The sequence below is a fragment of the Primulina eburnea genome, chromosome 10, assembly GCF_022965805.1.
Source record: "Primulina eburnea isolate SZY01 chromosome 10, ASM2296580v1, whole genome shotgun sequence".
NCBI classification, from domain to species: domain Eukaryota; kingdom Viridiplantae; phylum Streptophyta; class Magnoliopsida; order Lamiales; family Gesneriaceae; genus Primulina; species Primulina eburnea.
In genome coordinates this window covers 15,990,546-16,062,634 of record NC_133110.1, presented here as the reverse complement: position 1 = coordinate 16,062,634, position 72,089 = coordinate 15,990,546, and the positions used below count along the sequence as shown (strand labels likewise).

The 72,089-nt window shown below is 35.7% G+C and overlaps 4 protein-coding genes and 1 non-coding gene across 6 annotated transcripts; 3 read left to right on the top strand and 2 right to left on the bottom strand.

Moving 5' to 3' along the window:
- Nucleotides 1-16,388: 16,388 nt before the first annotated feature.
- LOC140803157 (AUGMIN subunit 3) lies at nt 16,389-32,686 on the top strand. The gene is made up of 18 exons (XM_073158868.1): nt 16,389-16,802; nt 17,167-17,203; nt 17,724-17,827; nt 19,669-19,864; nt 21,112-21,178; nt 21,525-21,628; nt 24,078-24,162; nt 25,165-25,219; nt 26,478-26,609; nt 28,917-28,986; nt 29,188-29,245; nt 29,372-29,427; nt 30,335-30,487; nt 30,810-30,921; nt 31,003-31,144; nt 31,814-31,889; nt 32,128-32,223; nt 32,374-32,686. Exons 1-18 carry the CDS (start codon nt 16,627-16,629, stop codon nt 32,503-32,505), a joined length of 1,851 nt encoding a protein of 616 aa, XP_073014969.1. The 5' UTR covers nt 16,389-16,626; the 3' UTR covers nt 32,506-32,686.
- Nucleotides 32,687-33,670: 984 nt separating this feature from the next.
- Nucleotides 33,671-35,585, top strand: LOC140803155 (josephin-like protein). Of its 2 annotated transcripts, XM_073158866.1 has the most exons (3): nt 33,671-33,838; nt 34,443-34,532; nt 35,043-35,585. In XM_073158866.1, the coding sequence occupies exons 2-3, from the start codon at nt 34,449-34,451 to the stop codon at nt 35,505-35,507; spliced, it is 549 nt and encodes a 182-aa protein (XP_073014967.1). In that variant the 5' UTR covers nt 33,671-33,838; nt 34,443-34,448; the 3' UTR covers nt 35,508-35,585. The 2 variants fall into 2 exon arrangements, with proteins under 2 accessions (XP_073014967.1, XP_073014966.1); XM_073158865.1 differs by lacking the exon at nt 33,671-33,838 and having other exon boundaries at nt 33,845-34,532.
- A 310-nt stretch (nt 35,586-35,895) lies between these two features.
- Nucleotides 35,896-36,939, bottom strand: LOC140803156 (uncharacterized). Its single transcript, XM_073158867.1, has 4 exons — nt 36,681-36,939; nt 36,385-36,600; nt 36,141-36,287; nt 35,896-36,058 (listed from the first exon to the last, which is right to left on the bottom strand). The coding sequence occupies exons 1-4, from the start codon at nt 36,684-36,686 to the stop codon at nt 36,014-36,016; spliced, it is 414 nt and encodes a 137-aa protein (XP_073014968.1). The 5' UTR covers nt 36,687-36,939; the 3' UTR covers nt 35,896-36,013.
- A 22,843-nt stretch (nt 36,940-59,782) lies between these two features.
- On the bottom strand, nt 59,783-62,193 carry LOC140842938 (uncharacterized). Its single transcript, XM_073211145.1, has 5 exons — nt 62,089-62,193; nt 61,351-61,406; nt 60,822-61,039; nt 60,514-60,750; nt 59,783-60,468 (listed from the first exon to the last, which is right to left on the bottom strand). The coding sequence occupies exons 1-5, from the start codon at nt 62,191-62,193 to the stop codon at nt 59,783-59,785; spliced, it is 1,302 nt and encodes a 433-aa protein (XP_073067246.1).
- LOC140804093 (small nucleolar RNA R71) lies at nt 61,653-61,758 on the top strand. The gene has a single exon (XR_012112052.1). It is a non-coding gene; the product is annotated as a small nucleolar RNA R71 (small nucleolar RNA).
- Nucleotides 62,194-72,089: the final 9,896 nt, after the last annotated feature.

Here is a 72,089-nt window from a genome sequence, read left to right as displayed (position 1 = left end):
CAGGAAAATTTGAATTTAGAATGCGTGTACGTGTGATAAATACGTGTGTAGAATATGAATGGATTATGTGGGTCCACGTTTCAAAATATTGTTCAATGAAAGACAGAACTAAATGCTTCGACAAATAGTCACATCATTTAATATAGAATATTATTCGAATTATCAGTTAACATATTTGAGAAGATCAGTTGGGTCAGTAACAAAGTGACCAGTTGAAAACTTAGTCAGTACAACCAACTGACTATTGTCTTCTCAGTTAACCTTTTGTTCGATATTCTCCCTCAATAAATGCAAATAAATAAGGGTAACAGATGTTAGAGTAGGTGCCCGTCGAGCCAAGTGTTGGCCGAGTGTTCACAATGAAACTCTATGTATAAGCAATCTTTATTTTAATAATATTTGAAATTGTTGTTTTGGCAAATCTTTATATGTATATCCATACTAGTTGCATAGAAAAAGCCCTTGAATATACAAATAGTAGAAAGAATATGAGATGCTCATATGATGAGTATCATGAAACTCATATTTGGAATACTGTATATTCTAAACAGTTCCTAGTCGATTCAGCCGCCGCTAAGAAGGATATAGGCCGCTTGAGTTCGAGACTAGTATCTGCGATGTGAGTACCATGTTTCATTGGTAGGGGACATTGTGATGTCCGAGCATGCAGATAGGTGCTCCTGGTAGAGTGCACTGAACAACCCTCCATAAAAGGACTTTCCAAGTGGTTCTCACTTATCAAGTGGAAACGTCCTAGTTTATGGTTGTACACCATTAGTCCTTATGACCCGGGACAACATTGAGACTCTATATGCTAGAATTACACTTTGACTTGTTTACCGACTCTCATGGGGTCATCAGGTGGCAAGGTTGGGTGTTCTGTCGTAACATATAGGAGTCGATGCATTGTAGTCGGGGATTCACCGCTTACCTTCGGGTATGGATATCCTATGTGTTATCATGTGTATGTAGGTTGAAATCTCTGATCAGAGTATGGTTGTAATTATGAAAGGGGTTTCATAGATTACACCATCGATGCAACTACGACATGACACATAGTATCGATTCATTGACAACTCTCGATAAACCAATGGTTGTCGAATCGGTTGGGATATATGAGTTGAAGGGACCGTACTGTACGCTAACCATAATAGAATGGTTATTGCAGGCACTATCATTTGATACCTAGGGAATCACGTAAGCGATGCTGCTAGGCGTTTAACATGATTGGTTGGGTACTATCAGACTTGAGTTCTGACGTTCTTGTTATCAAGGTTTTGATAAGTAAGAATGGGGCAATTGGGGTATGCTCGTATAAGGACATGTTTAGTCCGAATCACATGGAGATGTGAACCCACGGATAGTTGTATCAATGAACCATTGAGGGTCACACAAGTGCTAACATTCTAGATCCCGTAGAGAAGTAAAAATAGTTCAATGTGTTGAACGGCTTATAAAGGAGTTTATAAGCGTAGGGAAAATTAGAAGTATGACTTCTATAAAGGAGAAACTAGTTCAATGTGTTGAACGACTTATAAATGAGTTTATAAGTGTAAGGAAAAATAGAAGTATGAATTCTATGAGAGAAATGTAAATTTTAATTTATGGAAGTGTTCCTAAATTAAAAGTTGGCCAAGTGAATAATATATTTGAAAATTGTGATTTTCATAAGAATTATTATGGACTAAATTAAATTAATTCAAGTGTTAAATTAATTAAACACTAGTGGACCTAGTAGAGGCCAAATAATTAAATTAATTCATGCGTTGAATTAATTAAATCATATTGAGTCTTGTAGAGCTCAATCTAAATTAATTATTTAACTAGTGGACTTGAGTAAATTCAAGTAATGTTTAATTAGTCTCAAATATGTTTGAGATAATTAAAATAAGTCCATGGATTTTTAATTGTTAAAAATCAAATAAGATTTGCATGCATGGGAGGTGAAAGGTTGGGAGACAACTTTTTGTATAACCAAGGCTTGGCATGCAAATTTTTTACTTTAACTTTTCCCACAACCAAAAAAATGTCTCTCCTTCTCTCCTAGCATGAATAGTAGCCGAAAATACTATTCATCATCTCCAAATTTTTTGTTCTTCAATTGTTGAAGAAACACTACACAATTTATTCATGGTGGCTGAAAATTTCTACAAGAAAATTAAAATTTTTAAACTTCCGTTGCGCTTCCGGTCATCGTAACCGATCCTCTTTCAAGTGGTATCCGAGCTATGGTTACGTTTTTGTGTAGCATCTACATAATATTGTATTGAGATCACTGCATTATCAGGGATTCAAAAGTGACGCTGAAGAATGAATCTTTAGAAAGGTTATGTCCATTTGGACTACCGCTCACTGCATTATCAATCAATGATGGAGAGTTCCTTGCTTCTGCTAAGCAGAGATCACTTGCAGGGAAGCTTAAGAGGCGTGCACATGTTGATCATATATCTGAGTTAGTCAAGGATGATGTGTTGAGCCATATGATGCTGTTGAAGGAATGACACTTGTTTCAAAGAATTGAAAATGCCGAAGCCTTCAAGAATATTAGGAGTCGTGACTTGAATAATTGGTTGATGTTGTGGCAAAATGACGTAGGTAGTAGTCTAAGTAATGTTGTATGGCATCGATTTAATTCTCAATAAAATCTTGATTTTTATCATTTTTGTTGTCTTTTAATCTTTCTGCAAAACTTAACTATCATCAGTTGATAAATAATTAACAAACTGAATACAAGAACTTACAAATGACTAACTGACATCAGTTGACAAACAGTTAACGAACTAAACATAATAACTGATAAATAACTAACTGAAATCAGTTGACAAGCAGTTAAATAATAAATGACAAACTGAATGAGCTGCAACTGACAAAGCATCAATAAAACTGATTAAGATAAATCAATTAATCCAAGTATATTGCGAAACTGAGAAAACTTAGTCTCTGCCAATGGTTTAGTGAAGATGTCAGCAGCTTGTTGTTCAGTTGACATGTATTCCAATCTCATGGCTTTCTTCAGAGCACGATCTCTGATGAAGTGATGCCTGACATCAATGTGCTTGGTATTTGAATGAAGAATTGGATTATAAGCTATTGCAATCGTGCTCATATTGTCACAAATATGGGAGATTCTTTAGCATCAACTCCATAATCTTTCAGTTGTTGCTGAATCCAGAGCAGTTGGGCACATCAGCTTCCAGCAACAAGGTATTCTGCTTCAGTTGTGGAAGTAGCTATGGATGTTTGCTTCTTGCTGAACCATTAGATCAGTCTGTCTCCTAGAAACTGACATGATCCACTGGTGCTTTTACGATCTAGCTTACATCCTGCATAATCTGCATCGGAATATGCAACTAAATTGAAAGAAGAGTCTTTAGCGTACCATAATGCCACATTTTGAGTGCCTTTTAGATATTTTAAAATTCTTTTGCCAACAGTAAAATGTGATTGCTTAGGATTTGCTTGAAATCTAGCACACATGAAAATAGGTAACACAATATCAGGACGACTAGCAGTTAGGTACAATAATGAACCTATTAAACTTCTGTAGAGTGTCGTCTCAACTTATATTTCTCCTTGATCATTGTCCAGTTTAACTGATGAACTCATGAGAGTTCTTGCAGCTGAACATGTTTCCATACCAAATTTCTTGAGCAATTCCTTCGTGTATTTGGTCTGACTGATAAAAATACAAGTTTCCAGTTGCTTCACTTGTAGTCCGAGAAAGAATGTCAGTTCACTCATCATGCTCATCTCAAATTTGTCTTGCATTAACTTGGCAAACTTCTCACATAATTTGAGGTTAGTTGACCCAAATATAATATTATTAACATAAATTTGCACAAGTAAAATATGATTATTCTTAGAAAATTTGAGCAAGATTTTGTCAACTGATCCAACAGTTAAGAATTTTGAAAGTGTCTCATACCAAGCTCTTGGAGTTTTTTTAAGACCATATAAAGCTTTGTTCAAATGATAGACATGATCAGGAAAAGAGTGGCTGATAAAACCTGGAGTAGGGATGGCAATGGGCCGAGACGGGGTCGGGTTTGCCATTACCATCCCCATCACCGAATTACATCCCCACCCCCATACCCGCCCCGATCTTCGCTTTTTCGAGTTCGGGGAATCCCCAAACCCGAAATTTCGGGGATCGACTTCTCATCCCCGTCCCCATCCCCGTTTCAAAAATATTAATATGGCAAGACGATGACGAATTCGTAGATTTTCTCAAACCAAAATTTATTTTTATATATTATTATCTATTATTATTAGAGACAATATAAATATCAATATCAATATTAATAATAATAAGATTATTAGTATTTTAAAAAAATAATACGATTATTATATTATTAATATTAATAATACTATTATTTTATTATTGATATTATTTTCGGGGCGGGTTCGGGGATTTCGGGGATGGGGATAGTAATCACATACCCGACCCAAATTACATCGGGGATTTATAAAAATCCCCGAACCCGAACTCGAAAAAAATCGGGGATCCCCATCCCCGTTTCGGGTTTTTCCCGCGGGGCCCCAAACCCGTGGGGAAAGTTGCCATCCATAACCTGGAGTTTGTTCAACATACACTTCTTCTTGCAACTGACCATTCAGAAATGCAATTTTTACATCCATTTGATAGACCTTGAAGTTCTTGAATGATGCATAGGCAAGGAACATTCTGATTGCTTCCGGTCTACCAATGTTTCATCATTATCAATTCCTTCTTCCTGCCTATATCCTTGAGCAACAAGTCTTGCTTTGTTGTGTGCAACTGAACCATCTTCGTTCAGTTTATTTCAAAATACCCATTTTGTACCTATAATAGTTTTGCAAACTGGTCTTGGAATTTATGGGTAAATTGATTTAGCTCCTTTTGCATAGCATTTATCCAGTTAGGATCAGCAAGAGCTTCATCAGTTTTCTTTGGTTCCATTTGTGAGACAAAAGCAGAATGAATGAACAAATTAAGCATTTGATTTCTTGTTCTTACCGTGTCAAATGGATTACCTATAACCAATTCTGGTGGATGTGATTTCTTCCATTTGAGCTCATTATTTGTTGCTTCCATATCAGCAACTGCTTCTGTTGGCAACTGAATGTTTTCAGTTTCAGTTGGAGCTGTATCAGTTGTAACTGAATATCATCTGTTTGCTCCACCAACTTATTATCAGAAGTAGGTTCCTGTTCAAATGATTGGTCTAGTATTTCTGGTTCAGGTGTTTGAAGGATATTTCTATTGATATGATTTTCTTCTTCACTTTCATCCTCCAAACTGATCTCTGTAAATCGATCAATTAGTTCACTGGATCAGTTGGCTTATCAGTTAGTACAGTTTCATCAAAAACAACATGAATGGATTCTTCAACATTTAAAGAATTTTTATTAAAAACTCTATATGCTTTGATAACTGAAGAATATTCAAGAAATATTCTCTCTGCAGATTTAGCAATAAAGGCTTTCAAATTTTTTTTACCAATATCCAGAATAAAACATCTGAAGCCAAATATCTTGAAATAAGAAACCACACTTTTTCTTCCATGCCAGATCTCGTATGGTTTTTTTACATGATTCTTATTAATCATTTATCTGTTCTGAGTATAACATGCAGTGTTTACTGCTTCAGCCCAAAACCTTTGAGAAATATGAGAATCAACAAAAATTGTTCTAGCAGCTTCTTTAAGGTCTTATTTCTTCTCTCAGCTACACCATTTTGCTGAGGTTTACTAGCTGCTGAGAGTTCATGCTTGATTACAGTATTTTCTAGAAAAGTTGAAAGATTTTGATTGATGAATTCAGTCCCTCTGTCAGACCTTATTCGATCAATCTCAGCTGATTTTTCATTTAAAAGTCTTTTGAAGAGCTTAATCAGTTGTGCAGTAGTTTGGTCTTTGGATTTGAGAAAAATAACCCAACTAAATCTTGAAAAGTCATCCATCACAACTAAGGTGTATTTCATTCTCCCTAAACTCATGACTGGTATTGGACAAAAAAGATCCATATGTAATAGTTCTAAGCATCGGGAAGATGATTTACAACCTCCGTTTTTGAATGAAGATCTTACTTGTTTACCAAACTGACATGCTGAACAAACTTTATCTTTTGAAAAATATATTTTGGGCAAACCAGTTACAATATCATGGTTATTCAGATAGGCAATAAATTTCAAATTTAAGTGGTTCAGCCTCTTATGTGATAACCAGTTTTTAGAAGATTTGGAAGCAATGAAACAAACTGGTGCATAAGGTTGTTCATTCCAACTTACTTTGTAAGTATTTCCACAACGATTTCCAGTTAGAATGACTTCATCAGTTGAGTTTCTAACTGAACAAGTGTGTCTGTCAACCTGAACTGAGAAATTATTGTCGCATAACTGATTGATGCTTATCAAGTTATACTTCAAATTCTCAACTAGCAAAACATCTTTAATTGTAAAGTTACCATGGATAAGCTTATCCTTACTCACAGTTTTACCTTTGGAGTTGTCTCCAAAACTGATGTTTGGTCCAGTATATTTGATCAGTTGAGATATCAAATTTGCATCTCCTGTCATATTTCGCGAACAACCACTGTCTAATTACCAAGTTGATTCTTTGTTTGTACCTGTTACCTGCAATCACACAGTATATATAATTTTGGTACCCATATTCATTTGGGTCTTAAACTGATTAGTCATTTAGGAACCCAGACTTGAATCAGTCTAACTGACTTCCCACTTGTTGTGTTCCAAATGGTTTTTCTCGAATTTTTGGCAATATGTGTGTGATGTGAGGATGAAACAGTATGATTTGTATCCTTTTTTGACTGACTATTCTTTTGATATCGTTTCTGAACTGGCTTGCAGTTGTAGTAATTGTAATAGTCATTCCTTGAGTACTGATTTTTGTAACTGAATCGTTTAGGTGACCAGTTTCTTGTATCAGTTGAACTCTCAGAACTATATCCAATTCCATACCGTTTGCCTTTGTTCTTACTTTCAGTCAATAGAACAGCTGGTTTACTAGGTTCTGAGAATTCATTTACCATAGTTGATTTTACAAAGGTAATGTACTTTCTTTTGTTTTTATTCAACTTTGGTTGAGCATCACTTGCAAAATTTTCATCATGATTGTTAAAGCCTAAACATGTTTTATCATCAACTGATTTTTGTGAATTCTGCATTTCAGTCAATGCAACTGAAGACTTGTTCCAAGCTTGAATCAGTTCAGTATGTTTTGAAATTTTTGTTTTTAACTGACATATCAAAGCTTGATTTTCAATCATTTCAGCTTTTTTTTGTGCAATCTCACTTTTTAGACTCAACAGTTCAACTGACTCGTCAGTTTCTGTTTTGTTGTAATTGGGATCAGTTTGCTTAGTTCTAACATTCTGAAATGATCGAGCAAATTTGTGATACTCATTTATCATGTCATGCAATGTGGTCATGAGTTCCTCACGAGTGAAATCAGTAGAGCTGAAGTCAAATACATATTCACTTGCTGACTCCAGTCCAGCATCATCTGCCATTAAGCACTTGACTTCCTCTTCATCATCACTTGAACTGCTTGGGCTTTCTGGTTCTAACTCATCACTGTCAGTTTCAGCCCACTTAGATTTGCTTTATTCAGCCAAAAGTACTTCGTGTTTCTTTTTGAAAGAATTCTTATCATCATTGGTCCTTCTTCTGTGTTCATAGAGCTTCTTCCCTTCTCAGTTTATACTCGACTGTCCTTCTTTTGCTTTGGACAGTCTGCTATGAAATGACCAGATTTATAGTTGTAGCAAACATAGGATTTTTCTTTGGATTGGTTTTACTGATATTGCTTTTGGTAGTTTCCTTGATTCCTCCTCATAAACCTTCCAAACTTCTTGACAAACAATGACATAACATCATTGCTCAGTTGATCAGCAGACTTGTCAGTTGAACCAGTTGGTTCCGATCTGACAGCGATTAAAACAGTTGTGGCAGCAGGTGTAGAAGGTTCTCCTTCTCTCATTTGTAGTTCAAACTCGTAAGCTTTTAAATCAACAAACAAGTCATGAAGTTCAATCTTGTTAAGATCCTTTGACTCTCTCATTGCCATGGTCTTGACATCCCATTCTTTGGGAAGACCTCTGACCACTTTCAGTGACACTTATTTGTTCGAGTACACTTTTCCAATTGCATTCAGCTCATTGATAATTCCACTGATCCTCTCATCATAATCATGCATGGATTCACCAGCTTTCATCTTGATGTTATCAAAATTTTGAACATCAATTGATAGCTTGTTTTCTTTTGTTTGTTCGTTTCCTTCACACAGCAGTCAGAGATTGGGTTGTGCCGCTAAATATATCAGAGATCCATAGTTTCCTTACACTGCAGGATACTACCGGAAGTTTATTCAGGGATTCTCCTCTATCGCGGTACCACTCACGTCATTGACAAAGAAGAACGACAAGTACATATGGAGCGATAGTGTCAGAAGAGCTTCGATTCTTTGAAGCAAGCTCTTATTTCAATGCCAGTATTGGCCATGCCGTCAGGGCTCGGAGATTTTGTTTTGTATACCGATGCTTCGTAACTCGGTTTAGGCGCAGTGTTGATGCAGTGTGGGAAGGTGATAGCATATGCTTCTCGTCAGTTGAAGATCCATGAGAAGAATTCCCCTCCCACGATTTAGAGTTGGTAGTCGTAGTATTTGCCTTGAAGATTTGGAGGCATTACTTGTACGGAGAGAAGTGCCAGATCTTTACCGACCAAAAGAGCCTCAAGTACTTCTTTACGCAGAAAGAGTTGAATATGTGTCAGAGGCGTTGGTTGGAGCTGGTGAAGGACTAAGACTGTGACATTAGCTACCACTCTGGCAAAGCTAATGTAGTTGCGGATGCATTGAGCAGGAAAGTCGCAGTGATGGCTCATTTGGCGATTTCGAGACCTCTTCAGTTTGAGATGCAAAGGTTTGATCTAGAGACATATCCTCGAAGTAGAGTTCCCCGTCTATCTACTTTGACAATCAGTCTTCTCTTCTAGACCGTATTCGCAGTGGACAACCAGCAGATGAGCAGTTGGCGAAGTGTAGGCAGAGAGATGAAGCCAATGTCAGTATTATGTATACAGTTAGCGACGGTATTGTGAGATATCGAGACAGAATGTGGGTTCCTAGCGGCGATTCTATTCGAGCAGATATTTTATCTGAGGCCCATATGTCGCCGTACTCTATTCACCCTGGGAGTACTAAGATGTACAAAGATCTGCAGTTATTGTATTGGTGGCCCGGAATGAAGAAGGATATCAGATGTTTTGTATCCGAGTGTCTGATGTATCAGCTAGTGAAAGCGAAACATCAGAGACCAGTAGGCTTGCTCAAGCCTCTTCCTATTCCCGAGTGGAAGTGGGAGAATATTACCATGGACTTCGTGGTTGGGTTGCCGAAGTCAGTCAGAGGGTCAAATGCTATCTGGGTGATTGTTGATCGTCATACCAAATCAGCGCACTTCTTGCCTATTAAGACGACTTTCACCATGATTCAGTATGCAGAGTTGTATATCCGAGAGATAGTCAGACTTCATGGTATTCCCGTTTCTATAGTGTCTGACCGAGATCCTAGATTCACTTCCTCCTTTTGGAAGAGTTTGCATTCAGCTATAGGTACGAAGTTTTTGTTTAGCACAGCTTTCCACCCTCAGACAGATGGTCAGTCAGAGAGAGTTATCCAGATTTTGGAGGATCTTCTCTGTGCATGTGTCATCGATTTTTCAGGGAGTTGGGAGTCGAAGTTGCAATTGGTGGAGTTCACCTATAACAACAATTTTCAGTCGTCTATAGGTATGGCTCCATATGAAGCACTGTACGGTCATAAATGTAGATCGCCTATTCATTGGGATAAAGTAGGGGAGAGATCAGAATTGGTTCCAGAGATTATTCAGCAGAATGCCGACCTAGTAGTCAAGATCCGTGATAGAATGAGGACTGCTCAGAGTCGACAGAAGAGTTATGCGGATCAGAGGAGGAGAGATCTAGAGTTTGCCGTAGGAGACCATGTTTTCGTGAAGATTGCACCTATGAAAGGTGTCATGTGATTCGGAAAAAAAGGAAAGCTCAGTTCAAGATTCACGGACCATTTGAGATCCTCGACAGAGTTGGGACGTTAGCTTATCGTGTTGCTCTTCCGCTGAATCTGGCCGGAGTACACAACGTGTTTCACGTCTCTATGTTGAGGAAATATATGGCGAATCATTCGCATGTCTTGAACTTCGAACCGTTGCAGCTCACTCTGAACCTATCTTATGAAGAAAGACCAGTGCAAATCTTAGACAGACAAGAGAAAAAGCTTCGGAACAAACTGATGAAACTAGTGAAGGTCAAATGGCTTAATCATTCGGAGGAAGAAGCTACGTGGGAGTCTGAGCCAGAAATAAAGAGTCGATATCCCGAGTAGGGGTGGGAAAAATACCGAAATTACCGAAAAATAATCATACCGTACCGACATTTTTTTAGGTATACCACATTTTTTCGGTATATCGAATTTTTTTTCGGTATCATTATGGTATTGGTGTGAATTTTTTCCATAGAAAAATTTCGGAATTTCGGTATCGGTACCGGTATGAATTTTTTGATATCGATATTTTTGCCACGGTATACCGAAAATCCACCCCTAATCCCGAGTTATTCGGTAAGTTTTAATTTCGATGACGAAATTTCTTTTAATGGGAGACGAGTTGTAGAAAGCCATGCATAATTGCTACTATTTAAATTAAAAATGATTTATATATATATATATATATATATATATATATATATATATATATATATATATAAATATATATGAAGTGTTTAATTCATTTTAAAATTTGTTAAGTCATTATTATTTATTTTAAACGCAGGAGTTTAGTTTTTATCTTTTCGGATAAATACGCGAGGCCGGACTGGAGTTTGGAGAATTGAGATAGATTAATAATAAGAAAATATTCTTAAATTTAATTTAAGCCAAGGAATAATGTATTGTAATGATAAAGAATGTTTTAAGATTTATTAAATTAAGTGGATTTAAGTTATTAAAGAAATTCTTTTATGTCCAATATTTGGTTAAAAGCCTAAATTAAAATGTGTAACCAATTGGGATAAATTAATCTAGGCATAATATATTCAAGAAATTATAACCTAACATTTTAATAATTAATTTTAAAACCAAGGCATGCCATGCAAGAAATTTTTATCCTAATTTAATTTATTAATTCACTAAAATACATAATGGGTGTTTAAAACTTTAAGAATTTAAAATACAAGAATTAAGCAATATTATACCTTACAATTTGTTAGCAAATTTCGACCACCCCATAGATCAATTCATATATATTTGGCAATTCTCCCTTCTAGTGACCCTTCAATGGCCCTTCATGGTATATTAATTTCATAACCTTTAAATCACCAATAATTAGTAATTCAAGCACCATTATGCACCTAATTTCTCTCAAACCACTAATCTAGCCTACCAATCCCACACATTTCGTTCAACAAGAAGGCAAAGAAGCAATTGATTTGCCATTCAAACTCCTCACTAATAACTCCCATATAAATGCCTTGCAAGATTCATTTATCACCCCTAGTAAACTTCACCTTCATTACCTAGCACTCCTACACCCTTACCTTCAAAATTATCAGAGAAAATAGCAGCTAAGAATCGTGAGACAGTAGCAGAAAAACAAGAAAGAAAAGAAACTCCGACTCCGCCGCATCGTGTCCGTCGTATTGCTTTGTTTTATTCAAAACAAATTTTCCAGGCATGTATATATTGCTTATTTTCTCTTCAATCAAGTCCTACAGATATTTTTAACCCATTATATGTTCATGATTCAAGAAACAAAACGTAATTTGACAGCACCTTGCAATAATCTGTGCAGACCCCTCTCGGCCATTTGCTTTGTGACTCACGGTTGAGTTGTTTTTGTTGGTTACAGGAAGTTGGTCGGTTCCGGGCACTCAAGGCTGCATCTAGGCATGAATATGAGTGTGTTAGGATATTTTTGGTTCATCGATTCAAGTCCATGCACTCAGGTTAAAGACTTGACAGCAAAATTTCCCATAGTTGCAAGTTGAGTCACGATTTTTGTTGTTTGGTTGTCTAAGGTGAATGTTCGAATCTTGGTTGGCCCAGGGCCTATAACCATGGTTATAACCCTCCCTTAGCATGTCTAGGATGTGACCAAGACAACCTTTTGAGGCTTGGTTCATGGATCCATCAAAATTTTAAAACAACAATACTAGTGCCCCTCAGTTTTCTGGTTTCTGATGTGGGTGAGTGAACCTTCGGGTTTGGGTGGATTGTGGTTGGCTTTTGCCCCTTAGCCATGGTTCACACAATACCTCACCATGTTTAGATCGAGCCATGGTCGATCATATGGCCAATGGAACGACACAAGACAGTAAACAATGCAATACATGACACAGTACAGAATGTTGGTGTTCTCGGTTAGAGCTTTGGGTTATCATAGGTGTTTGCTTGGGTTGTGGTTGGCCTAGTGCCCTTAGCCATGGTTCAAGCGACGCCTTAGGGTGTTGGTAAGAGACTTTGGTTGGTGGTTCAAGCTCAATGGCCATTTGTTTCATATATGAAACATCACATGCGCAGCTGCTGCCACTGCACTTGGACAGCAGAATTGTCTCGGTTCAGGGGCCTTGTTCGAGTTCTTGGTTGACTTTTAGCCTATGGCCTTAGACTGGACGGTACCCAAATGAGTTGTGAAAGTCATGTTTTTGGCCGTTTGTGATTTGGTTTAGTTTAGAGGTCGTATGAGAATTTACGGTGCAATGTGCCAAAGTGACTCTCGAATAAGCTTTTCATGATTTTGACCTCCATTCACTATTTTTCGTGTATTACAATTCTTAGGAATATTATTTAATTATGTTCGGTGTATTGTAATCATGGCTAAATGATGGTTCAATGTTGGTTCGGGTTGGTGTGAGCCATGGTTGGAAAATAGGTTGTTGGTCTCGTTTGTCTCGTTTTTGGGTCGAGTATGAAGTTTTTGTCAAGTTGAGATTATTTGCATGTGTCTCATATTAGTATTAGGTCGTAGCAAACCTGGGAACGATCCAACTCACCCGGTAAAATCAGAGTTATAATTATATTACGTGCATAAAATATAAAATGTTTATTTTGAGATATATGCGATATGTCTTGTGGTCACCTCACGCTTATGAGATCTCTCCACCCGGTGACTTACGACCGGTTTACGATTATGTACGGGTATGGACATCCAGTCCAAGGACTGTGGTGGTCTCTACCGCCCAATATACTGTGGTTTAGTCTGATCAGACGTTCATGTTATGTTATGGGACACTTGCGTTGAAATATTATCTCTACTAGAAAAATCTTGATATGGTATTTTATGACAGGTCTCTATCGAGCAAATCTTTTACGTACGATTTTCAGATATGCACATATTTATATTTACTCATGACTCGATTTTCACTTTACGCTTTACGATACAATATTTTTACGTTGCATGCGATTTTATGATATATTTACTCGTTATTCACGATATATGCATTTAGAGTCTTTAGACTCACTAGACTTGATTGTTGTAGGTACTGATGAGGTCAAGACTGAGGGCGGAGACTAGTGAGCTAGCTTGGGTCAGCAGTAGTAGGAACCCGAGGACCTCATGTTTCAGTTTATTCACCTTTTATGTTCAAATTCAGATTTTCATATGTTGGATTATTTTTAAGTTGTTGTTTTGAAACACAATATTTACTTCCGCTGTTATTTTAAAGTTAAACCTATTTATATACTTATTTTATGAATGAGGCAAATTATTTAGTTAGAAATGTTTTTGATAATTCCGTAAAAATGCGAATACGAATTACGGGCCTTTACAACTTCTCCCGTAAACGGGCTCCTTCTAGAGCATTTTTCCTCACGATATCTCCAATCATTTCATTGTATAATCATATTAGTCACAATCACTTCACTTCCTTCAACTTTTCATATTTTCATCACTTGTAAAAATTCATGCATATATATATATAAAATATTTTTATTTTAAACCAAGCATGCAACACGTCTTTTAGCGTTAATGTTTCATCATAAAATTTCATAAATATTCAAAATAAACATTTTACCATATAATACAGCATTCAGGGCACTGCTAGGAAGTCTATCATTTTTCATGTGTAAAATGATCATTTTACCCCTAGACTTAGAATTTTCTCCATTTTGACTTTTTCTTTCTTTCATTGACTATAGACCATCCCAAATAATTATTTAGGCTTAAATTAAATTTCTAACATTTTTATTTAGCTTAAATTCGAGGCTTTCGATTTAATTTTCTATTTATTAGTTCATAAAGCATTTAATTCTCAAATTAATACAACATTTAATATTTTAATCCCAAAATTTTATTAAGAACTTTCATACCTAAATTACCATCGCGAACCATGAATGACCATGGTTCGACACCTTAACCATTTAACTCAAAAACCGAACCCTAATTTATTTCCCCTCGAGCCATATCGCGATTTCTTCGAGCCACACCAGAGCCACCTCGAGCCAACCCCTGACCAGATCACCTAGGGACACTACTGACCAGCCCTGACCCCTTGAACCAGCCCCTAGTCCACTCCACAGATCTGGACGTGAGCTGCGGCTGCGACATGCAATATAAACTCCAACTCGACGAGGACTCCTCACCCGAGCCACCACCTGAGTCCGGACCCTCATGACCCTCACTGGATTACCCTCAGACCTAGCCTGAACCCCCTGGCCAAGCTGTGACCCCCTCGCACAGCTGCTGCTCTCGTCTTGCATGAGAAGAGTCCCATCGTGCATGGTTTCTTCCCTAGCTGTCGTGCATGCTAGGACTCTTCCTCACACCTAACCACGTCCCGCCCGAGCCCTGGTCGAGCCACACGTGTTGCTTCTTCCTAGCCGAACCCTATTGCACCAACATGGAATTTTTCGTTCAAGCTTGGCTCACCTACGGTCCAGCCCTTATGCGTCCTTGCCTAGGCTCCTAACCATCTTAAATTCATCCATTTTTTTATTGACCTATGATGGCAGCCCCTTTATGCATCATATATATGAGTTTTAAATCATATAAACACAGGTTTTTGATCATGACATGTCAAAAAATGAAAATAAAATATGTGCATCGTGTTCTTCGTGCAAGAATGGTTAAATACACATAATATGGTGTGAAAGATATGTGAAAGAAAGTTAAGATGTGTCTTTGCATTTATTACACACGAAAACGAGGTGGCGATGCTAAGAACAGCGACGTAGAAACCCTAGGTTGAATTCCCTTAAAAAATTGTGGCTTTTTCTTCTTCCAAATCTCGTGTGTGCATGTGGGGTGGGGGGCCCGGGTGCAGTCCTTGTATGATTATGAGAGGTGTGGCGTGGATTTGAGGGGTTATGGGTAGGGTTTTTAGGCTTTTATTTTGATATAAAACAATGAGTGAGTCTCATGTGAGACCGTCTCACGGGTCATAATCCGTGAGATGGGTCAACCCTACCCATATTCACAATAAAAAGTAATACTCTTAGCATAAAAAGTAATACTTTTTCATGGGTGACCCAAATAAGAGACCCGTCTCACAAATACGACCCGTGAGACCGTCTCACACAAGTTTTTGCCTAAAACAATTAATGTAAGTTTAGACATATTAACATGGTATGACAGGTCCATTAAGCCCATTAAGTAAATTTTAAAATATTTTGTTTATGGAAGATCGTGAAAATATTAGCCGAGCTGTCAAAAAGTTCATGTTTTCGTCGAAAATCGAATACTATTTAAAAATACAACTCGGAGTATAAAAACACCTCAAAGCACCCAATTTTCAAAAATACCATATGACCTATACCATATTTTAAATAATTAAAAATAATTATTTAATAAAAAAAAATTTTCTTTTTCAGGCCTCTGTTTCCGTTCTTCGATTGCGTCTCGAATAAGCTTTTAAAACACAATTTATGCATGTGTTTTAAACATGTAAGCATGTATCCTATATTTAATTTATGCAATTAAAACCCTTTAATTAGTCATGTTTCATTTTCTCTATATTCTCATGTATTTAGGTTACGTCATGATATTTTGGACTTTACAATCTGAAACCTCATAATAGGTACTTTGTATGTCAAAATAAGTATTTATTTTTATTTTATGATAATCGAGAAATAAAATATTTTAAAATTATATTTTAGATGAAGAAGATATGTGTAATTTTTGTGAATAAAATTATTATTTTTAAATATTAAAAGGGTAAAATTTTAACTTTGGGTTAGAGTGAGTTAAAACCAAAATTATATCATCTAAGGTATTAAATCTTAAAAAATTGTGGCGATGAACTGAATTTTAATTCAAAGATGAGTTAAAAGATTTTTCAGAAATTTAGCCTGAATTGTTTGTAATTAATTTGTTTTTTGGAAGTTTGATCCATTGAACCGGCGGTTCTGAAAACACAACCTTGTATTTCCCTCTCTGACAAATGGGAGATTAGTTTTTGAAATCTACGATGCCTGGCCGGCTGCAAAAGTTCCATTCACCAATCTCTGATTTCAGCGGAACGGAGTAATAAATTCGCGAAGAACGAGCACAATTTGTCTGAACCGCTCCGGATCACGTTCGGATCTGCTCAAGCAACCGGTAATTACTCGCCCAAAGATGGGCGGCGCGCGGCTGTGCGAGTTGTTTGGAGAGTTGGGATACGAAGGACACCATTTATTGGACTCCGATAGCTTTGAATGGCCTTTCCAATATGACGACGTTCGACCCGTACTCGAGTGGCTGTGCTCTAGCCTTCGCCCATCCAACGTCCTCTCCCCTTCCGAGCTTTCTCAGTAACTCTCCCGCCCACTTTCTATCCTAGATCTGTTCATTCGTTCATTATACTGCTCTTGAAGTGATGCTTTCAATTTACTTGGTTGAAGAAAAGGCGGCACTTTATTGCTGGGTTCCTAAGTTTGTGGTCTAAACTAAGATGTGTTCTCCGGTTAGGAATTTTTGGGTGGCTTGTGTGACATTTGATCGTTTTGTGTGGGAACTCATATTAAAGAGTTGCCAACCTTTTGAAGTTTGTGGTCTCTTTTTGTTTGGTTACATGTTTCAACCATGCTTTGCTGTTAATGTGAAATTGTTTTGTAAACTTTTTTCTTGCTGTATTTATAATTTAGTGGTCAATGATTATCCCACCTTTACGTCCAGGTACGAGCAGTTTCTGCAGGAAGGGAAGCTTTTAGAGGTATTCTCATGAATTTTGCGAATTGGTTGATTCCAAATCTTCTAACTTTGAACCGATAAGTCAGATTAAAGCATCATACTTTGATGACATAAATTTTGCACTATTTATTTATATGAGCTGTCTAAATGACACCCATTGAAATATTTCACATTTTGCCAAATGTGCTGCTCCATAGTCCACACTTTAGCATTTGTGAGGAGTTAGGAGAATGTAGCTACCAGGATTATTCCAACTGTCTTAAGGACTGATATTTTACAGCTCCTGACTCGGATCAAGTTTTCTGAGTTCACATTTAGCTCAAGTCAGGTGGGATCTGACATTAGGATTAAGAATTGACCCTGTTGCTTCTATTTTTTTTAGGTGGTAATCTTGGTTGTGGTTGTGCCTTTTTTCCTATTACCATCCTTTGCTTCTCCTATTTGTTGATGAATATTGGATTGCCCAAAATGGTCGCATGCCCGTATATATTTGTTATTTTTCATGGTCTATTTTCAGCAAATGTGTGCTTTTATATCATCAGGGAGAAGATTTAGACTTAGCTTATGACAGCATTTCAGCATTTTCAGCAAGGAGAGACAACCAGGAGGCAGTTTTTGGAACTGAAGAGGGATTGAAAGAAATTCGGTAATTGTTAATTTCACCGATCCTGATTATCTGTAAATTTAATTTTCCTATACCACAATTTCCATTAATATGTTTAGCTCTGAATCATATTGTATTTCTTTGGTAATTAAATCATCCACTGGAAGTTAGTTCCTCTGTAAGAGCGCTGTGTAATTGCTGTTTTGCATGATCTCTTAGGCTCACTTGTACTGTCTTTGTAGTAGTAGAATCACAACCTTTGCAGTTTTAGGAAGCAATTTTTTTGTTCTTCCTTTTTTGCTTCTTAGACGTTGGTTAACTGTCACCTGATTAAACTCATTTGACTAAATACATTTAGAATCTTGTTCCAGTAGACCTAAAAATCCATCAATGTGCCATAAAGATGTAAGATATGTATTGATAAACCTAGTGGCCAGAGCTAGCTTGGAGTACACGATCATTTTATGTGCACACCATTGAATATAAAGTATTGTTTTCTTGAAACTCTATATAACCTCAAAAGCTATGCATCCATTCCCAGTTGGATGAATTGCATATGTATTCCTTAGAAACACACTTTCTAACAATGCATATGATTTTCTAGAGATCTGGTCGAGTCATCAATTCTAGGGATATATGACATCCCTTCAAAGTGTGTGAGTCGTAAATCTCTAATTATTAAGCTTATTGTTTCACAAGCATACCATAAAATGTACCATTATGATTGTGGAGTAGTAGGATTTAATTAAATTATGAAGATGAGAATGGGGTTAGAATTAAATTTCATTGGGTGTGATTGATGTGTGCCGATTGGGTTAAGGAACAAAGGATTAAATTGTTTTTTACACTAAATAAGCACTAAAAGAGAGGAATTTCTGTGCTTGGTTGTTAAACAGAGGAAATTATGGTCCAACTCAATCTTGATTAATATATTTCAAACAAAAGAGTGAAATGGGATCAATCCTGCTTGCATTTTTAACTCTAGCATTTCAAGGTTTGATGCTAACTTGAACTTATATCTAAGACCTAAGTTAGTGGGTGGTATTCTCGTGTGTTGTCTTTGCTCGTTACTCATAATAAAGGATGGTTATGTTGTAGGTACTTCTGAAACTTATGACTGCATATTCTTATGGAAGTTTACCAAATTGCTCTGTTAATATAATTCTTTTGTTTGAATGGAGGTTGATTTTATTAGTATGGGTCATAGCTTCTATTTCATTCACTTAGGTATTGACTTGTCCTTGATGAATGTCAGTGATTTTCTAGAGGAGTCTTTATAATTTTGTATACCCCTTAATTAAGGTTATACCACTAATCCCTGCTTGAATTTTCAAATTATTGTATTAAAGTTAAGAAACTTAAAACTTACATGTAGTGTGTAAGCAAGTTTCATGATTCTATAGATTGATTCTGAGCAGATCATTCTGAATTATCTCGAACTGTGTCGTGTATAATGCATACTTCGACGTCATTGCAACCCTCTAGTAATGTTTACTTTGATGTTATTGCAACTCTCTAGTAATGTTTTTACCGTATTAGATAATGTATACTACTACACTTTGACATCTGAACCAGTTGCTTTCAAAGTTTAAAGATTTGTCAAAATCACTGGGAGAATGATAGCCAGTAGGATGAAGAAAAGATTATGTAGGAGGAAGAAAAAATTGGTACAAGGGAGTGATTGCAAGGCCCTTTACTTTATCGTAAATAATTAATTCTTTTCTTTTCCTTAATTCAGTTTACTTTAGGTTTATCTCACTGTTTAGCAACAGAAATAAATGGAAGACAATTGGTTGCTATAATTGACTAGAATTTAAGCTTTAAATTGATTATGGTGCATTTTGCTACTTTGTGAAGTTAACGGTTGCTGTATTTATGTCCAGTGATGCTACATTAGCAGCAAAATCTGAAGCCTCGGAGTTACAGAAACAGCTACATCATCTGCAATTTCAAAATGATATGCTCACTGAGCAGGCTTCAGCACTAATTCATGGTCGAAGAGCACGAGTTTCTGCAACCTCCACTGCCAATGGACAACTGACTACCATAGATGATAGCCTTTCAGCAAGGAATTTGGAGGTATGCTAAATGCCCTTTTCAATTCTGTAATTTTAAATGTGAACGATCATTTTTAAATTCTTTACTTTGCCAGAAGTTAAGCAAAAATCGATATTTGTGCATATATGGGGTCTGTGACTTTAATTTTTTAATACCTATTTGTTATCTACATATGATATATGACATAAATAGAGTTTAATTAAAAAACGCGATCGAGTAGCTTGGTAGGTTGTTCTGTGGAGTGTGGTTTATATTTTTTCTTGGGTTTTAACTCGAGCATATACGAAAATAAGTGCAGTACGATGAGATCTTACTTCTGTGTTGGAATGAAGCAGATAAGAAGATAAAATATATAAAATTCTTTCAACAAATCCCTCCGCCAACTTGAAAACAAGTCCTCATGTTTGTTCCTTCTCATGGTTGATCTGTCAAATGTCCCTTTTAAATGTTCTTGGCAGCACTTATAGCTTGACAATTGGGTCCAGAGTCCATTTATGGAACATTTTATTTGCTAGTTAGTATATCAAAACCTTACAGTCCATCCTCCTTCCAAACGTTCGTTCGAGTGTTGGTGGTTTTTGAACTTTGACTTGTTAATTTCAGTGAGTATTTGCATATTTATGTTGAGAGATGTAAGGGGGGTAGTTTCTTAGTCTCAAACAAGTCAGATCTGGCCTTTACATCCAACGCTTCCTGTGGAATTGAGGACTATGTTTCTAGCTTAAATGATATGCTGAAACTTGCGAACAACTGAGCTTAATAGTGATTATGCAAGTATATATATGTATGTATATATATTTCAGTTTTGTGCTTGAGCTTCAATTCATGCTTTGATTGAACTTAAAAAAGTAAATCTGTGTTCTCAATTTAGGCTCAATCTAGGATTTCTTGATTCGAGAGTGTTTTGAATGGAGCTAAATCATTTATGCAAGTGTCAGTCAGTTAGGAAAGGTGGATCCAATATTGATCCTTTTTTGCAAAAGTATCATGAATTTATTTTACTTTGAATCTAGATGATGTTCACATAGGTACACCAACTTTTGTAGCTTTGTGTTAGCTCGACCAAGTTCATTTCCACAGCATACACACCCGGCTATGCATTGGTTTTATTTATTATTTCCAAGCAGGTCCTGACTTAGAAATCAAGAGGGGTCAAGAATTAGTCATTTGCAATACATATTAATGTTTCCAGATAGAAATAATTGTAAAGTTATCTTTTCTTTTTTCGTTTACACTTTCACAACTATCCTGATTTTGAATTTGATTAGATGAATGCAGTCTTAGGACGGATGGCTTCTACTGCTCAAGAGTTGGCTCACTATCATTCAGGAGATGGTATTGTGTTTCCTCCTTCCCCTAAGATATACTAATAAAATAATTGTGAGATTAATTTTATAGTCGAAAGCAACAAGGACGGTATAAAGCTCATAAAAATTAGGTTTTAATTAGTAAGATAATGAATCAAAACCTTTCCTGTACTTCAAAATTTTCTTGTTAAATATAGGTGACATGTTTCTTATTAAGAAGTATGAAAACAAACGCGCTGGAAGTGGGATTTAAATTTTGGAGTGTAACATTGGGAAAATAGGAAATGGCTAGCATGGTTTGAATGTAGGTTTATGTGATATTTAATAATGATTCTTAATTTATTTATCAGTTACCTGATATTCTCTGCATTCAGAAAATGGAATCTACTTGACTTACACTGATTTTCATCCGTACTTGGTTGTGGATTCCTCTTGCATGGAACAGTTAAATCAATGGTTCACCAAGCAACTGGACACGGTATGGTTACATACTTCTTTAAAGCAATAATAATCTCATTGGTTCAAACATTGGTGCTTGTAAAATGACTAGTCTAAAGCTAGGTTCATGCCACTTTTCCAAATTTTGTAACTAATGATAATGGTGTAAGTCGAATCTGGTAGATCGTATTGTCAATGTTTTCATTGTTGTGCCGTAATAGTCACAAAAGAATTATGATGGTAATTGTTCTACAATTCTTGTCCTAACAACTATGTGCAATCCATAGAAACCAGACTGAGAACCTTCACTCTGATAGCATGTGCATAACTAAGCAATTGCCACTGTACCATAACTGATGATAATTGCACATCTTAAATCTTTTAAACCGCGCAATAGCCCGTATATTAATGAGCAAATGATGTTTGCCCCATTCTTCATGAGCAAACATGTATCGATTTTTGTTTTTTCGGTCATCTGTTTTGTTTATTTGTCCTGTTCTTGCAACAGCATTGTTTGGCTGAATGTTTGATTATTAGCTCGCAGCTAAACATGTTTTTGAGGTGTCAATTCTTCATGTTCTTAATATGTCCAACAGAGAAATCTATCCCGACCTAATGTGCTTGTGAGAACTTTGTGTGTGCCTTCGTTATTTACCGGTGTTTGCTTGAAACATTTAGCAGATTATCATTTTTTCATGTCCAATCATTCTGGACTCACACGCTCATGCAAACATTAGCTTGAACTTGATTTTTCGATTTTCAATTAATCTTGACTTTCATGTTTGCCTTTCTGTGACCTTATTTCTCCCATATAACATCTTATTTCATTATTTTATTTTCAATGATTTTAAATTAAAGATGATAAAAGTGCCATATCTATATATTTAAATAATAAGTTGGAGTTGGACTAAAAGAACCTTGCACTGTGTAAGAGATGCATTGGAGATAAAATGCTAAATTTAAACTTAAATCAATTATTATCAACTCAAATGAAAAGTAAACTCAAATCTGACCACTAGTTTATAAATGTACGAATTGATTTCATTATAGTGATTATCTCATCATTTCAATCCAGAAGCATCCTTGTACATGATCTACAGTTATATCCGAGTCTCAGAAGTTTACTGCATAACCTTGAGCTGGACAGCAGTTTTCAGTGAACATTGGTTACCTTCCAAGTATGCTTTTGAGAAGAGGGTGTTTAATTGTGGTGCTGTGATTCTAACTGAATTGGGAACTCTTTGTCCCTGAGACTGAGAAGGTTACTGTAAATGTTAGGAATTACAAAGGGCTTGCTTGGTTTTGTTTTTGGAGTTTCAGTAAATATTTTGAATAAATAAAACATATATTTGATGTTTTTTTGGGGAGTAAAATTGTTGATATAGATTTCAAATGATGTAAGGAATTATCGGTTTAAGTATATACAAATTTTGAATTATTATATTTTGGGTTGTAATAATATGATAATAATTAATAATAATATAGTAGAGTTTTTCAGGAAAGTGGTGAAAAGTTTAGTTGAAAGTGTTGATTATGCTAGCAGATGTGAAAAGGATGTAGAATATGTTTTGGTTGAGAGAGTATGAAAATGGATTATAGTGTTTGTTTTTATTTTGGTTGATGAATAATTGTTTCCCAGAAACAAAAACAAGCAATACCGAATTTTTTGCATTCTGTTAAGTGTAATGCGGTAATCATACTAATCAATCAGCAGTACAGTAAAAAGAAATGTGAAGTCCTGATTTTTAAAGCCAAATGTAGCTCCAAAAGTCTTATTAAGATTTGGGACCAGTTGGGTTCATTTATGTGCATGTGTTATCAAGAAAATAAAAGATGAGGTACATTTGAGGCCCAAACTGATCTCTTATGTATATTCATGAAAGGATTCTATCTTTTATGGATTCTTTCTTACTCTCTTAAGTCTCTTATGTATATTCGTGAAAAGCAATCTGGTTTTTTATGGATTCTTTCATACTCCCTTATGTATTCAAGAAAAGTAGCCTACTCTTGTACGGATTCTTTCCTACTCCGTGCTGAGAGACTGTAATGCTAGCTATACTGAATCTCTCTTATCAATGCCAGTTCAAGCAAATGAATCTTAAACACAATTTAGTTTAGTTCCATCTTTATTAAAATATATGCGAAGGAGTCAATGTACACAAGGATTCAGCTGATTCTTACACATGCGTGTATATGGTTCTTTGTTTGGTGTAGATAAGTGAGCTCTGGTATTGGATATGTTGTAAGATATTGTAACTCTGTTGGCAAGACAGCCAGGATTTCATATCTTTCTCTTTGTTTACGGTTTTGTTGGCGACTTCTAATTGTAATATGAACGTATATCATCTTTACCCATACTTTCGAGAGCATAAAACATGTCAGTACTGTTTGTTTAAAATGATTGAGGGTGATCCATTTGCATATGAATGTGATGTCTAAAGATATTTAATTTAACATTTTTTTGTTTGGTAATCACATCGTGTTTCTAGGGCCCTTACAGATTAGTGGCTGAGGAGGGAAAATCTAAATGTTCATGGATGAATCTCAATGAGACTTCGAAAGTCTTAGTACGGGGTACCTCCTTCTCCCACACAATCACACATGCTTTCACAAGGGATAGATTTTGATGGCTGCATTTGTATGTTGAACCTGTTTATGTGTGTTTCTATCTTCTTTTCTTACCTTTCAGTGCTTTAAAATAATGCTTCTGCTCTTTGGAATTGGTCACTTTGAACTAAATTTGTTTCTTTTCCCCAAATGAAAAATTAAGAAAGACAGATGTAACTTACATTCGAGATTTGCCACGGATTTTCAGGAAGAATTAATAAAACATGGATGGGATTTAACGGTCGGAGGAGCAAAGGTTTTCTCATAGTATTTTCCGTTTGTCTGCATAAAACTTCAGGCACTTGCCTTGTTATGTTCAACTACCATCAGTTCCCTGTTTCACTTTGAACAATGAACACTCATTAAATGTCCACCAAATTCTTCCCTTTTGGTAAATAACAATATCCCAAGTATCATTACTTAAAGGGACTTCATTTCTTTAAAAATTATTGCCCTCCACTTTGATTGTGCAGTTCCTCATCAATATTCATCGGGATTTGAATCATATCAATCTCTGTATAATGCCCTGAATTTGCTATATATTTTGTGCGGGTATGAAAGATCTTACTCTTTTCTACAGAAAACAAAAATCCTTATCATCCACAGTCCACTCATTATCGGCAGTTCCCAAACGTTCTTTGGACTCGACTTGGGGATTCTTGTCCTTTTGTTCAGAATCTTGACTTTGAAGAAAAACTCATAGTTCCAATAATAAAACAATGATGGCTTCATTGTGACTTCCTATATGGCTGATTCTCTGTCGTGTTACAAAAACTGATAAGTTTTAATCTTTATTCTTCAAGTTCATACGAAGCAGTCCGTTCATATGTTTAATTTCTCAATGCTTAGTGACAGTGATGCATAGTAGATATTGGTCATGCCAAAACATCCCAAATTTTTTTTATGATTAAGAAATTAATTTTACTGTTCTGTTTCCTCTTCATTTCTCGTCTTCTACTCATTGACCAGATTTGGAAAATACACAGCATCAACGCGTTTCTGAACTGCAGCGACTTCGATCCATGTATGTGACTTTATTTTCGAACAGTCAGATGTCTGACTTTTATTTTGATTTGTATCTGCTGACTTGATAAGTTTGAAACACAACAAAATTCATCTCAGTCATTATTGGATAGTTGAATTGTAAGCTATCTTGGCAGTGATTATAAAGGCAGTAGTTTACCCAATGTCCTTCAACCGTTTCAGTATCTTTTAGTAAATAATATCAACTATCCTAAGCCTTGAAAAAATGCATTATGTGTGTAGATATTTTTTTAATAAATTATATGTGTATATTTGAATCAATTGAGGTATGATATTTGAATTTAAAAGTTAAAATGTTGTTTTGGCAAGGTTGTTTCTACATTCAATTCAACATTTTTTTAAAATGTGTTGTAAAACGTTTAAGATGTTTTATGAATGTATTTAAATTATTTTTTAAGAGCTAACCTTCGGATTACATTTGTTTTTAGGACAGTTTTAATTCCCATATACATTTTAAATTATTGAACTATAACACCAATGCCTTCTTATAATTACAGTTGTCCAATATTAATAGACATACGTAATAAATCCACATAATTTTCAACTTGAGTAGCTTCTGATATGATATATAATCATTAGCTCGTTCATATTTCAGTTAAATAACTCGAAACAAAATCATGTGTAGTATTCATTATACTCTTTGATGTTCTTCATATATTCATTAACATCGCTTTTTTATATGTTTTGAAATTTACGTTCCCACAGCAATTCAAATTATGCAAAAAATATAAAACTCTTTGGAAAACTTTATTGCTGAAAGGGGAAGCCAATTAGTTATTGTCAAATCTTATTTAACTTAACTACAGTTGAAACTTAATTATTATAGATTTTAACATACTAAATTATTTCAAAAATTGTCCAGTATTTGAAAATAGATGCTGGATGAATTTTGGGTTTTGGAATTGATGTGGTGCTTGAGCATAGAAATTTGATTTCAATGGAGAATGAAAACAAAAGGATGTTGGGCTTTTCAATGTAGATTTAGAACTTTCGAGTAGAGAACTCTGCACTGGAAAATCCAAATGAATAGAGCCTAAATCATATCCTATGCTCCACTTCTCTTACCTCGATTAATTTTTATTGCATTTGTTGAGGTTGACCTGGATTGTTGAGTTATAATGCGATATACCATTTTATTGAGATATACATCTTCTATGCTTTGTCAAGAGATCAGTTGTCATGTTTCATTAGTTTGAGCGCGTATCTCCCAGTTACTTATGTGTCGGTTCTTGTTATAGATTTGGAACAAGTGAAAGGCAATGGGTAGAAGCTCAAGTTGAGAATGCCAAGCAGCAAGCCATTCTCACGACGCTTAAAGCTCAAGTGACATCAGATGATGCTCATATCCACCTCGACCTTCATTCTCTTCGGTAGTACTAATGCAGAGTTTTTTCATGATGTGTTCGTTCATCATTGCTTTCCAAAAAATATTTGTTATTCTTTTTTTTTTCGATCAGAAATTATTGTGCCCATCCTCTTATTTTATTATGTTGTGTTTCTCATTGAAATTAAAAGTGGTCTTAGCCATCATGCAACCAGTTCTTTGAATCCAACTTAGCAATTAGAACATGAAAATCACTATATTATTGGTGGAACTTTAGGTGTCATCTGCCGGTAGGATAATTGGAATGTGAATGAAATTTCTCTTGTAAAGTAGAGAAGGAGAGAGCCGGTGGGAGGGGGTGTCAGATCCTAATGGTTTATAATTTGTTTCCAAACACATTTCATATATCTGGCTAATGTGAAGGCTACATGGTCCGAGTTACTATTATTGTAATAAATGATTTTTTCCCCGATCATACTTTTACCAATGACCATAGATAATGTGTTGAGTTTTCATTCTACTGTCTAGTAGCTCGATGAAATCCTCGTGACCTAACTTTGCTCTCCCCAAGGTGATTGGAAATTCATGCATATTTGTGGGAAAAAGATGAGTCGTGAGCTCAACCTGTACAAATATCATTACTAAAATATAATTGCTTAAAATAAGCTGAGCGTAACTGAAACAGGGTGTATAGCATTTAATATCAGTGTGTTGGTTTACAGTGACATCATCTTTACTATTACTCTTGTCTCTATTGTTTATCTTGTTCCCTTAAAATTCTCATCTCGGGGCCGTTTTTATAGTTTTTTAGCTTCCGATCAACTGTGCAAACTTTGGGCTGTCTCCAGAGCATGGACTGCTCTCACGAGTTGAGACTTTGGTCTGCTCAATCCCAATTGCATGCTTCCGACCTGCAAATTTCTGACTTCTTGTGCGGTTTGAATTACCATTGTGATCATGTTGAGCAGACCAATTGCTTGTGGTATGCTTTCTGGGCTTCTACCTGCTCAGTCCAGGCTCACTTGTTAGTTCATACTGCCTCCTCAAACATACTTCACGATTGAGTCCCCCTCCTTCAACTTTGGACTTCAGAGTTTAGATTATCTCTAGCTTCAAACTTTTGAGAGTTGCCTGTATCTCGATTTGCAGACATCCAAATGCTTGATGTGTAATATTTGCCTTGTTGAGGTTATTCTTGCCTTTGTGCCCTTTTGTCACAACATCTCGCAATGGGTGATCTCCGACTTATTGCAGAATGTCGAGCTGCTGACTACTAGTCTATTATTTAACGCCCCACTTCTCAGCACTTGGAAGTTCCAGATATTATGTTTCTTGACTGCCCATTTCTTGATCGCTCGTCATGCAAATTTTTATGTTGGGAGCATAGATACTACACTATTTTATTGTCGATATTAGTTCAGCTTACAGCTACATTATTGTAACATTGTTATATATTTCTGGTCAATTTATGTTACAGATATAATTATTTGATGGAAGCTGCTAGATAATTTTTCTATTTAAGAATTACATGGTTTCTTAAATCATAGTCAAGTTCTACCTTGACACTGTAGTTTTTATGGAACCAGTTTGTTGTTCATGCTTACTTGTGTATGGGATCCCAAAAATTAAAATTAAAAACAGTAAGAATGGTGCTTTAAAATATTTGGATTGCATTCAGTAATTACAATGGAAAAATGAAGCTTGGAGAGAATTTAGGTGCTCCCAAAATTTGCACACTTCCAAAGTACATATTTTCGAATATAAAGTTTTGTAATTATATCGTAAAATGAAAGACCAAGAAGATGGAACAACACGTTTTAGGAGAACTATGCTTTAGTAGTGATGGACCATTCATTACCTCTCAACTGACGAGTCTTTGCCCTTCGTAATGCCCGTTGTTTGGCTAATTTGGAAGTTGCTAGTATTTTCATCTGCTCGTATCATCTGTCTACGGTATTTCATTTTTACTTCATCTGTTATGTGAATATAGAGAATGGGTGCTCTAGATGTTCGTATACCTGTGTGTAGATCTGGGATATAGTTTTAGGTTTATGATGGCACTTAAGTGGTGGATAAGTAAAGGTTCATCATCTAAAAATATGATCTATAACATTGTTATTCCAAATTGTACTGGGCTCCGAAGTTTCTTATTTTCCTGTAATCTGGTAAAGTAATTTTATTTAATGTGTTTAGAATTGCATTGATCTAAAAATTGTTCTTGCGTGTTAAAACTAGAGAGGATGGTAAACCATGGCATGAGTTTGCAATCAATTCAGTATTGACTATACTCAGCTACTTAGTCTTGTTTTACCTTTTGTTGTTTTTACTCTTGATCCTTTTTTTGATTGAGTAGGAGAAAACATGCTGAACTGGCTGGAGAACTTTCTACTTTATATCGCAGAGAAGAGAAGCTATTATCTGAGGTTTGTATATGCAGCAAGTCGCAGTTAACGCCCTACTACATGTTATCTTCTTGTTGTACTTTAGTTGTAATTGTTGTTAGGATTTCACTTTCTAATAGTTGAAAAAGTGAAAGTTAGATTATGTAGTTGGCCCAAACTTTTACTTTAAGTGCATTCTGTCTCAAATAATCCTTGGTTTCTAACTGAAACTCTGTTTTCCAGACTATTCCTGATCTTTGCTGGGAGCTAGCTCAGTTACAAGACACATACATCTTGCAAGGTATTGATCATTCTCTTAAATCAATTAGCTTGAAGCATTTGTAATTGGTATGTATTAATTTATTTCTTTGATCAACTGTTTTAAAATGTTGTCAATGACAGTATCTCTTTATCAATAATGATTTAGGGGATTACGATTTGAAAGTTATGCGCCAAGAATTTTATATCAATCGGCAAAAAACGGTATGCTTTGCACCATTGTGATAATTTTCATGTTTTGTACAAACAGAGAAGTCGTGTAACTGCACCTTGATTTCTTGGTTGCTGTTCCTTGTTCAACTGGCTAGATGTGTTGTTTAGAAGATAATTGTCTGTTAAGATTGTTGTTTTAGCAATATGATTAGTGTGACCATTCTTTAATATTTAGCTCGTGTTGATTTTTGGCAGTGCACGAAACTAATACCATGAAATGAATTTACTATGGTGCTTGTAGTGTCCTACCAGGAAAGTACTTATGTTTTGATTCATGCATGCTACTAATTATAATTGTATGCCATTTGATGGTTCCATTCCAGTGTAATCTAACCTGGAAAACTTGTAAAAGGCATTGACTATTAGCAGAACTACTTGATCTCAAAATTGGGCTGCACCATTTTTTCCTTCTGCTTTCAATCTGAGATGAAAAAAATAAAGTGGAATTGATATGAACCTTCTGGTCAGTTTCTCTGGTGCCTTTACCAAAATGAAATGTATTTAGTAGCTTTTGTACAAGGACAATTATTTTCGGCCAAAACATACTTTCTATTGAATATTGATGTGATTGGTTATGGCCTCTCTAAAAGTTAATATCATTTGATGTGATTGGTTATGGCCTCTCTAAAACTTAATTTTATGGTCATTGTACATGGTGTGGTGAGAAATGCCCTTTGTTCTGCTGTTATCTCCTTCACATTAGATCATTTGGAAAAATGTGTAAATTTTGTTCTGCTGTTATCTCTTTCACATTAGATCATTTGGAAAAATGTGTAAATTAAAGATAGAAGTCATCTTTTGATATGGATACGGAGGGTTGATTCCTTAATGCTTGCAATATATTAATTAATTAAAAACTTATGTCTTGATTTACTTCTTTTTTCTTGTTCTTTTGCAGTTCATTAGTCATTTGATTAATCAACTGTCAGGGCATCAATTTTTAAAAATAGCATGTCAGTTGGAAAAGAAGATTATGCTTGGAGCCTATTCCTTACTTAAAGTTATTGAACTAGAGCTGCAAGGATACCTGTCAGTGGGAAAAGGTCGAGTGGTATGGATAACGGAATACACCTATTAAAGTATTTTTGGGGACCAGTTACAAACTACAATCATCACACAACAAGTATTTGAAACAGTTGGACCTATTTTAATTTTTAAATAATACTCAGTAATATCATTTTATAGCATAAATTTTCAAAAATATATCTTGTAATCACTATCTCATAATTTCATGACAAACCAATATGGAAATCTCCAAAAGCCATATCCCCCAAAAAAGTGATAGAAAACAATTGCCGTCTCAATGCCATCTTATTGTTTACATACTCTAATACATTGTTTTTTGAAGTTATGTGTAATCTTTATCATAATAGGGCCGTTGCATAGCATTAGCTGAAGCTGCGTCTGACGTACCTGAACAAGGAGCAGTGGATGATCGAGATACTTTTCTCCATGGTGTTAGAGATCTTTTGAGCATCTATTCAAGTATAGCTTTTTGAGGAACATATTACTTTATTTTGGTTAAAATCCTAAAACAAGATGAGTCATGTAAATTCATGATTTCAGATGCTCAAGTTGGTTTATCAACATATGTGTCTGCACCGGGCCTTGTTCAACAATTATCTAACCTTCAATCTGACCTAATGACTTTGCAATCTGACTTGGATTATACTCTTCCTGAGGACAGAAACAGATGTATTAACGAATTGTAAGTTTTTTTTATTTCTTTTCACGTATTCAATCTTTCAATGACCATTTGTAGAATCCATTACGTATCATTTTTTTATTAAATCATCAGCCATTAATCTTTTGCCAGTATCATAATGTTTGACCTTGACGACACTCATAGCCTTTCTGCCAAAATAGCTACTGGTAGTTAGGCTTCTTTTGTAAAACTTGATCTGAAGTTAACTGTGTTATCCTTGGACTGCTGTCACCTAGCATTGAGTACTCCATCCGGAGCTAACTACATTTTCCAATAAATTAAAAATATTATTGGTTCTTTTCCTGTGTAGCACTCTATGATATATGGTATGCTACAGGCCTCCAAATTGAATGCTCCAGTTATGTGGCACCCAATTATTTAAAATCGAGACACTCCATGGGTAAATATGTCAGGATATTTAATATTGTTGATTTTTAGGTACCATCTAAATGTCATTGCCTATTTGAAATGCGGCCTTTCAATAGTGGATGAATGCTTTATGCTATCCTCTGTTTTATGTGAATAACTAATGTAAGAACCCTACAATCAGTCTTGCATCCTGCATGTACCAAAATTATTGATACCTCTTTTATTCCAATATTTATCAATATGCTGGTTAGCATTTTATGCCCTCAAAACCTTATTCATGACCCTCTGTTGATAACATCTCAGGTGTACCCTTGTCCAAAGTCTACAGCAATTATTATTTGCATCATCTACAACTGCCCAACCAATACTGACACCCTGGGTATTTTATTTCTGTTTTTCCTCTTTCTAAAATGTCGAGTCATAGTTTTATATTTTACAGTGATAATGCAACAGTGTGTACCCGTAAGTTGTGAACTAATCTGTACATTTCTTGGAAATGAAGTTCTGTACAATGTGCAGATGTTTTCTTCTTTTTTTTTTTCGCTCTCTCTCTCAATTTTGCCTCATTGCTGATTCCCCCCCCCCCCCCACCCACCCACCCTTTTCTTCTTTCCTAGACACTAATGAAGGAGCTGGATGAAATGGCGAAGGTCAATGCAAAGCTGTCAACTGCGGTTGAAGATGTGACAATGGAGCATTGCAAGAAGAATGAGGTATATTTAACTAGCATTTTTTGTAGTTGCAACCTATTTTTCCGTGATTAAATCTTGAGAGCTAAGCAGTAAATCAGATACGACAGATCATTCATTTGAAAAGCCTATCTTTGTATGATGTGATGAGACTTTTTCGAGTTAAAAATGCAGATTGTTAAACACCATTCCCAAGAGATGGCACTTCAAAGGCGAGTCTTTGTTGATTTTTTCTGCAACCCAGAACGGCTGAGGAATCAAGTTAAGGAACTGACAGCACGAGTCAGGGCTTTGCAGGTGTCATAGTCCAGTCATGTTTTGTTCAACCATATACGTTATGTATGTCGTCTATTTAAAGGATTTGTCTTGTGCATTTTATGTTCGAGTCAATTGCCATGTACAAGATTGAGATATGTTCCACCACCCAAGGCAGCATCCATTGCTGTGCATGATTATTTAAGATCAAAGTATATTTTGTCTCATCCAACTCATTTTTTACTCATTTGACTACCAGTATTATCAATTACATTAAGAATGGGTCTCATGTGAGACCGTCTCACGGACTTTAATTTATGAGACGGGTCGACTCTACCCATATTCACAATAAAAAGTAATACTCTTAGCATAAAAAGTAATATTTTTTCATAAATGATCCAAATAAGAGATCCGTCTCATAAATACGATCCGTGAGATCGTCTCACATAAGTTTTTGTCTTACATTAATTGCATGACTTATTTCAACTATAATTTTAAATTAAAATTATGGCCTTAACAAAGTAATTATTATTATATTTTTTTTAGCAAAACAAAGAAATTAATTGGCACGCAAATTAGATAGCTCAATTTTTTTTTAAAAAAAAAAATGATTACGAATCCAAATATATAGTTATTCATATGGAAAAATAAAATCTAACATTCTGAAACCTCGGTATAAATCTTCATTATGAAAAATATTCATTATTATTTAATTTTTTAAATATTCATCACAGTAAGGTGAACACGAGCTATTTATTAAAATATTTTATTATGTATATCTACACAAATATAAAAGTGGGCATTTTTATTTTTAAAAAGTAATAAAAACATGAGTTGAATTTCATTTACTAGATAGGCCTAAGGAAACCTAAGAAAATCTAATAATTAACTTTTGAAGCAGTATATATTTTAGGATAAAAATCAATAAATTGAATTATTTAGAAAACGCAAATGAACCATTTATTTGTTATTAATTAGGTGATTTTGTTATTATTCGAGAGTAGATCTCTTGTGAGAAGGTCTCACGAATTTTTACATGTTAGACGGGTTAATCTTATCGATATTTACAATAAAAAATTTATAATCCTAACATAAAAAGTAATACTTACTAAATAAGATATATGTCTCACAAAATACGACTCGTGAGATTATCTTACATAAATTTTTACTATTATTTAATGGTTAAACTAAAAGTAGCTATTTTAGAAATAATAACCAAATCACCTAATCCAGTCGCAAGCTTAAAACATGCATTAGGATTTTGTACAAACAAAATCACTCTTTCTTTCTAAATTCTGCTGTAGATTTCTCAGCAGCGATTCTGTGAGATTCTCTGTGAAAAGTTTGCGTGTGGGCATTCACTGATTCACCGAACAGTGTCGAGGTATTTTTATACAACAGTTTTTGGAAGTTACTTTCGTATAATCTTTATTTCTTTCTTGCGGTTGGGTTGATTCAATTTCCTGTTCGTGGTGTTTTAGGCTATTGTTGAATATTTCGCTGGTTTTCTTTTTGGATGGATGTGTTTGTGTTGGTAGAAAGATTGTAATCCCGTGTTCCTGTGTCGGAACTCGAAAGTATCAATTCGTAAGCAAAATTCAGTAGAATTTTGTTGGATTAAAGATTACGATTGCATAAAGAGTAAAGAGAGGCAAGAAAACGTAAGAATGGAAAATTTTCAGTTGAGCTGTCTGGGTTTCATACGCAAAGGGGTGAAAATTGAATTTTTAGACAAAATTTAGGTTTATTTTTGCTTGTTGGATTACCCTCCTCCGCTTGTTGATCCTTGGGGTGAGAATTGAGAGTTGAGGAATTGAGAGTTGGTGAAGTGAATATACAACTTTTGGAAAAACTAGTGCAAAAGACAAAAAAACCCTGATTTTTTGGTAGCTTGATTGTTGCCCGTGGTTAGTTTTTAAGTTTCAATTTCCATGGTATATTTGATTCTTGTTTCCTTTTTTTCCTGTTTTTGCTTTTTCACAACTAAGTGGATTATGGAGAGAGAAGGGAATTTGGTATACCATGAGAGGCAAAGACTACAATTTTGTTTGCTACATTCCCTCAACAATCTATTCCAGGTATTCCACCTCTTTAATTTTTTGTGCTCCTTTTTGCTTTACTAAATCTACTTTGTTCTTCTACATACCTCTTCAACTTTATCATCGAATTGCAGTATATTCATGTGTACCATTCTCTATATATTTTTTATCGATATATGTCTGGCATCTCCCTGTTACCAAAGTTCGTTTTGAAACTAGGCTGTATTTAGTTTGATAGATTTGGGTTTCAAAATTAGATGAAAAGTTTTGAAATGAATTTCAAATGCCCCCAAAGAAGGCCTAAAAATGTAGTGGATTTGAAAAAAGACTCACTTCCAACTTCCAACTTACTCAAAAACATAAACAATGGATTTGGATGATGAATTTAATATCTATCCATGAAGCTGGATATCGAGACTTACCCTTGTGACATTTATTCAACTCAAAAGTCAGATTAGAGATGGTGGCTGTTGAAATCATGGCAAATTCTATCCGTCCAAACTTTTATGTGGTGGTGATTATTAATATGTGAAAATGGGTTCAATTCAGGAGAAAGATGCATTTACTCGAGCAAGTTTGAACACGATTGCTGAAAAGCTTGACCTCTATGATCCAAATAAGGCAACGTGGAATCCTTTATCTACCATCTTCAAGCCTCATCATAACTCGCTAACGGGGAATTATGATATAAATGTTCTGATCGCAGCTCTTGAAGAAAAAGGCAAAAGGGTAATATGGCATGATCGACGACTTGGCGCATCTTCGATTGATCTTGATGGAACAAGGGATGAATTATTCGGGATCGTTTTGAACATACCTGTTAGAAGGTATGGTGGGATATGGAGAAGTAGGCATTGGGTTGCATCGAGAAGGATTGATGGAGTTTGGTACAACTTGGATAGTGATTTTCCATCTCCCTATCCTTTCAAGAATGTCGACGAGGTCACGAGATTTATCGATGGTATCATATCCACCGGAGGTGAGGTCTTGCTCGTCCTGAATGATCAAGAATGACTTGAATTTCTCCCCTTTTCATATTGTCACGTTCTGTTTTGGATGAAGATTTTGGAGTGAAAGAACTAATAATTTCTTAACATAGCAATTGGTTCCTGTGTTACGGTTGTTTGGGGCAGCTATTGATATAAAAAAAATGGGTATCGAGCACAACCCATCTCTATTACTAGACCTGTTCGAGACACTTCCAATTCTAGTTTTTCATGCTAACAAGACAAACTATATTATTTTCAAATTTTAATCAATCTTTTTGTACATAGATAAAATCGAACTTCATGAAAATTGTGTTGTTAACTTTGAACTACTAAATTTATTTTTTGTAACGATTATATTAGATAGAAATTAAAGATATTAAAATAAAGAGTAATGGAATTATCTGAGCCAAAGGTAGAGAAAGGCTTTACTATTGATGTCCCCTCATCAATACAAAAATGACAGCACCATGAACAAAAACACAATTATATCTATCTCATCAGGCAGCCCAAACAGACACACATCTTAGATTATCAACACGCGCGCAGGCAGCTCGATAGCAGGCTCCATCCCCTCTTCTGCGCATGAAACATCACAAACAAGTAAATTTGTTGGGCCACGATCAAAACCAACCAATAAAATCCAGAAGAAATTATGTACCCTTGTGTGGCGAGCACGAAGGAGTTTGGGTGAAATCTTGTACAGATCTTCATCCACAGCTTTGCCCACTACTTTTGCTTCTTCACACTCACAATCACACACCACCCATTCCTCTTCTTTCTTCTCCTTTTCTTCCCCTGCTTTTCCCTGCAATCTCATATTACATCACAGAGAACTAACTTTTTCATGTTTCGTTTACTCGCATATATATATATATGTATGTAGGTATGTATGTATGTAATACCCTACGGCGTCGGCGAGGTACAACGATGACAGCAGGAGTCACGACATCATTCTCGTACAAATCACCCGCGACATACAAATCTCGATCCTCGGAGTAGCTAAACCGCAGAGCCTCAGCTTGCCTCGCCGACTCGAAGCACTGGGTGAATGGCAGATCCTCGTTGCAGATATCCCAGCTCCCAAATGCCGGCACATGGCTCCTCCGGAAGTAAAACTCCTGCACAAATCACATAACGCACAATATCACCAACAGTGCATGCGTTTCCAAAGATTCCTGTAAAATAAGCCCAAGTTTACCTCCATTTTGGTATAGATATTGGCTTTGTCTACAGAGGCTATTTGCTCTTGCAGTTGCTTTTGTAGCGAGCATGGGTAGACAGACCGTGGATGGATTATATATATATATATATATATATATATAAAGGAGGATTGAGAAGGGGGCTATCAATAAATGGGCTTCTTTTTTTTCCTACTTTCTAGTGTGTGTGTTTAAAGTGGGAATGAACCGAAAATGAAATAGAAAAATTAAAGAAATCAGAAAGTTGTTGAATTGCATTGAATAACAATAAGGGATCCAAAGTAAAGAAAAGGCATAGGTAAGCGCAGTGGCAGCAGAGTTATTCAAAGAAAGAAGCTCAAATATCTAAGAGTCGTAATGTATGCGTCAACAGTAAAAAGTAATAGACAGAGAGGTGTAGGGGGGTGGGCTTTTAACTTTAACTTTATTTGGTGAAATTGTTTCGGAAAACTTTTATTATGACGATGGGGTCTTACTAGTTTGTCTCTGATGTGTGAGTGTATGTATATTCCAGTTGATAAAAGTCTGTGGGGGTTGGGGCAGGGGGTGGGGGTGGTGGCCATTGCCAGTCTGCCACGCCTCCTTTCACAGTTATTATTGTTGTCCTTTGATTTGTAAGACCACTCCTCCTTCAACCACATTCTATTCGATGATGGGCTAAGATGACATTGATTTTGGTGACAACAGATTCATCTATAAATTAATACAACTTAGTTATATTTGTGTTTTGATCATGTTACTAAAATGTTTTCTCCCGTCTCTGATTTGTTCTATCGACTGAAAATCGGGTACTAAAAATTAAAAACAAGTCTCCCTAAGTTTTTACCTTAAAAAAGTTGAATTGACACTCGACTGGCATCCATCAATCGAACTGCAAATGTTAATGTTCATAAAGTTTCCAGATCCAATAGGTTCTGAAACTTGGATAGAGTTCGGTTTACTCTCTTGAGTATGTCTCTTATGATATAGTCTCATGAATTTTTATCTATGAGACGTGTCGATCCTACCGATATTCACCATAAAAAGTAATAATCTTAGCATAAAAAGTAATACTTTTTCATAGATATCTCACAAAATATAACTCGTGAGACCGTCTCACACAAGTTTTTGCATACTCTCTTCTCTCACATTTTTTTTAATTTGTGAGGATTATGTTATTATAGAATGCGATGGGATTTAGTCAATGTCAAAAGATTGTCAAAAAAAAGGGTCGATATCTATATTTTCATGTTACAAATGACATGATTTTCTCCCTCGCCATTGGATTTACTATCACAAAGATGGTATCGAATTCGATTCATGTCCTGTTAACATATCCGATCCTGATTCTCTAATTTCAATTAAGAAACCGATCCGAGGATAGTATTGAATCAGCTTAATTTACATGTATGGTTTGTATTTATGAATGTTTAATGGTTATGTTAAAATATACAAATAGGTAAAAATATACTTTATTAATTAATGAAATAATGCTTTATTATTTTTTTTACATTTGAACATTTTTAAAATAATTCATTCAAACCAGCTTAGGTTTCTTGGGCGCTGACTATGTAATTGGTGACATGAGTGACTAAAACAATTGTACGTAGCATCTGACATGCTTCCACGCCTAACCCTCGAAAAGCGACGAGTTCAATTAATTCTCCATTAATTTCTTCGACAGTGTCTGTGTCCAGATTTTGTACGGTAGATCCGGAATTAATGAATTGTGATCTTTTTTCTGAAAATTTTATAGTACAAATTTGTCACCGTGTAATAAACTTCAGTGGACGACAAATTCAATTTTTTTAATTTGTATTAAGATTGTAAATATGTTATAGGAGTTGAATAAATGCTTTTAAAATCTATAAAAATTTGTGAAAAGAAGCTCATACTTGAATAAATCAAGTTTAAACTTGTTTCTTCAAACGACTAGGTTCCACAAACAAATGAGTAGGGTCCATAGGTGGTCTAGGTAGGGGCTGGCACGAGGTGGCTCAAGTGCGGCTCGAGGGAAATGTGAGATGGCCCGAGGGATAAGGGTTAGGATGGTCGATTTGTGTTTTCTTTTGGCTCTTAAATTAGAAACATGGCTCATGGAGGGCTAAAATAATATAAAAAGTTTAAGTTTTTAATTTAAGAATTTTATATTAAAGTTTGAAATAAATCCGGACTAAAACACATTAAAAATGAGTAATTAAAGAATAATTGAAAAGTCTAGAATTTAAGCTAAATAAAATTGTGAGAAAATTAATGTAAGCTTAAATAATTATTTAGGATGATCCAGAGTCGGCGGAATTAAGAAAATGTCAAGTGAAATTTTACGTCTGGAGATGTCGTGAGGGAAAAGGCCCTAGAAGAAGCCCGTTTACTGGAAGGCCCCATAGAGAGCCTGACGATCGTATTTCCAATGACATGATACGTTAATACGTAGGCCAATGCTCAGTTGACAGGCGAGAGTGTCGCTGATGTCCTTGCCGCCCAGTACTGTGGTTACATGTAGATGGATTCATCGCCCAATACGAATACGAATACAAAAGTTACAATTAACGATCTGAATTCAACGAAAATGAGTATGAATATGGATATGGATATGAATATAAATATGAATATGAATATAGATACGAATGTGAATAGGATGAATATGAATATGTTTATGATGATATGAAAATGTTTATAAAAATGTTTATGTTTAAGTTTATGAATCTTCGTGAAAATTTCATTTTACATATAAGTATTTTCACTGTTGCATGTTATTTGTATATGTAGTATTTGTTATCAAGATTATGGTGTGTTCAGTCTTTAGACTCACTAGGTGTGATTGATGCAGATGATTATGAAAATAATAATAATGGAGGTCTTGATGGTTGACTTTGCTGGTCTAAAGGTGCATATAACCAGCGCTAGTTTTCCGCATTAGTGATCTTACGTTTATGATTTATGTTAAAGATTTTTATGACTTTTATTTATGTTTTGAGAGGTTTTTGAGAGGTTGATAGTATGGGCTAACTTTTCAAATAATGCTTATAGGTTTGGTAAATATTTGACGATTTGAACTATTTCCTTTGAATTTCAAATATAGTTGGCTAGTTTATTTTTAAAATGGTGTCAAAAATATTTTAATATATTCTTGTATGGTTCGGCCAAATGCTAAGTGAGGCTTTAAAAAAAATTAGTACTTTTTAAGAAAATTTCAATACATGTGACGAGAATAATCTACGTAGTAGAGGACATCCTAGAGCATATGCAACATTGATAGCTAATGTTGTGAAATAAAAATTGATAGGAGAGCCATCTTATCGTCCTTGTACAATTCAAAAAGACTTGCAAATAGATTATGGATTAGAGTTAAACTATTGCAATGTGTGGAAGGGCAAGGAGTTAGCGATGCATGATATCCATGGCACAGATAAAGGATGCTACGATATGCTATGATGATATTGTTGTGCTGTTCGAGAAACGAAACCTGGAACTGTTGCTGAGTGTGTGATTGATCCCATAACTAATAAATATTGATCCCATAACTAATAAATTTAAACTACTCTTCATTTGTTTCCAAGGTATGTGCAGTTTGTTTTGTTACAGGTTATAGACCGTTAATTTTTTTAGATGAGACTCATATAAAAAATAAGTATAAAGGTTGTATCTTACTTACTGTGTCGAAGGATGTCAATGATGATCTTTTCACCATTACTTATTCTATAGTGGATGTGGATAATGATATTAGTTGGGAATGGTTTTGTTATCATTTGAGAAGTGTTCTGATTTCATATCAAAACATTCAATTCAATGAGTACACTTTTTTCTCCGATAGACATCCTGGGATTATCAACGGCGGTTAAGCTAATATTTACGGGGTAGTCACCATGCATATTGTTTGAGACATTTAGTTGATAATTTTATGAAGCAGGTAAATAGTCTATTACTTATTTTTATATAGACTGATTTTATTTACTTGTTTTAAATATATGTTTTTAATCTAATATTTTTTTATCATTTAGGTATTGCGAAGCTATCCAAAACATAATAAAAAACATTGGTCCTCGGTATTCAAGAAAGCTATGTATGCTCCATCTGTGCAGGAGTATGAACAACATATAAAGAATATCCTAGAGTCCATGTCACTTGCTAGGGATTTTATTGCAAATTCTGGGCCACAGTTGGACAAATGCATTGTTTCATGGTGATAGATAGGGTGTTATAAATAATAACATAGCCGAGTGTTGGAATAATTGAGTTAAATCAGCTCGGTATCTTCCTAATATGGGTATGGTGGACCATACATGAGTGAAAATCATGAACATGATGCACCGTCGACGTGAAGAACATCGGCGATGGTTAAAGAATTAAGTCCGAAAAAGCTGTTGCTAATGTATATGTAGAATCTCAAAAGTTGAGAGTGCACGGGTCTTGTAATTGGAGGTTTGAAGTAGTTGACGGTGAAAAATCATTTGCTATTGATTTAATAGGCATGACTTGTTCATGTAGATATTGGCAAATCAATAAGCTTTCATGCAAGCATGCATGCGCTACAATTGAGTCGAAGTCGATGTCGTTTTATGATTTTGGCGACAAGTATTTCAAAATTGAAATGTACCGCCAAGCATACAATGAATTATTAATCCCATCTCAACTATTGATACTAATGAGTCTTATCTTGATGATGGAAATGTAATCAATTCTCCTGATGTCATGAGTCAGCCAGACCATAGGAGACTAAGAGGATACCATCACAAGTCGAATCACGTGTTTCAAAGTGTAGTCGTTGTCATACGAGATGCCTGTAATGCCCGAGATTTTATATCGTGTTAAATTTCGATTATTGATTTTTAATCGAGACGATTATGAAAGGGCTAACCGAGACACGAAATGAGATCGCATATGAAAATTGATGTGCGAGGACAGTAGCATCGGGGCACATGCGCGACTATATGCACGCACATGCGCGAGAAGTCCAGAAAGGTTCACGCACATGCGCGACTTGGATTCGCGCACATGCGCGAGACAACCCGAGACTTGTGAAGAATTCCTCGCGCATTTGCGCGGAAGAGGTGCGCGCATATGCGCGAGTTGCCGTGCTGGGGACGCGCCGAGACTTAGGGTCTCGCGCATATGCGCGGGTTGATGTCGCGCATATGCGCGAGATGTATGCTACAAAGATGGAGCCACTCGTCCATCTGCATGCAACATATATATATATATATATATATATATATATATATATATGTATATATATACAAATGTAATTCTTCAGAAATCCTCAGAATATAATCGAAAAATGTTGCTGTGAAAGTGTTGAAAATCCTTACGCCTTTTGTGAGAAATCCGTCCGTTAGATTTTAAATCCGACTTCGGTACTGAGTTCCTATCAACGCAGGCTACTACAGGACACAAGTTTTACTACTTTTTGACATGTTTTGAAATTATGATGTTGTTGGAATTGAATACACGTCATATATGTTGTTCTTGATATGTTAGACAGCGTAGAATCAAAGTCAGATTAAGAACCGGACTGAGTATGGAATTGTTATGAATTTCAGAATGAAATTGACTAGAATTGATATCAGATTTGTACAGTGGTTGATTGTAAATTATTGGAATTAGTAGATACTAGTTTGGTATCACAGATATCGCAGGATTGTACTGTTGTACGGTCAGAATTTGAGAAAACAAAGATGTCGTGATTTGATTAGAATATTGATATAGTATTGATATTGTCATTGCCAGATTGAACAGTGACAGACTTTGAATCAAGACTTTGATTGTATCAGAACGACAGCAAGAAAGGTATAAATAAATGTTGATTCGGGATTGCACAACTCGAGTTAGGTTTGACTTGAGTTTCCCTAAATCACATACTTTATTTTATTGCATTGATATATGCAGACTATCAGATTGATATGTTTAGTCTATTGAATTATAGCAGAGCCAGAGTTTGAGTCTAGGGCAGATCAGCCTAGCTAGGGCAGAACAGCCGAGTCTTTGTCAGAACCGCTGAGACTCTAGACTTACGGTGTGTCGATGAGCTTAGATGTAGATCGACGTCTATTGTAGATATTCGATACAGCATTGATTCATGTAGTCAGATTAGATACATGTTTTGATGTTTGTTTATGCTTTTATATATGTTTTATATGATTGCATGTATACATTGTTTATACTGGGATATTTATATCTCACCGGAGTTATCCGGCTGTTGTCTTGTTTGTATGTGTGCATGACAACAGGTGGGACAGGTTCAGGGTCACAAAGGTGAAGAAAGATCGAGTTAGAGTGGAGACTACGGACTTGGATTAGAGATAGGGTTTAAACACTTGATAGTTAGTTGTTGAACCTGAGATGTGTATGATTGTATATTTTATCAGATTTATACTTTTATACTGATATGTATAAGAGTCTGATTCTATTACATTCCGTATTTAAAAAAAAAATATTTAGACCCTGTTATTATAATTGATTAATTAGTCCCAATCACGATTAAAAAGATGATTAGCGTCCGGGTCCCCACAATGCCACAACAAATGTAGATGCAAATAAGCTACAAACTATTTGTGAATGTTGCACGAAAATGGTGTTTCAATATTTAATTATTGCTAAATTCTTACAGTTAGTCTCTTTCAGTATTACTCTATTATTTTTTCTGATTGACACCTAAAATCTTTTTTAACACTTCCACAGAAAAAAGAAAGTTCTAGAAGGGGAATCAAGCATAGTAATACCAATGAGAAGGCATAAATGTTCTAGTTAAAGCATTGGTGATTAACGCATTATATGATTGTTTTGTTTTTGAAAATTTCGTGAAAGACTTGGTTGGCCATTATTTCATGTTTTTGTAGTGTTTTCTGATGCATTGTATTCTCATATGTTCTTTGGAAAATACCTTGGGCTTGTGGTTGTTGTTTATGTTAACATTGTATAGTAGACAATTTATTATTGTGTTTGTGGACGATGTTAAGCACCTTAATATGTACTTATGGTGTTATTTGTTTTCGAAAAGTTTGTTGTTTCATATGTTTGCTTCTTAGGTTTGGTTTTAATGGTGTTTCTAAGGGTTGATATCAATTTTGAATAGAAATTTGAGTACAAAACTTTCTTTATTGGGTATATTATGTGTATACATAAGTACAAATATTAAAATCTTTGGTATATTTTGAACATGAGAAAACTTGAATATAATAAAATCTTGATTAGTTTGGAGGTTTGATGACCATGATTGTGTACATATATGATATTATAATATCTGATCAACTTTATGTGGTGCTCGATCGAATGAATATTGTACTCAATTCACGTGTGATGTGTGCTCGATTAGTAATTTACTATACTCAATCAGACTTGTTTTTACCTCGACATCGCCACAATATAATTTACTATACTCAATCAGACTTGTTTTGTACCTCGACATTGCCACAATATAATCTCATCCGGAAATGAAGTGTGTCTTAGCATGATTATATGACCAACTTTATTGGTGCTCGATCGAATACATATTTTACTCAATTCATGTGTACTGTGTGCTCGATTGGTAATTTACTATACTCAATCTGATTTGTTTTGTACCTCGACATTGCCACAATATAACCTCATCCGGAAATGAAGTGTGTCTTAGCATGATTATATGACCAACTTTATGTGGTGCTCGATCAAACACATATTGTACTCAATTCATGTGTACTGTGTGCTCGATTGGTAATTTACTGTACTCAATCGGACTTGTTTTGTACCTTGACATTGCTACAATATAACCTCATCTGGAAATGAAGTGTGTCTTAGCATGAGTATATGACCAACTTTATGTGGTGCTCAATCGAATGCATATTGTACTGAATTCATGTGTACTGTGTGGTCGATTGATAATTTACTATAATCAATCTGACTTGTTTTGTACCTCGACATTGCCACACTATAACCTCATCCAGAAATGAAGTGTGTCTTAGCATGATTATATGACCAACTCTATGTGGTGCTCAATCGAATACATATTGTACTCAATTCATTTGTACTGTGTGCTCGATTGGTATTCAAAACAAATTTTAATAAAGTTTTAATAAGTCAAGTGATATTAAACATTGACTTTAAAAACCTTATAAAATATATATATATATATATATATATATATATATATATTCAAATTTGTAGTAGAATTTAAATAACTACATAAAGCTAGGGGATTTAATAAAACGACATGAAATTCACCCTTGATAAATAATTAAAGAGATTTAATTACTTCACTGAGTCGAATTAGTTTTGCATAGCTCGAGACGAGATGTTCAATTGGATAAGAAATCTCATCAAAATCATAAATCATTGTCGAACGAATTAAGTAAATTAGCATAAATAATTAAGTAGATATTCTTTTAACCATCATAAAAACGAGCCAATTGTCATTCGTGTAAATCTATTTCATGCCGAGCACAAATTGTATTAATTTTCGCTGTGTTTGGACATGAAATTGTGCTGATTTGTTATATCTAATAAATTAATATTAAAATCAAGACAAAAACTTGTGTGAGACGGTCTCACGGGGCTTATTTGTGAGACAGATCTCTTATTTGGCTCATCCATGAAAAAATATTACTTTTTATGCTAAGAGTATTACTTGTTATTGTAAATATGGGTAGTGTTGACCTGTTTCACAGATTAAAATTTGTGAGATGGTATCACATGAGACCCACTCTAAAATCAATATGTTTTATCTTCTGTTTTTTTTTTTAATTACAAATTTCGACAAATGCATTCATTAATCTTTATCCAACGACTTCTTTCCTACAATTACTTGTGGCATATACAAGACTACATCACAGTAAGGATTTGAGATTTATATTTAAGCATCTAATTTAATTTTCAATTTGACACTAAAAAAAACATTCACACATGTATATGGCAGTCCGATGAGACGACATTTTAAGAAAGGTCAAATAAATCTCAATAATTTTTTTTTTTGTTACTCTCTCTGTCTCAATTATACATGTTTCGCTTTTTTCAGTTGTCTCAATTATATACTATAATTTTTATATTTATTAGAATTTTTATTTTTTTAAAATTATATGTTAATTGGAAAAATTGCAATTATTTTTTTTCCAAAATTTTTCCAAAGACTTGCAACCATTTTTGAATATATTTTATTTATGAGTAATAATCATCTCTTCTGAAAATATGATCGAACCATGAAGTTTGAGCTGTTATATAATTTAAGATATTTGAATTGCACTATTATAACCGACTATAACTTTTAGTAAATCGACAAACGTTTGGTCCTAGAAGTTTGTCTTTTCATAATCTAGATTAAAACGATCTAAATATTTCAATATGAGAGTAGATCTCTTGTGATACGGTCTCACGAATCTTTATCTGTGAGACGAGTCAACCCCACCGATATTCACAATAAAAGAAATATTTTTAGCATAAAAAGTAATACTTTTTCATGGATGACCCAAATAAGATATATGTCTCATAAAATATGAATCGTTAGACCGTTTCACACAAGTTTTTGCCACAATTATGATGAGAGACTTTATTTAAGGTGGATTAAACGAGGAGGTGCGTCCATGTATTACACCCTAAATATTTAAACGTTAATTTTAATGAAGCATAATGTTAAAGATCGTTAATGTAGCGTGCTTAACCACAAAAAAATATGATAATACTCACAATGGGAAAATGTGAATCATCTACTTTTTTACCATTTAAAAAAAGTAGATGGATACATCGAGGCGAGTGCACTAAGGAAGAAAAAATGGCTCGGAAAAGTTGAAAATGACCTTTTAATTTAACCCCACACGCGTTAAGGCAACTTTGACTTGGTGCTTTGTGCCCTTTTAAAGGCGATACTCCCTTTGTTTCTAGCTGACTTGTACTATTCTGAAGTCAATTTAAATCTATCTTATTTATTTATTATATTCCCTCGTTTTTTTTCGAAATCCTATTTTAAGAGGTGGGTGAACTCGAACATTATTCATTACAAGAAAAAAACAAAATTAGACCATTAAAACTAAAGCTCGATCTCTATTCCCTCGTTTTAGATTCATAATTACTACACTTGTTATTTGTTTATATTTGGTACTCGGCCTTACTCGGTCATCTTTTTTAGCCCATGTTCTAGGAAATCGAGAAGTTAGGAAGCACAGAAAGTAGCCAGCCCGGATGTATCTTTGGATATTGCGAAGGCCAAATAAGTTGAGCAAACAGTCCAATGCTCAAAAGAAGTCGGGCTACCAGCTGAGCCCGAGCAGTGTGAGCTTGAGTAGTATAATTCATAGGAAGTGCTCCACGTAACAATCATTTACCCAAACACTCTGGTACATGTCACTTCCTGGTTAATAAGTATGAGACGCCAGATCTCGATAATCATTGATATGTCTTTCAACGCACGTATGGAATATAAACTCTCGGCCGTCACATGACTTGGTGAAGAAATATTTTCGGCCTTCCTTGTTCTTCCACCGCCATGCCGTCCTCACTGCTCCGTCTCGAGATTTTGGAAATTCGGATTCTACAGTCTCAACGTACAAATCGCTTGCGATTTCTACTGCAATCCAAGCGAGGATGATAGCTTCTGATCGTGGACCTAATTAGACGATCCAGTTTGAAGAGCTGTTAGTAGAGATATACAAGAAAGACTATATCCGCCTCGCACCAGAATAGTTTGAAGTCCAGTGTTTAATACGAAAAATGTATAATCTTAAACGCCCTATGTATGGTTTTATACAAACGACACCCAAACGAAAATTTTTAAACAACCGCAAATATCTTGGGTGCAATAACTCGATGTCATACCGCACACAATAACACAAACAAACAAAAACTGGAATGTGCGAGTGGGTCAACAACACTGTCACTGCATAATTTGCATTCATTGATCGATGCAAAGTCTGTAACACTGTTTTGCCAGTTTGTGATTGCAGTTAAATATATATAATATCAGAAAAGTAAATATCGGACATGATAGATCCAGTTGAACAAGGAATACGCTATTCTTTTCAAAGGTTTACCCATAGTAAACTTCTTTATATGAATTAGAGGTGACCAAGATGGAAAGATAAATTGAAATGTGTATGAGCAAATTGAGAGAGAGAGAGAGAGAGAGAGCAGATACAGATCTTCTAGCATTAATTATATATTTCTTACTTCTATCATTTTTTATGTCACATTAACTAGTTTTGTCACAATATACAAGTTATCAAGAATATCTAAAATAAGGCAAGTGACGCTTTTTCTTACAAGTAATTTTCAAATTATATGAAATAATTTATTTACATAAACGATTTGAATTTGTCGAACATAATATTGTAACATGTCTAACATTAAATAAAAAATCTTCTTATGAGTTGTCTGAGTTGAAGAAGTAAATGACCGTTTGACCAATGATCTTGTTCATTCCTCTTGTCAAGACTTTTTCGAACAAGTCTGTCGCACATGATTTCACAAATACGATTTAGTTGATTAAAGCTATTGGTAAATTATTATGTTAGCACAAAAAAGCACCCAAAAAAAAATTATTAGGTTAACCAAAAATCTACTTATAGTGTTCTAAAAACAACGCTTAAACTTGAAACTCGACAAAACGCTTCGCTTCAGAGAAAAGCGGTCAAACTATATTTTGACCGAATTAAGCATAATTAAGATGTTCAACTAAAGATAAAAAAACGTTTTTTCACGCTTAAACTCGTGCTGATTTCGTTTAAGTTTGAAAAACTTGAAGCTCGACATCCATATTTCGAGACGGTTCATGTTTTTTAAAACCTTACTTATGATTCATCGAAAAAACAGCCAACTGGCTACCACACTCGTAAAAAATAAAAAATAAAAAACTTAATTTGTATTTGTTATAAAAGAAGACAATTGACACTTTATGGCTCACATTTAATTTGATCCAATCCTGAGTGTCCGTACTCTGCTCATCCATACCGCTAGGGACTGTAGGGATTATTTCATCCTACCCCTGCAGGCACTGCCTGCAGGGGTACATCCAAGGGCCAGAATTTTTTCTGGCCCAATTTTATTTTTTTTTAATTTTTTTTTTTCCCCATGAAATGGAATCTCAACCACTCATATGGGGTGTGGGCACTGCCCACACACCCATAATCGAACTAACCGGACTGTAGATAGAATTGTCGTCGTTGTCAAGAAACCGAGGCACTTCAACAACTAAAACATATTTATTTCACAAAAATTGAGAAGTTTTTGTGAGGTGATTTTGTAATAATTTATATATATTTTTAATTAGATGAAAGATATTATTTTTATATTAAAATTTAAAAATATTATATTTCAATGTATTTATAGATCGAATTAATCGATTGAAAATATAAATATGTGAGATCATTCTGTAATATATTTTTGAAAAATGTTTTTTTTTACTCCCATATTTATATAATATAATATAATTAAGAGACTTTTAGTTCTTTGTTATTATTAGTATTTATTCTATATCATTAATTTAATAGCTATTAATAACATGCTTAACTAATTATCAGAGCACGTTCATGCTTGCGTAGATTTTAAACAATCGTGTTAAATAAATTTTTATTATTTTGAATTATCCTTTTTATGATTTTAAATTTATTTATATAATATTTTTTTATTATAGGAATGATATGAGCATTCAAAAATAAAAATTCTAGATAACCATAAATAAATATATATTCTAGTAATGTCGGAATATTATAAATTTCAGAGTTTGACAAATTAATTCGCAAGAAAACTGAAGAATTTAACTGATCGAACAATTGAATAATCATAACTGAAGACTTCGTTTGAGCTAAACATGAAAAACTTCATCAACTGAAATATTCACACTTGATAATGACGTCAGTTACAACTGATATTGTCAAGTGCTGATCAGTTGAGTTCTAATCAGTTGGCCAAATCATCGGCCATAGTATTAGCAGACTGACTGACAGGTCGTACCAAATCAGAACAGATGAAACAAAACAGAACTGTCTGAATTTCGTATTACTGTCAGATAAAGTAACTAGACGATGATTCAATGGATATTTGTCAATAAATGCATTTAATATGTTTATTGCGATCGAAGACTATATATAGCTGATCGAATCAGTTGAAGATAGGTAATGAAGTGCTGAAAGAACACATGAACAATCAGTTGTGATACATTCTTCGAGTATGTTCTCAAAATTACAAATCACACATTCTAGCTCTAAGTTCATTGTATTAATCCGTAGCATTCAAGCTACTAGTTAGAGCAATTAAATTATCTGTAAAGTGTTGATAGACTAAGAGTTTCAGTTTAGCAGTGTGTAAGACCATCTGAAGTGGATTATTACAATTTGTTGTAATATATCAAAGTCTTTTAGTAAAATCTTATCCTCATGATAGAAGGGGTGACGTAGGAACATTTGAAGTCTCTAAATATCCATAAAAACTCTCGTGTTCATTTCAGTTTTGCACTATATTTTTCATAAGTATTCAAGCTATATTTCAGTTTAATTTCACACTTTTATCAGTTGATTAATTTATATTGACAAACCATATTTTAATATCAGTTAACTGATTTGTATTTCAAAAAAGGAACCAAAATAATCTAAGTGTTTATTCAATCCCTCCTTCTAAACATTTAACTTCCTAGCCGATCTACCAAGTGGTATCAGAGCGGTTAATCTTGTCTTGAATACTTTCAAATGCTCAAATTGATACAGATCATCATGTTTTCATTCAACAAGATTCCCATGTTCTCCAGGGAAGAGTTTTGTTGAAAACTTAATTCCGGTGCTTTGACAAAAAGATTTACCAACTGAACCAAGCAACTGAACTGATCATCAACTGAACACATCATCTGCTGAATTCAGTTAACTGTTCGATACAACTGAAGTTCATTCTCGGCAACTGATTCTTTACCAGCTGATCTCTCAGCTGTACACGTCATCAGTTGAAAGCGACAACCGACAAATAGTACATATACCTGCAACTAGTAGTGGAACGCCGCATTACAGAATGAACAGTGTACGACTGTCAGAATATATCGACATGGCAATCAACGGTTAGAATATTCAAACATTATTTAATGTTACCGTTGAGAGAAGAGCCTATAAATAGTCGAAGGCAGCAACTGAAGACAACCCCGACTTTCAGTTATCTAATTCTACTTGCTGTTACGCTACAGAAATATCTACTCACAATCAGAAATCAAAGCTCACGCTTATCAGTCATATCAGTAGTATTCAAGACTACATTTTCGAGCTTATATAGCGCTTTGTAATCTTTGATATATTTTCTAAGTTGTGCTAAGATCAGTTACGATCTATAAAAGTGTTGTATACTAAGAGTTTCAGTTTTGGCAAAATGATAAGTCCAAACTGAAGTGGGTCAGTACAGTGTCGTGTATTTGATCAAAGTCTTTTAGTGGATATCCTATTTTCGTGATAGAAGGGGTGACGTAGGAGTTATTCAAGTCTCCGAACATCCAGAAACATATTGTGTCATTACTTCAGTTTTCATTTTCAGTTAGATACTCTATCTTTCAGTCAGTTTATTTTTCGCAACTGTTTTATTCAGTTTAACTGATTGTTATTGACCAACGGGATATCTAGTTTCAGTTTGTAATAAAACTGAACTCATATTGTCGAAGAATATTTTAATTCGAGCAGTGTTTATTCAACCCTCCTTCTAAACACTCTTTATTCGCTTAACCAATCCTTCCAAGTGGTATCAGAGCGAGTTATATCCTATAAGAGATTATCTATACTCAAATTGTTCACTATGTCTTCATTCAACAAGATTCCTATGTTCTCAAGACAAGACTTTGACGATTGGAAGATCAGAATGCAGGCTCACCTAGCTGCACAAGATGATGATATGTGGTACGTTATAACTGACGGACCCATGAAGATTTTGAAAGCCAATACAGCTGTTTCCATTACTGATGGGGCACCTCATCGTATAGAAAAACCCAGAGATGAGTGGACTACTGAGGACAAGAGGAAAGCAAATCTAGACAATGTAGCAAAGGGCATATTGTATAAAACACTGGACAAAGTAACGTTCAGTAAAATCAAGATGTGCAAGACAACCAAAGAGATTTGGGAGAAGTTAATTCAGCTTTGCAAAGGGAATGAACAAACCAAAGAAAACAAACTTTCTGTTGCTGTTCAGAAGTTTGACAATATTAAAATGAAAGTTAGTGAAACGATGCATGATTATGATGAAAGAACCAGCTGCATCATCAATGAACTAAATGCACTTGGAAAAGTGTACTCAAACAAAGAAGTTGCATTGAAGATAATCAGAGGTCTTCCCAAGGAGTGGGACGTGAAGACCATGGCAACGAGGGAATCCAAGGATCTGAATAAAGTTGAGCTTCATGATCTATTTGCTGATTTGAAAGCATACGAGTTTGAATTACAAACTCTAGAAGGAGAACCATCTACTCCAGCAGCTACTACTACCTTAACTGCTGTAAGAAGAGAACCAACTGGTTCAGTTGAGAAAGCTGCTGATCAACTAAGCAATGATGCCATGTCATTGTTCATTAAGAAATTTGGAAGATTCATGAGGAAGAATTAAGGGAATTTTTAGAAGCACTATCAAAGAAACAACTCCAGAGAAGAGTCAAATGCATGCTACAACTGTGGCAAACCAGGACATTATATTGCTGACTGTCTCAAGCCTAAGAAAGACATTCAAGTTTCAACTGAAAGAAAGAAGAAAGTGTATGAGCACAAGAGAAGATCTAAGGACGACAAGAAGCCTTACAGAAAGAAACATGAAGTACTCCTAACTAAAGATAGCAAAGCCAAATGGGCAGACACTGACAGCGAGGAATCAGAACCAGAAACTTCATGCAGTTCTAGTGACAATGAAGAAGAAGTAAAATGTCTGATGGCTGCTGATACAGAACTAGAGTCCAGCAGTCAACATGTATTTGATTTTAGTTCAACTGATTTTACCAGAGAAGAAATTATTTCAACATTGCAAGACATGGTTAATGAGTATCAAAAGCTTGTTTTATCGTTTGAAAAAGCCAGAGCGAAGCAAAATGATCCCAAAGACGATAAAACAAAAACTGATGAATCAGTTGATATGTTGAGTCCGAAAAGGGTAATTGCTGAGCTCAAATGAAAGAAGCAGGGATCAATTAATGATTCAAAAGATGTTGCTTGAAAATTCAAAGCACACTGAGCTTATTCAGGCTTGGAACAAATCGTCTGATGCTTTAACTAATATACAGAATTCTCAGAAATCAGTTACTGATAAAACTGGTTTAGGATTCTGTAGTAAAGATGATTCGTCTTCCAAAGATACTCAGCCAAAACTGAATATAAACAAAGGGAAATACATTCACTTTGTAAAATCAGTTATGGTACAAGAACAAGCTGAGCCGAGTAAACTGATTGAACAGCCAACTCAAAGTATGAACAAGGGAAAAAGATGTGTAATTGGTTATAGCTCAAAAGTTGTGACTGACTCTCGAAGTCAGCAACCAAAAATTTTCAGCAAAAATTACTCAAATGGCTACTCAAATTACTACAACAGTAAGCCAGTTCAGAAAAGATACTGGCTGAACAATCAGTTGAAAAAGGGCAAATCACATGTTGTATCTCATGCACACCATACACCAAGCACACACAAACAGGGAAAGACCATCTGGAATACAGCAACTGGACGGTCAGTTAGACTGATCCAAGTCTGGATTCCCAAAGGACTAATCAACTTTGGACCCAAATAGAAAAAGGGTACCGAAATCTTATCTTGTGTGTGATTGCAGGTAACAGGTACAAGCATTGAATCTATATGGTACTTGAATAGTGGATGTTCACGTCACATGACAGGAGATTCAAATTTATTATCTCAACTAGTCAAATACACTGGACCAAACATCAGTTTTGGAGATAATTCTAAAGGTAAAACTGTTGGTAAGGGTAAGCTTATCCATGGTAACTTCACCATTAATGATGTATTATTAGTTGAGAATCTTAAGCATAATCTGATCAGTATCAGTCAATTATGCGATAATGGATTCTCAGTTCAGTTTGACAAACATTCTTGTTAAGTTAAAAACTCAACTGAAGAGATCATCCTAACTGGCAAAAGGTGTGGAAACACTTACAAAGTCAGTTGGAATGATTAACCTTATGCACCAGTATGTTTTATTGCTTCAAAATCTTCTAAAAACTAGTTGTGGCATAAGAGATTAAACCACCTGAATTTCAAGTCTATTGCATATTTGAGTAACCACGATCTTGTTACTGGACTGCCCAAAATGGATTTTATCAAAGACAAAATTTACTCAGCATGTCAGTTTGGTAAACAAATCAAATCTTCTTTTAAGAACAAGGGTCGTAAATCTTCTTCCCGATGCTTAGAGCTGTTACATATGGATCTATCTGGTCCAATACCAGTCATGAGCTTAGGGGGAATGAAATATACCTTGGTGGTTGTAGATGATTTTTCAAGATTCACTTGAGTTATATTTCTCAAGTCCAAAGACCAAACTGCTGCTCAACTGATTAAGCTTTTCAAAAGATTATTAAATAAAAAATCAGTTGGAATTGACAGAATCAGATCCGATCGAGGAACTAAATTTGTCAATCAAATTCTTTCAAATTATTTAGAGAATGCCGGAATCAAGCATGAGCTTTCAGCAGCTAGAACTCCTCAGCAAAATCGTGTAGCTGAAAGGAGAAACCGGACCCTCAAAGAGGCTGCTAGAACAATGCTTGCTGATTCCAGTATCTCTCAAAGGTTTTGGGCAGAGACAGTGAACACTGCATGTTACACTCAAAACAAATCAATGATTAATAAGAATCATATGAAAACATCTTATGAGATCTGGCATGGAAGAAAAAGTGTGGTTTCCTACTTTAAAATACTCGGCTGCAGATGTTTTATACTTGTCAATGGTAAAACTCATTTAAAAGCCTTTGATGCTAAATCTGCAGAGAATATTTCTTGGTTATTCTTCAGTGAGTAAAGCTTATAGAGTCTTCAACAAAAATACTTTGAACGTTGAGGAATCTATTCATGTAGTGTTTGATGAATCTACACTAACTATTAAGCCAACTGATACAGTTGAGCTAGCTGATAGATTTACAGATATAAGCTTGGATGATGATGATGAAAAAGATATCCATATCAATCAAAGCATCCTCCAAACACCTGAACCGGAAGTATTAGATCAACCAGAAGAACCAGAAATTGTCCCTAATGATCAGTTAATAGAGCAACCAAATGGCATTCAGTTACCAACTGAAACTGCTCCAACTGAAACTGAAAACGTTCAGTTGCCCACAGAAGTAGTTGCTGACTCAGAAGCAATAAATGCTGAACTCAGATGGAAGAAATCACATCCTCCAGAACTGGTAATAGGTAATCCATCTGATCTAGTAAGAACCAGAAATCAGAGGCTCAATCTATTTATTCATTCAGCTTTTGTATCTCAATTGGAACCAAAGAAAACTGATGAAGCTCTTGCTGATCCTAATTGGATAAATGCAATGCAAGAGGAGCTAAATCAGTTTGTCCATTACAATTTCTGGAACTTAGTTCCAAGACCAATTTCAAAAACTGTTATAGGTACAAAATGGGTGTACAGGAACAAACTGAAAGAAGATGGTTCAGTTGTGCGTAACAAAGCAAGGCTAGTAGCACAAGGCTATAGGCATGAAGAAGGAATTGATTATGATGAGACTTATGCACCAGTTGCAAGACTGGAGGCAATCAGAATATTCCTCGCCTATGCTTCATTCAAAAACTTCAAAGTCTATCAAATGGATGTAAAGAGTGCGTTTCTGAATGGTCAGTTGCAGGAAGAAGTCTACGTTGAACAACCTCCAGGTTTTATCAAACATCACCTTCCTGATCATGTCTACCATTTGAACAAAGCCTTATATGGTCTTAAACAAGCTCCAAGAGCTTGGTATGAAACTCTTTCAAAATTTCTAACTGATCACGATTTCTTGGTTGGATCAGTTGATAAGACCTTGTTCAAATTCTCCAAGAATGATCATATTCTACTCGTTCAAATTTATGTTGATGACATTATTTTTGGGTCAACTAACCCCAAATTATGCGAGAAGTTTGCTAAGTTAATGCAGGATAAGTTTGAAATGAGCATGATAGGTGAAATGACATTCTTCCTTGGTTTACAAGTGAAGCAACTTGATTCAGGAACTTTTATCAGTCAAACCAAATACACTAAGGAATTGCTGAAGAAATTTGTCATGGAATCATGTTCAGCTGCAAGCACTCCCATGAGCTCATCAGTTAAATTAGACACTCAAGGGGGAATATCAGTTGAGACGACACTTTACAGAGGTTTAATAGGTTCATTATTATACCTAACTGCTAGTCGTCCTGATATTGTATTTGCTGTATGCATGTGTGCTAGATTTCAAGCAAATCCTATGCAATCACATTTTACTGCTGCCAAACGTATTTTGAAATATCTTAAGGGCACACAAAATGTTGGGTTATGGTATTCTAAAGATTCATCTTTCAATTTAGTTGGATATTCAGATGCAGATTATGCAGGATGCAAGCTTGATCGAAAAAGTACAAGTGGATCATGTCAGTTTCTAGGAGACAGACTGATCTCTTGGTTTAGTAAGAAGCAAACATCCATAGCAACTTCCACAACTGAAGCAGAATATCTTGCTGCTGGAAGCTGCTGTGCTCAACTGCTCTGGATTCAGCAACAAGTGAAAGATTATGGTGTTGATGCAAAGGAATCACCCATTTCTGTGATAATACAAGCACGATTGCTATCACCTATAATCCAGTTCTTCACTCCAGGACTAAGCACATAGATGTCAGACATCACTTCATCAGAGATCATGCCCTGAAGAAGAACATCAGACTGGAATACGTCTCAACTGAGCAGCAAGCGGCTGATATCTTCACCAAACCATTGGCCGAGACTAAGTTTTCTCATTTTCGCAATATACTTGGATTAATTGATTTATCCTTATCAGTCGTTATTGTTGTCTTTGTCCTTAATTCATCTCTCAGTTTTACTGTCATTTACTGATTCTTCAGTTAATTGTTTATTTATATGACTCTCAACTGATGTCAGTTAATCTTCTATCAGTTAGTGTTTCATCAGTTCATTAGTTCATCTGTTATCAAAACTTATTACTTGCAGGAAAAAGAAACATCAAGTTACACCAAAATAAACATTTCATTCAACAATAAATATTCGCTTCGATTACATTTTCATATTTTTCCTCAACATCGTCTATCCACATTCTCAACCAAACTGATAGAGCTGAGGAAGACGTCTTACAAAAGCTATGAGAAGAAGCTATGCGATTGAGAATCTCTAGTTCCTTCTGAAGCATCAGCTGATGAATATGACCATCTTTAAAAACGTCCACCCAAACCGCGATATTCAAGCGCTCCCGCACTTCTGTCAACTGTTCCACCAGTCTGGGAGTGGTAGCCTCTCCGGAGTTATACAGGAACTCAAGCTCCTGTAATTTTTCCCAGTAGGGAAGACTGGTGTAGAAGACTTCATCTTCAATAGCCGCCTTCCTAGCTTCTAGAGAAAATGGAGAACCACTCGAACCACTCGCATCTGCCATTTTTTATGCTTTCTCCTTCTTCCACCAATATGACTGAAACTAACAATTGATCGAGCAAAACTTACACTGTGATATCCTCAATAAAAATATGTTTTTGTATGCTCAAAATTTAATCGCAAGTGCACGATGTCAAGTAATAGAATAGTGTACGTGAGTACGAGTATCGTTCCACTGAAGACTCTGTTTAACAATTATTATTCCAGTTATTAAAACTTTAGCAACGAAATTTGAGTGATTGTTTTATAACTAATAGAATTTAATAAAACTAAATAAACAAGTTCAAGAATTTAATGATGAGATATGAATGCTAGATCAATTGATTAAATTTCAATGATAAATGAATTTGTTGGGAATTCTGGTTCACCTACCCCTTATTAATTTGTTAATTCGTTCAATCGTGTTTATATGCTTCCGACAGGATCTCCTATTCTATTGAACACTCTCTCTCGAGCTATGCCAAACTAATTCTACTCAATGAAGTAATTAAATATCTTTAATTATTTATCATGAGTGAATCGCATTTCGATCTATGAAATCCCCTAGTTTTCGACCCTAAGGACTATGACTATCGGCGCGTATCCAATTTCATATATCTATGTAAATTGTAGATCCGCGGATTATACTACTCGATCCTATCACTCGTTATTCTCTCGAACTCACTCGTGATATGAAAACGTCGTTAAAGTTAGATACGCTTTAATGACACAATAAAATAATAGTAAAATCAAATATCACGCAACAATCGAATATAAATTAATTCAAATTAAAGTTTGGGGTAGGCTCCCCTTAAATCCCAACAAATATTAAGGTTTAGCTACTAGAATTCATAGTATAAATAAACGCAACAACGTTTAAAATGAAAGAAACTAGATTAGAAATACTAGGCGAGACAAAATCTGCGAAGAATGATGCCCGGAAAATCACGAATCTTCAATTCCAAGCTTTTTCTCCAAGATTTCTCCTCTTTGGCTGCTGCAATCTCTCCAAAATCGTCCAGAATACCTCACAAACGTCCAAAAATCCCCTACCATATCATTGTCCTTCAAAAATAAGGAATGGAATCGTCTGGTATTTTTTCCAAAAATACACTCGCGCCCGGGCGGATATAAGTTTCCGCCCGGGCGGATGTGTTTCGCAACAAGAATTTTTTTCCCAGATTTTTGCGCGCCCGGGCGGACATGACTTTACGCCCGGGCGGATGACTCTCGATAAAATTATTTCTCCAAGCTTGAACGCACCCGAGCGGATACAAATTTGCGCCCGGGAGGAGGTCTCTCGACTTTCTTCCTCTTTTTTTAGTTTCTTCACAAATCTCCTGCATTTTCGCCACTAAACACATGAGCGACACAAAGACATAGATTATGCTAAAACAACACAAAATGCACGAAATCTAAGTGACAAATGCAACATAATGCAACAAAACACGATATGAAAAACAAGTAAAATCCACCTCTATCAACCCCCCAATACTAACCTTTTGCTCGCCCTCGAGAAAAACAGGTGACAAGACAAAACTGGAACGTGACACAAAGTAACCCGACAGTGAACTCATAATCATCAACTAGCCTCAGCGAAACTCAACATATTCCCTTGTCGATCAATACAAACATAAAATCTTCGCACTTCCTTAGGTCTAGACATGGTTTCAAATAAAGTATGAACGTGTGTGTGTGTTTTGTTAGTCCTAGCAGCGCACATGATAGAGAGATCCATTTCCAACCATTGTAAGAGAATTAAATCAGCCTGTTAGTGTAAATCTTACTCTCCTTTATTCCTCTGCACTCGGTATCCATCAACATGCAACTATTTTCCTAATTTTTTCTTTTTTTTCTGAATAGGAATGCAGCAATGAAAGGACTATATTAGAAATTTTCATTTCAGATTCAAATCCATGTTTTACATTTCTAGCCAGGAATAGGATTTCATTCCTTTATTCGGCTCCCCCAACACCTTACATCTCCAAATTTAGCCAGGAATAGGATTTCATTCCTTTATTCGGCTCCCCCACACCTTACATCTCCAACTTTCTCTTTTTTTTTTGTTGCTGATAGATACCTCGATTCAAGAGAATATAGTCAAGCTCAATTCACACCGTCAAACATCTTTGTTCCCCACTTTAGTTTAAAATTTTCACCATCTTATCATGCATGCTTTTAGTTCTAACATTCGTGTAAAGAGAGTTCAATACTCGAAATAAAACTTCATGTCTCTACCACAGTAAGTGCTAAAGAAATGCGAGTAGACGATCAACAGGGCATGTCTCATCACTTCTTAATCATCCTTGGCTAACAAGTACTATATCGAATATTGTTGGCTGACACACAAACATATGCAAAACAACTAAAACTACATGCCAACGAACAATACGAACACAGCACAAAACGACAAAAACGACACAACACCCATCCACCCCCCAATACTAAAGTCGAGCATTGTCCCCAATGCAAAAGACGATAGAACAGAGGCAGATAGTGCATAACAAAACAGATGTAATATGACCTAAGCATGCAACAGAAATTGAAATAAACAAAAAGATCTAAACGAAATGCAGGAAATAAAAAGAAGGGACAAAAGTGACTCCCCTCTCAAATGAGCTTGTCAGGTGCTAGCTTTGTAAGCTCTAAGTACACGTACTTCAGGTGTGGAGGCCGTGGTTTTAGCTCACGTGTTAGTGGTTTCTCAATACTTGACTTTTGAGGGGTCAAATCTCTTTGATCCCCCATGTCCTCCAACTTCATCCCTTCTGGCTTCCATTGATGGTTGGCATTACAGTACGCCATTCTTGTATATTTTTCTTCATCGAGTTCATCTTCCTTCATTGCCGTAGTGAGCTTGGTTTCCAATGGGTCCTTCATAGCATCCTGCACAAATTGACACACAAGTGAATTCGATGAATCAACCATAAAACAATCATTAGTGTGCCGTGGGTGCTTAAGAGCTTTAAAAACATTAAAAGTGATTCCTTCCTTTTCCACTCTCAATCTCAACTTCCCTTCTTGTACTTCAATCACGGCCTTGCCAGTTGCAAGGAATGGTCTCCCTAAAATTAAAGGTATCTCCCTATCCTCTTCCATGTCAAGCACCACAAAATCTGTAGGAAATGTAAACGTTCCCACTTTTACCAACACATCTTCTTTGACTCCTCGTGGATGTTTGACGGATCCGTCCGCTAGTTGCATTGACATCTGTGTCGGTTTAGGCTCGCCCAATCCAAGTTTCTTGAATACAGATAACGGCATAAGATTAATGCTCGCACCAAGATCACATAAAGCTTTAGGAAAAACAACATCACCAATCATGCAATGGATAGAAAAACTCCCTGGATCCTTTAGCTTTGGTGGGATCTGGTTTTGTACCAATGCAGAGCAATTCTCAGTCAATTTTACCTTCATGTGATCCTCCAAATTCCTCTTATTAGCTAAGATGTCTTTCAGAAATTTAGCATAACTCGGCATTTGCATCAAGGCATCAGCAAAAGGAATACTGATGTGCAATTTTTTGAATACCTCAAGAAACTTACCAAATTGCTCATCAAGTTTTGCTTTTTTCAATGCTGTAGGAAAGGAGGAGATATAACAATTTTGGATTGTGCAGTGGGTGCTGGTATAGAGTTTGAGAACTTACCTTTGTGCATACCAACCGCTTTTTTTCCTTGATCCTCTTTTTCTTTTTCATCTTGTTCAAGCACTTTTCCATTCCTCAATGCTATGGCTTTCACTTGCTCTTTTGGATTTGTCTCTGTGTTACTTGACAAGGTGCCTGACTCTCTACTTGCTATCATCTTGGCTAACTGACCAATCTGATTTTCAAGCCCCTTTATAGACGCATCCTGATTTTGAAGTCTAGTTTCAGTGGATGAAATAAACTTAGACATCATTTGCTCCAAGTTGGACTTTTCTTCTCTAGGAGGATCGGATCTATACATCGGTTGTTTCCCATATTGTTGTCCTCCTTGCGGTCTATTCTGACTGTTTTGACCGCCCCATGAGAAGTTGGGATGTTGCCTCCACCCAGGATTTTATGTGTTCGAATAAGGGTCATTCCTTGGGCGGTTTTGGACTCCCACTTGATTCACCTGGTGCCTCATTTTGCACATAGAAGGGATTTCCATCTTGACAGTCTTTCACATAGTGTTATCCTCCACATTTCTCACAGAATATCTCTTGCAGACGCATAGCTGTGCCACCCATGTTCAAGCCATCCAGCTTCCTGTTCAATGCATCCAGTTGTGCAGTAATAGCAGAAAAATCAGTTACCTGGTGAACTCCTGCACTTCTCTGCTGGTTGTTCCTGTCAGATTGAGGGTGATAACTGCTACCAGCCATCTCCTCCAACAACTCATATCCTTCTTCCGCAGTCTTCCTCAACAGGTTTCCTCAAGCAGCATCATCTATCATAGTACGGTTAGGAGTAAGAAAACCATAATAAAATGTTTGAACGACTAACCCAAATGGTAATTCGTGATGTGGACATCTTCGTAGTAGATCTTTGAAGCGTTCCCATGCCTCATATAAAGATTCCTGATCGAATTGAGGAAATGTTGTAATGTCTGCCCGCAGCTTCATGGTCTTGGAGGGAGGGAAGTATTTGACGAGAAATGCTTTCGCCATGTCCTCCCATGTAGCGATCGAACCTACAGGCAAACAATTTAACCACACTTTAGCTTTATCACGTATGGAGAAAGGAAATAAACGCAACCTAACAGCATCATCAGAAACTCCATTGAATTTAAAAGTATCGCAAATTTCAAGAAAATCCGCGATGTGCGTGTTTGGGTCATCCATTGCAGTTCCTCCAAATTGGACTGTGTTCTGAATCATCTGGATTATGGCTGGCTTGATTTCAAAGTGATTTGCCCGCACGATAGGCCTCACAATGCTAGGGCGTGCACCCTCCAAAGAAGGTTGGAATACTCCAGCATTGGTATGCGGCGCGGTATCTCCACATGTCTATCTTCACGACGTTCCTCCTCTTGATCATTCAATTGCCTCTCCATCAGTTCTTTTAGTCTCTGCTTCTGTCTCCTCCTGCGGAAAGTTCTTTCAATTTCAGGATCGTACTCAAGCTCCACGTCAAGTGACTTTGGCATGCACTGGAAGGAATATCTGTAATAAAATATGGAGTGTTAGCTCAAGAGAAATAAAATAATGCTAAAGGAAATAACTAAAAATAAAATTGTAGATTAACAGTCCCCGGCAACGGCGCCAAAAACTTGATCGAGCAAAACTTGCACTGTGATATCCTCAATGAAAATATGTTTTTGTATGCTCAAAATTTAATCGCAAGTGCACGATGTCAAGTAATAGAATAGTGTACGTGAGTACGAGTATTGTTCCACTGAAGACTGTGTTTGACAATTATTATTCCAGTTATTAAAACTTTAGCAACGAAATTTGAGTGATTGTTTTATAACTAATAGAATTTAATAAAACTAAATAAACAAGTTCAAGAATTTAATGATGAGATATGAATGCTAGATCAATTGATTAAATTTCAATGATAAATGAATTTGTTGGGAATTCTGGTTCACCTACCCCTTATTAATTTGTTAATTCGTTCAATCGTGTTTATATGCTTCCTATTAGGATCTCCTATTCTATTGAACACTCTCTCTCGAGCTATGCCAAACTAATTCTACTCAATGAAGTAATTAAATATCTTTAATTATTTATCACGAGTGAATCGCATTTCGATCTATGAAATCCCCTAGTTTTCGACCCTAAGGACTATGACTATCGGCGCGTATCCAATTTCATATATCTATGTAAATTGTAGATCCGCGGATTATACTACTCGATCCTATCACTCATTATTCTCTCGAACTCACTCGTGATATGAAAACGTCGTTAAAGTTAGCTACGCTTTAATGACACAATAAAATAATAGTATAATCAAGAATCACGCAACAATCGAATATAAATTAATTCAAATTAAAGTTTGGGGTAGGTTCCCCTTAAATCCCAACAAATATTAAGGTTTAACTACTAGAATTCATAGTAAAAATAAACGCAACAACGTTTAAAATGAAAGAAACTAGATTAGAAATACTAGGCGAGACAAAATCTGCGAAGAACGATGCCCGGAAAATCACGAATCTTCAATTCCAAGCTTTTTCTCCAAGATTTCTCCACTTTGGCTGCTGCAATCTCTCCAAAATCGTCCAGAATACCTCACAAACGTCCAAAAATCCCCTACCATATCATTCTCCTTCAGAAAATAAGGAATGGAATCGTCTGGTATTTTTTCCAAAAATACACTCGCGCCCGGGCGGATATAAGTTTCCGCCCGGGCGGATGTGTTTAGCAACAAGAATTTTTTTCCCAGATTTTTGAGCGCCCGGGCGGACATGACTTTACGCCCGGGTGGATGACTCTCGATTAAAATTCTTTCTCCAAGCTTGAACGCGCCCGAGCGGATGCAAATGTGCGCCCGGGCGGAGGTCTCTCGACTTTCTTCCTCTTTTTTTTCAGTTTCTTCACAAATCTCCTGCATTTTCGCCACTAAACACATGAGCGACACAAAGACATAGATTATGCTAAAACAACACAAAATGCACGAAATCTAAGTGACAAATGCAACACAATGCAACAAAACACGATATGAAAAACAAGTAAAATCCACCTCTATCAACAATGTCACTTTTTTTATAGCAGACTTTCAAGGAAGCTGAAGGGTCGTCAACGTGTTATCAGCAAATAATATCTCTGATATTTACTTTTCGCTTTAATTATTTTATGCATTTATTTTGGGGGAATATTGGTTTTTAAGAGGTTAACTGAGAAGACAATTGATTAGTCAGCTCTCACTTGAAAGGACACAGCAACAACTGATCGTTCAGTTGAGCTTCTCACTAATCTTCTCATATAAGTTAACTAATTAAACCTATTATATTCAAAATCAAGCAACGTGACTGTCTTTCAAGCATTAAATGCTGTTTTTCAGTAAATGATTAGTGTCAACGTGGACACCTTTAAAACCGTTCAAATACACACGCATTTGATACACGTACACACGAATTTGGTTAAAATTTTCTTGGACTGACACGTGTCCAAAAATTCGAACAGTCACTTACAAAAGGATTTTACCCGCTCCATTTCAGTTTCTCTTTACGCTTATCCACAATCTTTTGAGAGCAAGAGCAAATTTCATCCTTCAATTTTCTTTTCAGGAATTCATTCAGTTCTCAATGGCAACTAAAATTCCCGCTTATATGCTAAATGCTATGGCTATCAATTTTGGGTCAATACTATCCTTCGGGGATGATGATGTCAAGAAAGTTTTTCAAAAACTTGAGACTGCTGGATTACGGACGTTCTTGGGAAAATCATCTCAAGAAATATACCCAAAAGAACTTCAGGATTTCTACTCCACCGGTATGGTCGACTCTGATGGCAACATAATTTATACTGTCAATAATCAGTCTCTGACCATCTCTGAAGACTCCTTTGGAGAAATTTTCTCTCTACCCTCTGATGGATTGGCACAACTCTCGGATGTTAAAGCCTCTGATATTGAAGAGATGCAAACCGCACTCTCTGCTGATGGACAGAAGATCAAAGTCTCCGATCCAAAGAAAGAACTGAAGTATGAAGTTCAGTTACTTGCTGATGTTGTAGCCAAAGGGCTTTTGGAAAAAGCTGGATCATTTGCTGCCCTTACTTTGGAGAAATTTCAAGTCATTTCTGTTATTATGGCTGATCGTCCACTCAACTGGAAGCATCTTATATTTAATATTCTGAATAATATGTTGTTTTCTTCCAAACAGTCTAAGGGTTTTGTCGTGCAACTTAGTTATCTGCTGAAAATAAAAGGGTTAGTGGCTGATGATTCAGAAAGACCATCAAAGTTTAAAATCTTTAATGCGAAAAACACTATGCCACTGAGGACCAAACTGGACATTTCTCCTGCTCAGTTTGTCAAGATCAAAAAAGAGATTGGGACTGATAAAACGGCCCCAAAATCAGTGAAGAAGGCCAAAACTTTGGCTCAACTGAAGGTAGCTAAGAGGAAATTATTTTTGAGTACATCTAACTCAGAGAAAACTCCATCTCCACGGATTGCCAAGAAACCAAGAACCCAAAGGGTTAAATCAAAAACTGCCGAGGTATCCATTCCTACTGATACGATAATTTCTTCGGATGCTCAACAACCAATAGAAGCAGTCCCTTTGAAAATCATTCCACCAGAAGCTTCAGTTGGTGCCAAAAAAGAATCAGTTAGGACCAAAGCGCCTCTGATTCAGATCACTCGCCCTGCTAGTGGTGCACCTGCTCGACCCAAAGGGATAAAATTTATAGAGGTGGTGGAATCAACTAGAACATGATTGGAAATCATTCACATTCTGAGTACTGATAAAGGCAAGGGTAAGCTGATTGAAGAGCTCAGAACTTCCAATGCCATTCAGACACACATTGATCTTGTTTGGGCAAAGGTTAATAGTTATCCAGCTTCATAAATTCAGTCCTATGATGCTTGGACAGCTTTTCGCACAGAATTTTTGCCAAGCAACTGAAGAAGAAATCACAGCTGAGCACCTTCATCAAATTGGAAGCATTTGTTCTCAAAACGGTGAAAGCTGCAACAATTTCTCAAGCTATGGAAAGAAAAACTTATTTATTTGATCAGATGAGAGCAAAGAAGTTAGCACAAATTCTTAATAAGCTGAAGGCTAACTACATTCCAACAAATCCTACTGCGTTTGCTGATCAAGCAGTAATTACTCAGCTTGATACCGATTTGCTTGGGTTACAATCTCAGATAAAATTTTGGGAAATGGATAAGGAGTTGGTTCTTCATCAAGGAGATTCAGAAAATGATGAAGATGATACAGTTGAAAAACCATCCTCAGAACAAGCTTTGGTTCCAACTGACAAGTCAGTTCAGGATATGCCTCAACCATCTCCTGCTGAACAACAACTGTACACTGAAGCCGAGCTTTCCTTTGCAAACATTGAGGAAATTATCCAAGCAGTGGTGCAGAATACTAAATTGAGTGAACCTATGTCTAATCCAGTTGATCACTCTGCTGATCAAATCAATCCAGAGGTCACCATCTCTTCAAAAGAACCAGTTCAGCAAGATCTATTTGCTGACCAAGCTATTTCAACTGATGTGCCGATTGATTCTCAAGTTCATCCTTTAGAGGCATCAGTTTTGGTTTCATCACCATCTGCCATTCATCAAGCCAGTTCTACTGCCGATCAGAATCCACCCTCATCGTCTCCAATTCATGGAGAAATCATTGTAACTGATGTTCCAGTTCAGAATGTTGCTGCTACAGTCTCGACTGACCAAGCCTTAGTCATTTCTAAACACACAACAAGAGAACCAGGAACCTCTCATCAGTCTCCTCCTCCATCTTCATCATATTTTGATCTTATTTTTGAAGAGGTTCAGAATATTCAGAACAATATGCAACAAATGATTACTGCCATATCAAAGATTCAGAACACTCAGCTGTCACACACTCTGAAGTTGGACCATTCTCATCAGTTCAACTTAGAAAAACTGAACGCCATACAAGTTGCTGTTACCTCTCTGACATTCGCAGTTGAAGATATACAGAAAAACAGAGGGATACTTTCAAGTCTCACTGCCACTCAAGACTCTATCAACAAACGAGTCGACAATGTGGAATCACTTGTTTCAAGAAAAATCGACTTGCTTCAAGTCGCAATGACTACTGCTATCAGCAATATTTCAGACTCTGTTAAGCTCCTATCTATTGACGTTCGGAAATTATCTACTAAGATGGAGCTGTTTGACAAAAAGGGGGAAGAGCCTTAAACTGATTTTAGAAAAGCAGAAGTAATCTTAAATTCTTGTATTTATGAAGAATATGAGTTCAGTTGAATCTACATCTTATTTTATCTACAAGAGTTCAGTTATTCAGTTATATTCTATTCTAAGTTTTGTCAAACACCATAAAAGGGAAAATTGTTGAAAACTTAATTCCGGTGCTTTGACAAAAAGACTTACCAACTGAACCAAGCAACTGAACTGATCATCAACTGAACACGTCATCTGCTGAATTCAGTTAACTGTTCGATACAGCTGAAGTTCATTCTCGGCAACTGATTCTTTACCAGCTGATCTCTCAGCTGTACACATCATCAGTTGAAAGCGACAACCGACAAATAGTATATATACTTGCAACTAGTAGTGGGACGCCGCATTACAGAAATAATAGTGTACGACTGTCAGAATATATCGACGAGGCAATCAACGGTTAGAATATTCAAACATTATTTAATGTTACCGTTGAGAGGAGAGCCTATAAATAGTCGAAGGCAGCAACTGAAGACAACCTCGACTTTCAGTTATCTAATTCTACTTGCTGTTACGCTGCAGAAATATCTACTCACAATCAGAAATCAAAGCTCACGCTTATCAGTCATATCAGTAGTATTCAAGACTACATTTTCGAGCTTATATAGCGCTTTGTAATCTTTGATAGATTTTATAAGTTGTGCTAAGCTCAGTTACGATCTATAAAAGTGTTGTATACTACGAGTTTCAGTTTTGGCAAAGTGATAAGTCCAAACTGAAGTGGGTCAATACAGTGTCGTGTATTTGATCAAAGTCTTTTAGTGGATATCCTATCTTCGTGATAGAAGGGGTGGCGTAGGAGTTATTCAAGTCTCCGAACATCCAGAAACATATTGTGTCATTACTTCAGTTTTCATTTTCAGTTAGATACTCTATCTTTCAGTCAGTGTATTTTCCGCAACTGTTTTTATTCAGTTTAACTGATTGTTATTGACCAACGGGATATCTAGTTTCAGTTTGTAACAAAACTGAACTCATATTGTCGAAGAATATTTTAATTCGAGCAGTGTTTATTCAACCCCCCTTCTAAACACTCTTTATTCGATTAACCGATCCTTTCAAGTTTGATGATTGTACGATAAGAATGTAGGCTCATTTAACTGATCAAGATGATGATACGTGATATGTCATAACAGATGGACCGATGAAGATTATGAAAGCAAATACAACTGTTGCTCTTACTGATGGAGCACCACATCAAATAGAGAAGCCACGAGATGAGTGGAGCTCAGAAGACAAGAAAAAAGCTAACTTGGACAAGGTTGCCAAGGACATCCTATATAAAACTCTGGACAAAAACAAATTTACCAAAATCAAAATGTGTAAATCAGCTAAGGAAATCCAGGAAAAGTTGATTCAACTATGCGAAGGAAATGAGTAAACAAAAGAAAACAACCTATAAGTTGATGTTCAAAAATTTGATAACATCAAGATGAATGCCGAAGAATCGATGATTAATTTTAATGAAAGAGTCAGCAGTATAGTGAATGAACTGAATGCACTTGGCTGCATGCATGGAAGACTACAATTTTTTTTCTTTGTAAATCTCGAAAATCACCTTCTAGGCATGCATGCAAGACTACTGAAAAATTCAACCTTTAAAAATAATCGTAATTCAATGATAAATAAGATACTATAGTTCAAAAACGTCGTCAAATCGGCTATCAATAATGTGCATAGAATAAAACCAAGTAAAAATCTTGGAAAAACACCAACATATCGTAACAAACGTATTTATGCTCATGATTTTAAGATCTTGAAATATATATTGATTAACGTACTTTTCACTATTGCATGTTATGTATATGTACTTGTTATAACGTTTATGGTGTGTTGAGTCTTTAAACTCACTAGTTGTGAATGATGCAGATGAGGAGACTGGATGCGCCAAAGACTAAGTAGGCAGGACTGGATATGCGCATGCTAACCCGAGGACCATATTTTCCCCACATTATGTTTATGAGTTAGGAGTGATCTTAGATATTTTCATAAACTTTCTTTTATATGTTGATGGTTGTCAGGATTTTCGCAGGTTCCATTCGTGAATTATTTTAAACGACAGTTTAGGGTTTGACGGTTGTCTCAATTTTTTTAACTGTAGTGTTTTACTGTTAGTTGAATACTTTTATTTTAAAAATGTAAAATTTTCAGCTGTTATTGCATGCATGCATAAAAATGTAATTTTCGAAATTAGTTTGCAAAAAAATATTTCTAGTAGACGTTTCATTAGCATTGGTTCTTCTAGGTTCATTCATATTCACGTTACTGGGAAATTCTTCAAAGTTATTAGTTTTGTGCAGTCCAAGTGAGTCGGTTTGCATGAGTTTACAAGTTTGAACTAGTGAGTTAGATGTACACAAGCTACAAAATATATGTAATTCCTTCTAATGAATTCTCAAAAATTGAGTGAAATACTTGAGTTCAACATTCTTTGTTGGAGTGACTTCTGAGGTATTCGTAGTGAGGGCAAAAAAAAAAAATAACGAGCGATTTGTCTTTGGAGTGACTCGGAGAATTTGGGTGAGATGCATACTATTGTTATGTCTGCCAACTTTTCTTGCAGGTAAAATATGTCTGCCGATATACAATTTCAAACATTGGTTAGAGATTTGGGTGGATTGTTGGAGAAAGAGTTTAAGCCTTTCAGTTATAGGCATAGACAAGTTGATGGGATTAAGAGAGCAAGAAGAGTTAATGGGGAGAGATAATCATGCATGGATTGGGATGATGATAGGCGGTGTGATAAAAGTAGTAAATCTAGAAATCGGAGAGAGTATAGACTAAGTGGTGTTAAGATGACAGTTCCATTTTTCCATGGGATAGCTGATCCAAAGCAGTATCTTGATTGGGAGAAAATGATGGCGTGTATTTTTGAGAGCCAAGACTATTCGAAAGCTATAAAGGTAAGATGAGCTTATAGCGAGTTCACGAACTATGCTGCCACTTGGTGAGATAAATTAGTAATGGGTAGGAGAATATGTCGAGAGAACCCTACAGTCACGTGAGATGGGATGAAAAAAGAGATGAAGAAACGATTTGTTTTTAACAACTATGATGGAAGAATTGATATAAGAGATGAACATGTGGCTTGCATGAAGCATACTTTACATCCACATGGAGGTTGAGCATGGAGGAGAAAATCATGGCTAGGCCAACCATGGATTCGACATGAAATTCCCAAGCATGGATATCAAGGTACATTCGAAATTTCAAATGCTCGTGCTTGTGATATTATATTTGTTGGTATCTAGAAATTGGACATGATATTAGCCAATGTCGAAGTGAGGCAGTGACATTGATGGTGTAAGGTCCAGGAAATTAAATTTACATAACTGAATGCCTGAAATCTAGGGTTTTATTTAAATTATATATTTATTTATTTTTATGCATTTAATGCATAATTATTTCATGTTAAAATCCATTTCATGATTATTTTAAAAGTTCACACATTAAGGTTTTTAGATGCATTTCGCGCTCGATCGAGGATCGGAGACCAGGGAATTATTAAGAAAATTATTTTTATTACATGATTAATTTTATTAATTAATATGAGGTGTTTTTAAGAGTATTTTTTGAAAATGGTCCTGGGTGGGTATTTTTATTCGTCGGGTCGTAAATTTTTATCGGTACGCAAATTTTAAAGATTTTGACGACTTTTAGAGGGCTCAGGTGTTATTTTCAAAAACGTACCAAAAAGAAATATTTTTCGGGAGTATTTTTGGGCTTGTTGGGTTTATTTTATTGCTAGATGAGCTCAAAATCATTTTAATCCTTTTTAAATTATAATTAGGGACCATTAGTGGTTTGTTTTATATTTAATTACCACTTAAAACTACCCTAAACCTAAATACATTGAACAGCCGCCACTCCCCTCCATTCGGCAGCCTCCTTTTGGTTTTCTTCAGCTAGGGCTTCGGTAGTAGGTGTCCTTTCAAGTAAAGATCATTTCCCGCTCGTCCGACGCTTCCCCGACGCGTTTTTCTTGAAGCTTTCGACCAAAAATCATCAAGACACGCCATGTATTTTCTTTTAAGCATCATTCATGTCGTTATTATGTTGTCATGTGTGATTTTTGTATGCATTGAACGGTTTTTGCATGGAAAAGATTTTATGGCTTTGTTTTTCTTGATTCACGCATGCATCTTCTTGGCATCTCATTCTTCTAATGATTTGCTGTGAGAGGGCTGCCATGTGTCGATGCTAAGGGTCTATACATGATTAATAAGGGGCTGTCACGAGGCTGGAGACAATGTTAGGCATGACAAGCTAAGGGCCGAGAGGTTGTGTTGGAACGTGTCTTGTTTTGGGTTGTGGATCGAGCCAAGGGGCAGGAGCTGGCGGTGAAAGGGCTGAACCGAGGTATGGACCAGACCCTGGTGGGTCTGAGAAGTGGCTCAGGGAGGCTCAACCACCGCTGGAACCAACCTTGTAGTCGGCCGATCGCGGGAAGGGTGAGGAGACTCGAATGTTGTGGCTTAGGGGAAATAGAGAGTGTGCTCATTTCATGGCTTACATGGTTGCTTGGGCCATGGGTTCAGAAGGTCCAGGAGGTTCTTAGGGTGGCTTAAGATTGAATGGCTCGAGGTTGGTCGGCTTGGTCTTGAGTTAGGGACGAATAATTGAGGGTTTTTGCACCTAGGGTTTCGATTGGAGAGTTTCAGAATTTTTCCAGCAACATTCAGGGTGTGGTCGAGACGTTTAGGGGTCTGGTCTTGAGGGTTTTAAGGCTGTTAATATGTATAAAGTGGGTAAAAGGTTGGGAGAAAGTAGGTTAAGTTTCGGTTCGATTCGGGTTAAAACCGGGACCCCAAATGAGTTTTTAGTCCTGGCAGCGCTCCGAGCACAAATTTATCATGCTTTTAATTTTTTATGCATCATGATTTTTATTTTTATGAAATTATGAAAATTACGTTGCGTGATTGATTTTAAGAAAATTTACACATATGCATGACTTTGTTAAGTGATGAAAATGATGATGCTTTGAAGGATAAGAATTGGTTGTGAATAAAGATGTATATGTAAATGCTTAAGATGTATATGTAAATGCTAATGATGAGGCCTAGA

Coding starts and splice junctions, on each gene's coding strand:
- LOC140803157 (XM_073158868.1), top strand. CDS start 16,627: ATGGGCGGCGCGCGGCTGTGCGAGTTGTTTGGAGAGTTGGGATACGAA. Junction 28,987..29,187: donor AAGAGAAGCTATTATCTGAG/GTTTGTATATGC, acceptor TCTGTTTTCCAG/ACTATTCCTGATCTTTGCTG. Junction 29,246..29,371: donor AGACACATACATCTTGCAAG/GTATTGATCATT, acceptor ATAATGATTTAG/GGGATTACGATTTGAAAGTT.
- LOC140803155 (XM_073158865.1), top strand. CDS start 34,386: ATGGTATATTTGATTCTTGTTTCCTTTTTTTCCTGTTTTTGCTTTTTC. Junction 34,533..35,042: donor CCCTCAACAATCTATTCCAG/GTATTCCACCTC, acceptor GGTTCAATTCAG/GAGAAAGATGCATTTACTCG.
- LOC140803156 (XM_073158867.1), bottom strand. Junction 36,288..36,384: donor TACCTCGCCGACGCCGTAGG/GTATTACATACA, acceptor ATGAGATTGCAG/GGAAAAGCAGGGGAAGAAAA. Junction 36,059..36,140: donor TTCGTGCTCGCCACACAAGG/GTACATAATTTC, acceptor TTTCATGCGCAG/AAGAGGGGATGGAGCCTGCT.
- LOC140842938 (XM_073211145.1), bottom strand. CDS start 62,193: ATGGAGAGGCAATTGAATGATCAAGAGGAGGAACGTCGTGAAGATAGA. Junction 61,407..62,088: donor ATTCCAACCTTCTTTGGAGG/GTGCACGCCCTA, acceptor TGCATTGAACAG/GAAGCTGGATGGCTTGAACA. Junction 61,040..61,350: donor GCGTCTGCAAGAGATATTCT/GTGAGAAATGTG, acceptor CACTGAAACTAG/ACTTCAAAATCAGGATGCGT.